This window comes from Marmota monax, unplaced genomic scaffold (assembly GCF_021218885.2).
Source record: "Marmota monax isolate L192 unplaced genomic scaffold, Marmota_monax_Labrador192_F-V1.1 WCK01_AAM20220418_F8-fsc00010, whole genome shotgun sequence".
Taxonomy (NCBI): Eukaryota; Metazoa; Chordata; class Mammalia; order Rodentia; family Sciuridae; genus Marmota; species Marmota monax.
Genome location: NW_026692321.1, coordinates 22,791,306 through 22,850,157, shown reverse-complemented (window position 1 = coordinate 22,850,157; position 58,852 = coordinate 22,791,306). Strand labels below are relative to the sequence as shown.

At 46.2% G+C, this 58,852-nt stretch overlaps 1 protein-coding gene across 1 annotated transcript; it reads right to left on the bottom strand.

Moving 5' to 3' along the window:
• Positions 1 to 202: 202 nt before the first annotated feature.
• Positions 203 to 32,085, bottom strand: Ehd3 (EH domain containing 3). The gene is made up of 6 exons (XM_046441582.2): positions 31,282 to 32,085; positions 20,590 to 20,766; positions 16,001 to 16,098; positions 5,772 to 6,184; positions 5,054 to 5,218; positions 203 to 2,383 (listed from the first exon to the last, which is right to left on the bottom strand). The coding sequence occupies exons 1-6, from the start codon at positions 31,506 to 31,508 to the stop codon at positions 1,856 to 1,858; spliced, it is 1,608 nt and encodes a 535-aa protein (XP_046297538.1). The 5' UTR covers positions 31,509 to 32,085; the 3' UTR covers positions 203 to 1,855.
• Between the last annotated feature and the right edge of the window lie 26,767 nt (positions 32,086 to 58,852).

Here is a 58,852-nt window from a genome sequence, read left to right as displayed (position 1 = left end):
GGGGCAGGGAACTGTGACCTCACCAGCTCAGTCTGGGCTGGTCACCAGTCCAGGGGAGAGGAGCACCAGGCCATGGGATAATGTTTGTGAGTGCTGGCTTTTTTTTTTTTTTTAAGTCTCAGTGAGTAATACCCTCCCAAGACACTGCCAAGAGCCCAAGTAAGAATCAGCCCCACAGAATGATGCTCTGTGGACAAACAGGTACCAAAGGATAAATGTGCTGTATTGACATGAATCCTAATGACAAACGCACTGCAGTAGTAAGCACATCATAGATACACAGAATATTCTCTCATATAGTCTGAACATAGATACAAAATAAGTTATACTTGTTTCATTTTCCATCACAGTAGGAGCATAGGCGACAAAGTGACTGGATCAGTGGCCATGGAGCAAGCCAGGGGAGAGACCACAAAGGAGGGGACTTGCCAAGGACACTGTAGAGTTCCTGGGGACCTTACAGGGCACAAGACCCCAATCCTCTTGAATCAGCCTTCTGAGAGTCAGCCTGAGGAACTGCCTGATAAGAGCTAGTGACTGCATATAAGCTGGGATGACTCAGGGTGTGTATGGTGGGAGAGGGTAAGCAAGGATCAGCACTGCCAGCACCCAGCAGGCCATCCCACTCCCCTGCTGGCGACGTTGGGCTTCTCTGATGTTGGGAACATGGGGCACACAGCCAGAAGGCACAGTTTGCTTCTATGAGGGGACAGATGGCCAGACTGATGGCTCACAAAAAGCTGGCTAGCCCTCCTGCCTTGCCAGCCTGCTCTGGGATGCTGCAAGGGGGCCTGCATGCCTGGCTGGCTCTCTGTGGTTTGTCACTGGGCAGCAATGCTGGGATTTACATACGTCATAGCACAGGGACAAGTCTGTGAGTCTTCAAAGACTCTGGCTTTGAATCCTCACTCCATCATGTGTAACCTCTGCGAGTTTGGGAAGGTCGCCTCATCTCTTCTGAGTCTCAGGTTTTTATCTTTTCAAAATGCATACCTACCTGAGACATTAATGAGGCCCACAGAAAATATATAAAGTGCCTAACACAGCTCCTGGCACACATGGGAGGGGCTGGATTAACTGAGGCAAGTTGGAACACCCAAATATCCTAGGCCAGGTAGAAAGAACACGAATCTGGCAAATACATGGACTAGCATCACCCTGACTGATTTTGAGTAGACGACTATAAGATAGTTTCCTTGCTTTTTTCTACCAAGTTATTTTTCTTCTCTCTTACTCTGGGATTCTTTGAGTTGAACTGCAGGCAGAGTTCAAAGCCAGGCTTGCTGAGGAGGACAAACCTCAGGTTTGGAGAGAAGAATGAACAGGCCAACATCTCTAATAGTCTGGAATACGGTGCCCTGGAGGATGCTTCTCCACTTACCTCTCCTCCCTACTGCTGTCCCCTCCCTAGCCCCTGGGTAGCTTTCTTATTAGGAAGCCAAAGAGGGAAAAATAAAAGCATAGAAAATAAAGCCAATTGCCTATTAAATGTAAAGCCTTTTCCATCTGCTCAGAGCTCGGGCACAGAGGCACTGGGGAATCAGGGCGGGTGGGCCATCTGTGGGCCAGTGAATTGCTTCAGGTCTCTGGGGAAGAGAAAAAGGATGGGAAAGAGATGCAGAGACACAGGTTTGCACCCTGGGGCCTGGAGGTGCTGCTGTCTTGTCTTTCTACCAATCCTGAGAACTTGGAGATGTGCCCAAACGAGGCTCGTTCTGGAAACGTAGGGATCTTGGTCCCTTCCCATCTACAGTGCAGTTGTCAAGATGGATGTGTGTGTGTTTGTGTGTGTGTGTGTGTGGTTACTGCTCCCATCCCTTCTCTAACACTGCCCGTGTGAAGCCCCTTTCCCCCATCACTCGGCAACTTTCCTCTTGGATGGGGGCACGAGGTGGGCGGGCAGCTCGTTGGGCAGCTCGTGCCCCTCCAGCTTGACCTTGATGAGGTGATTGGCCAGTGCGAACTCCTCGTCATCCAACATGCCATCCTTGTCAATGTCGGCTAGCTTCCAGATCTTGCCCAGCACGCTGTTGGGCAGCTTGGAGCGCACCATCTCCTTCTTGGCATTAGCGCCTGTGATCTTGCCGTCCACGGGGGACAGGGTGTAGAAGATCTCGTCGTACATGGGCTTGTCCCGGGCGACCACCCACTCAACATCATCAATCCCCTCCTCGGCCCCCTCCCCATAGCCATGCCCGAAGGGGCCATGCAGGGTGCCCTCGAATGCTCCGCCCTTCACCATCTGGACAGGATGCTGGGTCTCCTCCTGGCGCACCAGCACCATGAGCTTGGCAATGTCGTGCGCCAGCATGTCATCCACCACCTCCAGCAGCTTGCTCTTCAGTGGCTGGAACTTGCTAAAGTCCTGGGCCTGCAGCTGGTCCTGGGAAGAGACAGGAGGAAAGGTAGAGATACAATGCAAGCAAGGGTGATCCTCCATTTGTCTCGCTGGAACATTAGAGCCCTGCTGCTTTCCAATGAAGAGAGTTTGGCCTAGAGGCTAAGCTGAGCTACATCACAAAAATATCACCAATGTGAGAGGGGAGGAACAGAGACCAGCCACTGGGGCTGAGGATAAGGTTTTTCAGGAGGCAGTAGGGGCTGGAGAAGAAAGGGATTTTAAAAATTTTGGTCTATTTATTTAGACCCCTTTTAATGTTATTCCAGAGAGTAAATCACTATGTTTCTCCTTAAGTTGGTTTTGGCTATTGAGTGGCAACTATTCTCAGTGGCACCTGAGTCATGTGGACCTGTAACATGGGTTACCCTTGAACAATGGGGAAAGTGCTCTCTTGACCTACCTCCGCCCCCACCTTCCCCACCATTGCGCTCCGAGGTAGGGAATCATAGTTCACCCAAATTTACTGAAGAAAAATTAAGGCAACTAAAAAACAAATCATAATAAAAGCCAAGATCAATCTAAAATCCACAGTTCTTAATCAGGGCACTCACTGGAATTGCCTGGAGAGTTTTTTAAAGATTACCCCCACCTTGGGGGATTTTGACACAGTAGGCACAGGCAGGTCCTCAGATTTCGTAAAGGTGTCCCCCTTCGCCGTCTCATGCCACCCACCCACGTCGCAAAGAAAGATGCTCTACTTTTCATGTTTGCAATTTTGACAGGACCTGAGTCTCGAACTCTGCCTCCTCCTTGGCCTCTAGAGGGTGGCAAGGAAGTGCTGTCCTCCTGCCCTGGCCTGCCCACAGCTGTCTCAGCATGCTAGGAAAAGGCCAGAGCACAGGCACAAGCACATCGAGTTCACTGTAGAAAAATTCAGAAAACACCCATAGTTACATTTTAAGAGCAAGTGTGAGATGGACGCTTCTCACCTCCCTTCTAGGGCTGAGCCAGGGACGTGATGAGGAAGGGGGTGTGGAGGGCAGGGGCAGATGATGGCCTTTTCTTGCCTTAGAACACAACTTTCTAGGTCCCTCCCACCTCTGGTTCCTTCTGTCTTTCCCAGCCTGTTCAGCCCAAGGTGGGTCTGGTGGGCTCCCATATAGGGGTCCCCATGTCTCCTAGTGGGGAATGGCCAGCATACCTATAGAACAGCATATCAGACTGGCAAGCAAATGAGAAAGTGAAAATCATTTGTTACAAGGATTTTTCACGTTAAAAAAGGGTCACATGGTCTGGTTCAAGTGTCATCTTTCCAAATGTTAGTTCACAGGTCATCACATTCTCAACAGGAGAAACAGAAGGCTGAAGGGTCCTAGGACATGACTGAGTGAGAAACCTGGATTCCACTAAAGCAATTCTGGACAATGAAGGCTCATGGTAGGTGGCTGTATGAAGGAATGGATCCAAGGACATATGCAAACTTGGAATGTGTATTTACTTTTATTCATCTTATTTATTTTTAAAAAATATTTGTTTTAAGTTATAGATGGACCCAATACCTTTATTTTATTTGTTTACTTTTGTGTGGTGCTGGGGATGGAACCTGCTGCCTCACACATGCTAGGCAAGTGTTCTACCACTGAGCAACAACCCCGGCCCTACTTTTATTTTTATTGGGAAACTAAAAATGCCTATTTGGGACTAGTGGTATTTTGAAAAGCCTAGCCTTAAAATGAGACACTGGTTCTCAGCCTGAAGATCAAAACAAGAAAGGCAACATCTATTCGTGATCACCCATGGCTGCTATTTTTTTTGCCTTTTTAATTCACTATTTTTTTTTTAAAAAACAGCTCTTTAATTATGAAATAATCATAGACTCATAAGAAGTTGCAAGAATCATATGGAGGGTGTTCTAGGCTCACCACACAGTGCTACCTACTGTGACATCTTGCCCAGTGATGGATAGGAGTGTAAGGGCTCTCTGCCAGGGGCCTTGCAGTGACCTCCCTGATGTTCCCCACACCTGTGTACAGGGGGCATTTGTGGCTTCTGTTTATAGAGGAAGAGATGGAGGCTCAGAGGATCCAGTCAGTATGATGCTGTAGCTTTCTGCTTTGACTTTGGGGCAGCTCTTGGCCTTTGTACCTGTACCCTATGTGAATACTGACCTTGGAAAACACTGAGACCTCAGCTTCCTCTTTGGTTAAAGACAGACAAAAATGCCTCCCTCTGAGGACTGCCCTGGTGAAAAATCTGAGGAATCATGAACAATAGCCCCTGGTCCACGATAGGGGCCTGCAGTGTGTCACAAAGATGGCAGGCTCCCTGCCTCTCCATGGTGTGAGTCCTGAATTGCTCCCAAGGGAAAGCACCTAAGGGCCTGGAGAACATAAGTCAGGTGACATGTCCCATTACACAGGAGATGGTGGTGATGTCAAGCCTGTGGTGACACAACTGGGGAAGGTCTTAAACTTGAGGTGATGGCGGTCTACACATCCCCTAATACACCTGTCCCCTGGGGCGGGGACTGGGCTCTGTTTCTCTCAAATGTGGCACCTGTTGTGCGGTAGCTGCGGCAGTGAGGACAGGCCTGGGGCCTCCTCCCTGCCTCTGGTTCTGACTTGAGTCCCCCTGGAGCTCGGAGGGTAGCTCCTCCATACTCCACCACCAGCTCATGTGATCCCTTGGCTTAGAGCCCCTGAGCTTAGTTACCTGCATCCTTTTCAGGTTAGGGAAATCCCCAGGTGAGATCTGGTGCTCCCGCTCGATGCGGCCATAGATCTCAGCCAGGTTGTTCACCAGCTCCTTCTTCTTGTTGTCCTTCCCAAACACTGAGGGCATCTCCTTCTTCAGAGAGCTGATGATGTAGGCGTGAACCTGACAAACAGGGCCACAGGGCATCAGGACCCTGGACTATTCCCCTCTTGGGGTTTCTCTCACTCCGCCTCTTCCCAAGAGCCCTCCCCTCCTCCTCCTCCTGCTTCTGAAATCATTTCTCCCCTGACCCTCTTGCAGGGCTAGGCTGGGCAAGGTGAAGATGTGGGGAAGCCAAGGTCAAGGCAGCCATGGGGTGGGAATGCTGTGGACCAGGTGCTGGGATGGGGCCTTCACATTCTTTGTTCTACTTTGTCCTCCAATGACTTTCATTTAATAGATGTGGAAAGAGGAGGAGAGACCAAAGGCCTGGCCATGCCTGGGGATCACACAGGTGGTAGGGCCAAGCTCCAGCCTGGCCTCTGACCCAGAGCCTACAGCCACCACCACCCCATTTTCCCACCCCCAGGGTGCAGTTGTACAGCTGAAGCTCCTGGTGTCGTGGCTATGGCAGGGAGTAGCCCAGTTGTTGCAGGCAACAAGCTTCAGCTCTTGCAGCTGACCCCCCAGACTCATGGCCCTGCCCATGCTGTCAGCTCCCCAGGGTCAGGCTCACCTTGGCCAGCCTGGCTCTCTTGATGAGGTCATTGAGTTTGCGCAGGGCGGCATTTCGGGGCAAACTCTGGATGTCCCTGAACAGGTCCTGCTCCTCGGCCTCAAAGAGCTTCCGATTGTCAGGGATGAGGAGGGGGTGGGACCAGAAGGAGCCGATGTAGACCCGGATCACCTCCGGGGTGTTCACGATCTTCCCCAGGGACCACATGAGGGCCCCATACACCCGCATCAGCTGCTGCGTCTCGATCTGGTCGGCCTTGTTCAGCACCACCCGCATCTTGTCCTCGTGGTTCTTGAGGGCCTTGATGACTTCCGAGAACTCATCCGAGATGTCCAGTTTGTGGGCATCAAAGAGCAGGATGATGCGGTCCACCCGCTCGGCAAACCACTCCAGGACTGCCGCAAAGTCATACCCTGCGAGCAGAAGGATCGTCAGGTGAGGGGCGTTGGGGGCATGGCAGTGGGGAGAGGCATCAGGGACAGCAGGAAAAACATGGTCTTGGGAATCAGATCTGAGTTCAGATCCGGGCTCCTCCACATGGTGACTGTTTGGCTTTGAGTAAGTTACTTGGTGGGCCTAGGTCTTTTCATCTAAAAAATGGGCAGAATATTTGGGCCTGGAATGTCCCTTGAAAGCCCACAGGTTGAAACATCGTCCCCAGTATAGCAAGGTTCACAGGTGGGCTTTTAGGCAGTGACTGGATCCTGAAAGCGGCACCCTCCACAGTGGATTAATCCATTTGATGGACTGATAGTATGAATGGAATACTGGGTGATAACTGTAGGTTATCTGGGGTCATACTCTTGGGGATTAAATTTTATCCCTGGCTCCTCTCTCGCTGCTCCCTGGCTGCCATGCCCTTCTGCCATATTTCTGCCTTGGAGCCATGGACTGGGACCTTTCCTTCTCCAAGTTGTTCTTGTCAGGCGTTTTGGTCATAGCAACAAAAAGCTGACTAGCAGAATGTAGTACCTAATTGATAGAATGATGAGGATTAAATCTCCTCTGAGCCCAGCACTTAGCAGATATTACTGTGATATTACTGTGAACTCCACTGTTGCCATAAAGAACACTGATGATCTAGCTCTCCTATTCTCACTTATTGCATTTGGCAGCCAGAGGCCCTGCTGGAAAAGGAACTCTAGATACCTAATTTGAATAAAGACTCCGAAATTCTTTACAAAGTCCCCCCAAAAACTTGGCAGAATGTATAAGTCACTGATGATGGTTCAGACCACACCCATTGCTGGCCTGGAAGAAATCTGAGTTCTCATTACAACAGTGTGTGACTCAGCTCAGGCTCCTGGGTTACCCAGCGCTGAGCTGCTTCATGTCCTGCCTGATCCTGGAACTCCAGAGGCCTTGCTTTGCTCAACTCCAAGTCATCATGGATCTGCGGAAGCAGAGGGGGAAGATGTCCCAAGTTCATACATTCGCTGTACAGACACACAGAGCTGGAAGAAGCCTTAGCTCTCTGTGCCTCATAACCCTCCTCCATGAAACAGGGATGACAGATGAAGAAGACAGGCTAAGGAGTTAAATGACGTGTTCCAACGTCCACAGCTCTTGATGAGAATGGACGTGCCAGGCCTTCCTGTGGAAGTCTGAGCAGGGCTCCAGGGCCTCCTTCTGCCACTTCCCCATGGCAGCCTCTGGCTCCAAGGCAGGGGCCTTTCCTTGGGTTCTGTGTGACTAACAGTCCTGGCTCCTGTCTGCACAGGGTTATCGGGGATTACACCATGGGGACCAAAAACTCTTTGCCACTATTGTGCAGGAAATCAAGCTATTAAGGGAAATGCCATTAGTCCTGGCCCTGCCTCACAGAGGGAGGCCAAAGACCAGGCAAGGTCATTATGCAACTGCCTTGTGATTGAATCAGATGTAGGAAGCTCTGATGGTCTGTCTGTAACAGGGATCCTCAACTGGAGCCCAATCAGAATCCCCTGCAGGGCTTGTTAAAACCCAGGTGGCCTAATCCTACCCCACACCAGTGATCTGGGGTGGGCATTTCTTTTTCTTTTTTTTGGCACTGGAGATTGAACTCAGGCCCTTAAACACTGAGCCACATCCCCAGCCCCTTTTTGGTATTTTATTTAGAAACAGAGTCTCACTGAGTTGCTAGGGCTTTGCTAAGTTGCTGAGGCTGGCTTTGAACTTGGGATCCTTCTTCCTCAGCCTCACAAGTGGCTGGAATTACAGGCATGTGCCACTGCACCGGGCCTGGAGTGGGCATTTCTAACAAGTTCCCAGGAGGTGCGGCTGCAGCTCCGCAAGGATCTCACTTTGAGAACCACTGGTCCATAACAATAATAGCTACTGCTTATATAGCATTCACTAGGCGCCCAGCACTGCTCTAAGTACTTTATAATCAGTAACTCCTTAAACTTCAAAATAACCCTATGAGGTCATTAATAACCAATAACTAATATTAGACCCAGTTTTAAAATGAGTACCCAGAGACAAGAAGGTGAAGTAACCTGTCCAAGGTCACCTGGCTAACAGGTGGTGGGGCTGGGATCCAAATCCAGAAGATGTGGCTGCAGACAGTGCTATCAGCTGCTACCCTGACCTGGCTTCTGGAGGCTGCCATTTCAGACTAAGCCACAGACTTCGATGGCAGGGGTCGGGGGATGAGGATGCATGGGGCAGGCTGGGGAGGTGGGCTGGGTTTTAGAGGCATTTTCGACTTGTGACATCTTCTGAATGCCCTGAGACATACTTAGGGCATGTTAAAGCACTGTCTTGGGGTTGGGGATGGACTTAGTGTGGATGGGATAGCCTGCTCCCCGACACTTCCCATTAAGGGGTCCCAGAGGACCCCTTAATGCTTCCCCAGTGCCATAAGGGAAACTGAACCAACAAAGGAATGTGGGTTCCTATGGACACTCCCCTCTGTCTTCAACTCTCCAGTCTTGGGTGGATGAACTGCCTCCAGGCATACCCATCTTAGCTGACTTTCTCTGCCTCGGCTCAGTTAACTCAGGCTTTCTCTCTCCCTGCTCATGTAGGGTAAATCCACAAGGCCTGGAGGAAGTGAGACTCAGAGAAGGGAAGAGCAGGCCTATGTACCACCCCAGGAAGGCTCCTGTCCAGCGCAGGCCTGGTGCAAAGTAGACTTTGCCTTCTCCTTCAAGGAGAGGTATCTCATTGCTGAGGAGCAAGGCCCAGGAAAATGCCTCAGGGCCAACTGTACCTGGTAGCCAGGCAGGGCCATTATCAGTCCCTCTTCAGAGATGGCCGCGCCAGCTCTGCAAGGTTCAGTGAGTCAGTCAAGACCACGCTCTGTGGGAAGCAGCTCAGGGACAAGGACCTCAGATCTCCAAGTTCAATGCTAGCTCCAGCTGGCAGGTTCCTGCCGTGACCTCACTTCACCTTCCCCATACTCTTCTGCGGAAGTCAGTGAGAGGAATAGCATTCTGGTTTCCAGAGGGGAGGGCTGAGATTGGAGAGGAGGGGGTTAAACAGCTGGAGAGTGGTGGCTGGGCTGGACCTGGGCTCAGGGCACACAGGACCTCCAGGCAGCATTTCCACACCTGTCACCCTCTCCCCTGAACAAAGACCCAGCCAAGCCCTCGGGTTCCAGGTGGGCTGCAGCTGCTCCCTCTCTCCCTCTGCAGGAAGCACCAGCCTCTTTTTATCTTTCCCCCGTCAGAGCCTGCAGAGGGGCAGCTCACCTCCCAAGACGGTGTCCTTAAGCTGCTGCTGGAAAGAGGGTCAGAGGGCAAAGAAAAGCAGGGCTACTGGATCCCCCTATTCCAACCCCCACCCCCTGAAAACAGGTCCCAGCCTTGGGGCACTGGTGCCTAGAGCCAGTCAGCTCTGTCCTGCATTGCAGGAGGGAAGGGCCGTGGGTTCAGAGCCTCTGCATTCTGCCGACACCTGTTCCCCAACCCTGACATGGATTTTAGTGGTGGCAGTGGCAGGGCAGGACACAAGGAGGGGCCCCAGGAAGAGCTTGCTGCTGTTTCCTCCCTCCTGTCAGCAGATCTCACCCTCAGGGCCTCAGGGGCACACCTTGGCTCTGCTGCTCATAACCAGCTAAGGCAGCCAGCCTGGGCCCTTAAATGACAAGGAATGCAGGCTTAGGGAAGGCAAGAGACCCAAGGCCATGCAGCAGCAGGGGTCAGAGCCAGGACCTCAGGCATCCAACCTCAAGCTCAGCACTGTAGCCACCCCTTCAGGGGACTGGGGATAGCAAAGACATCAGAGAAGCTGCAGAGATGGAGAGAGGCTCCGCCCCTCCAACCTGGCTCTGGTCCCTGATGACACAGGAGGAGACTGTGTCTCTGGGGGAGGGGGATCCCTGTCACCTGGCTACCCCCTGCTCTGGGACAGGAGGGGGAGTAGCACCTAAACCAGCTGGGCCAGGTGCCCCTGTGGTCTCTTGGCACTCATGTGCCTGCCTGTCCTCTGCTCACTCCATGGAATTGTCCCCCACTGCCCTGGAAGCTGGGCAGGGCAGGGGAAGCCCCCTCCTAGGTTTCCCCTATACCCAGTGCAGAGCCTGGCACATGGCAGGTGCTCCATCAGTGTTTGCTGGTCAGACCTGAAATGGGAGCCCTGTTCTGCATTTTACATCTGGGAGACAGTGAACAAGTCATCTCTGCACTTTGTTTTTCTGGTTTCTAAATTAGAATCCACGAGTGCCTTGGTCATAGGGTCTTCGTGAGGATCAAGTCAAAGAAGAAGATTCTGGAGAAACCATTTAGCTGTGACCAGGTAATTCATGTTGCCCTGATCCCTTTATTAAGAACTCCTATACACCAGTTCCCATGAGAGGGGATGTGCTCTAAAGGAGTCATCAGAGGAGGACTGGCCTGGGTGAGTGACCTCCGGTTTCTGCTTGGCCATTAACTTGCTGTGTATCCTGGGCAAGCATCTTCCCCTCTCTGATCCCTGATCTCTTTGTTTGTCAAAACAGAGGACTAAGTTGGATGATCTCTGACTTCCTTTCTTGGTTCAAAATTCTTTTTTGCTTCTAAGATTACAGGAGTGCAGATGGAGAGCACAGTGGGGTGGATGACAATCAGGCACAAGGATGTCTTTGTATGGGCTCTTGGGGTCCCCTCTGAAGTGTGCCCTGACTGCTCCTGAGCCTGTGGGACCTCTGAGAAGATATTTAGTTGCTCCCATGGCCTGGATTTATGTGCATAACTAGAAATGGAGGCATCTCAAAGGCACAGACTGGACCCAGTAAGGAAAGGGGCACAGGATTAGCTCCCCCGTTGACTTTCTGTGTGGTCTTGGGTAAGCCTGAACCTTCATTTTCTTAGTTGTAAAATGAGGATAACAATGATTGGCTGAATAAGGAGTTTGTGGAGGAGCCGTGGAAATAAGATCCAACAGTGGACATAGGAATGGACTTTGTCTGGAGACGGCCCTACTGTCCAGGGTGAATGACATGCCCGGTGACAGGCCCCCTTCCCCTCCTTGGTCCCATGAATGGCTCTGAGTCTTATCATAGCTGCTCTTGAGCACCTGTGGCAGTCCAGGTTCATGGGTTGGGGACACAGAGAGCACAAGCTGCCCTGCCGGAATTCCTCCTCGTGGGTCTGCTGGCTCCAGGAGATTTGGTGGGCAGGCTCTATGCTGGAGACTGGGCAGCCTACAGGGACCCCTGGCCAGGCTCTGGAGGACTGGAAAGCTTTCTAAGTAATGCCAGGCAGAAGGAAATCCATGAGATAGACCCAACAGGCAAGGCAGCTCCTGGATCACCTGGTGGCTTCCTTTACAGTCTGAAATGCAGGGCAGGGCACAGACGAGGGGGCACTTTCTCTACACTTTCAGCCACTCAACAGACCTCACGTGACCCTCGAAACTCTGTATGCCAGGAGGTGAACAGATCGCCCCTTCTTACAGGGGAGAGACTGGGGGAGGCAGTTAAGGGGCTTGCTGAAACTCACGAAGCTGGCAGTGGCCAACTCAGCCTAGAACCCAGATCCACGTGGTGTTAGCTCACGGGCCCTGGAGCTCAGAGGACGGAGCTTGCCAACCAGACACCACTCCCCCCCCAAAAAAAATCTGTCAAATTTGAGATATTATAGAAAAGGTGAAATAAAAAGTCAGCCGTCTCCAAAATGTGGGCAGAGTTTGGCTGACATCAGGGAATAAATGCCGCCCAGGATGCCTCCTGGATGTGACCACAAAGAGTGGCCTAAGTAGATGTGTCATACGCCTCCAGACAACCACAAAGCCTTCCCCAGGCCTCTTGAAGGGTGTCGGGGCTCTGCTGCTCTGCCCGGGCATGTGAGTGCCACCCAGGCATGGATTTGCCAGCACACAGTCAGGGAGCCCCAGGGGGCCCTAAGTGCAGATCCAGCTCCAGTGGGGCACCAGGGACTGGCCTATATTTGAGGCTGTGAGGAGCCACCCAAGATGCCCCATGGTCTGAGTCAGATCTCCAGACGCAACTCCTGGATGAGAAGTTTGCTCTCACTCCTCCCTCTGCACTCTTCCTGGGCAGGTGAAGATAACGAGCTGAAAAGCCACTGGGCTGGGAAGCAGGGAGACCAGGGTTCCCACTCCAGTTGTGTGACCTCGGCACATGGTACCTGCTCTGGGTTTACTGAGCTTACGGGCACAAGAAGGCACCCGCTGGGAGGAGGCAGCCAGCTGTGCGGTCGGGGATGTGAGCTCAAAGCTCGGGGCTGGTGGGCATTTCTAGCCCAGAAGCAGCCAAGAACTGTGGTTCCTAAGTGTGAGAACTGGCAGCCTTCTGGAGCCCTCCCCTTTCCGCTGCATCCTCGCTTCTTCCCAGTAATGTGCCCGGATAGGGCACATCCGGTCACTTCCAGGAACTGCCACCCTGCCTGCCTCTCCTGCACACCCCAGTGCATCTTCATCCAGAGATAAGTATTGGCCTAGAACCTTCCAGACTGGCTTCCCTGAATAAGCCTCATGCATTTCCCCAGCCCCCGACAAAGGGGCCACCCCCTGAGCAGGGACCACACTTTCCCTGGGGCCCCGGTGCTCCTCAGCATGGAGCCTAGGTCTCGGGATCCCTTGGGAGCAGCTCACTTTCCAGAAAGTGCCTTTGTGCTGAAGTGACACTGATGTTCCTTGCTGGTGAGACCAGCCCTGTGCCAGCTTGAGGCTTGGCGAGTGCAACATGGGCTGAATTTCAGGTTCTTTGCACTCCTCTTGCAGGGCCTGGTCTGCGGGGCAATCCACAGGGCTCTGGCCTGCGCTGTGCTGGTCAGAGAAAGGGAAAAAGCACCAGATCTGCTCTGAGGTCAAACTCAGAGATCCGGAAGGCCCAGGCAAAGGCCCTGACAAAGCCAGATCAGTCCTGAGGACACACTGTGAGCCTGGGTGGGGAGGAAGGGTGCCTGGGTGGGGAGAACGGGGATACGGCTATGCATATGAGCTTGTGGGTGGGTGCAGGGAGGCAGGGGGAGGGCTGCTGTGTAGGTTTACACCGGAACTCTGGGTTCTGTGGCCGATAGTGAGGAAGGATGGGAGGGGCTCTGCACACTGGAAACTTTCCCCCTCTGGACTGCCCCTGATAACTGAGGGTGTCCGAGACCTGCCCTTGACTCCAGCCTCAAGGTGCTGAGGCTGCCCCAGGCTGGCAACGTGGTGCTGTGGCCACTGCCAGCTCTTGTTTCCACCACAGCCTGCTTTTGCCAGCAGCTGCATTTGCAGCCTGGGCTCAGGAGGGCAGAGAGCACACTGGCCTGCACAGCTTCTCCCAGCGGTGAGCTGCTGGGTGCTTAATCAGCATGGGAGGGGAGGTGACAAGGAAGCGCAGACAAGAACATCAATACCCAGTTTATGAAGGAGAGCCACTGGGGTCCAGAGACAAAGGCAGGAGAGAAGGTGGAAGAACAGGAGAAAACCAGAATGGAATAGGGACTGAAGAAGGCGGGAGTCTCTGCGAGCAGGGCTGCTGCATCCAGCTGCACAGTCTGTGCACTGTACAAGGGCAAAGGAGATGGTTCACACGGTGTTGTTGAATGGGGGGGCCCTGGAGGGCAGGCAAGGAGGGAAGGAGGGAGCTCGCCATGATGCAGAGGTCTGAGGTCTGTGTTTCCATTATGGTCTGCGGACCTCACAAGAAGGCCATGTAATACATGTTATTTCCCCCGCTACTCATGAGGACCCTGAGGCTCAGGGAGAAAATGTGACCTATTGAGACCCACGGCGTTCTAAAGCACAGAATTCTGAGCCCCTAGTTCAGTGTCCTTGGGATCCACTCTGGCCCCACCTGGGCTGTCAGGCTGCAGGAGCCTGCACCAGCCACACCTGGACTTGAGAGGTGTTGGTTCTCACAGTCTTTGGTGAGAGGACATGGGCTGCCTGTGAAACAGTAGAGCCCCTCTAGGCCTAAACTCAGATGAGCCACTTGGGGGCAGGGATGGGGTAGGAAGGAGGGACAGAGAACCACCCCAGCTGCCCCCCCACAAGGCACTGGGCATGGAGCCAGGTGCATGTGGGCAGGAGGGAGGAGGTGGAGGTGCCCACTCTTCCCAGGGCTGGCCTTCACCTTCACCACCCAGCCCAGAATTAGGGAACCGGGGAACCCAGGCTTCCCAGACCCTTTCACAGGGGACATCATGAAGTCCCAGGGTTCAAAGGCCAGGAACTTACCGGAACTTACAGGGAACAAAGACCCTCCTGACTCAGCTCCTTCCTTCCCCTCTGCTTCCCAGAGTGTGTGTGTGTGCACACCCATGCGTGCCGGGGGCTTTCCTGCTCAGGACTCAGCACCCTCCCCCTGCTCCCTCCAGGATGAAGTGCCCCTTAAGGACCTACGGGGTTACTGGCCTAGCTACTACTTGGAGGCTACTACTAGGCGGCCTCTCCGCTCTTTCCTCTCCACTCCAGCCAGGGCTGGCTTTGCCCATTCACACAGCCATGGTGTACCTCCAAAGGGCTGAGCCTGCCCCGCACCTGCCTTCACCTGGAGAGAGCTGCTTTCCTCAGAGAGGAAGCCCAGGCGGCCCCCAGGAATGCTAGACAGAAGCCCAGTTCTGGCACCAGAGGCCTGACCTGGCCAAGGGCCTGCGCCACTGGGTTTCACTGATTCACAGCCTCAGGAGTACTTGCCTGTCACCCTGTGACTTTCAGGGTCCTGGGGTGATTACATGCTGGCCTCGGCAGGCCTTGAAGGGGTTCCTGGGCCCCCGCAATGGTGGCACAGACACAAGACAGGACAGAGCAGATAGGCAGAGCCATGGAGCACAGAGGGCAAGGCACATGTCACCGGGAGGCAGATGTTACTGGAGGAGCATTCTGGCCACTTCCCAAAGAGAGCTGCCCGTCCAAAGTCATCCATTCCACAGCTGATTTCCGAGTGCTGATTTGGTTTCCACCCCCGGCTCCCAGCTCGAGTGCCCGGGATGGGTGTGGCTCATATGACTTTCTTGCCAGAGAAACAACATGTGACACAGAGAGGGTAGGGACCACCCAGGGCACACAGCAAATGTGGCAGGAGAGACTGGGGTGGGGACCCAGGGCAGGAGTTTTTTTTTTCTTTCTACATTATTGGCCTAGCATTTTAGGGCTAGAAAAGTCGAGGTGGTGGTGACAGTGACGATGATGAGCTGCAGAACCTTGTGTTTCCTGGACGCTGGCTGTGCGCCAGGCAGAGTCATTTTTACCTACATTGTTATGTTTTAATCCTCAAACAAGACAAATTTCCACAGAAGTAAAGATAAAGAAACCAGGCCACTCTGCCAGGAAAGGACAGAGGCAGGTTTAGGACTTGCCAGTTGGCCCTGGCCTTCTGTCCCCTGCCTACTGTGCTGGTGACCTTCCTTCACAAGTAATCACCCCGTATCTGTCTGCAGTGAACAGTTTTCCACGTATTTTCACACACCGGTTCCCTCCTCTGACGACCCTAGCATGCTGTCACAACCTGCCACTGCATTCATCCAGGCCAGCTGGGCTGAAGCCTTCCCCTCAGAGCTACAGGCGCTGGAGAAGCCGGGCTAAGTGCCTTGTGGAGGAGTCGAAAACTCCCTGAGTAAGGCAGATGCTGACTTTCCATTTTACAGATGAAAAGACTGAGGCTGTCTTCTCAGCTCCATGGGACCTGAACTCATCAGCTGGCTCCTGCCCAGGGCTGTCCCATGTAAAATGGCCCTGTGCAGCATATCAGTACTGGCCTACTAAGGGACAGCAAGACCCTGGGTGCTTTTCTTCTGATATGGAAGAGTGAACATTCCAGAACATATCAGAATGTGCCACACAGCCCGGAGTCAACACCCGCCTGGCCTCTCACTTACCTCTACTGATCCTCTGCTTCTCCCCAGAGAGGATCCCTGGCGTGTCGATGACACTGATGCTCTCCAGCACGGCATTGGGCAGCTGGGCACACACGAACCTGCATGGGTGAGGGGAAGGCCACAGAGAGCCACTCAGGCACTTCCCAGGAATTACCTGCCTCCCCGACAGGAACCACAGCTGTGTGCCCAGGGGTTTCAATTTCCCTGCCGTGGGCCTGCCAGTACAGGGTGTGGGTGACAGCTAATCTAGAGTCTGAGCCCCAATTCTCTTGTCTGTTCACCTCCGGTTTGTGTCAAATGCTGCCTGGCCAATAGGGCTACTCCATGGTGACAGCCCATCCCCAGGTGTGACTCGATTCTTATGGCTGCAACTCTAGTTGGGCTTTGGTCAGCCACTTCCTTCCTCGAGTGGCTTCCCTTAGCTTGGCCCTCTCTCAGACCCTCAGCTTCTTTAAATGGCCAATCAGAGGACCCCTGCCTCCTCTTTGTAATGGGTCCCTAGGAACAGGACAGCAGGGACTACGGGGTCTGCAGTCAGTGTGTGGGGAACCCCCTTCTAACCCACTCCCAGTGGCAGTCCCTGTGCCTCCCGAATGTGTCCTCATTCATGAACTCTACCCTGTGCATGACAGTATGTGGTGTCACCAGACAGAGGATCACAAGCCTGACCGGCAGCAGGCCAGACTGAGAGCACTAGCCACGGGCCTAGGGATCTGTACTGTGAGGAGCTCCCTGGGTGATCCCCAGGCAGCCGTGGCTCCTGCTTTTAAACCCCTGCTGTTGGGACACCAAGATGCCCAGATTTCAATCCCTGCCCTCAAGGAGCAGAGCCTGGTGGAGGAGAGGAAGCTCATCCACAGGCGACCACAATCCAGGGTGCGCCCTGAAGCCTGCACCTTGGAAGATCCAAGGCAGACAGATGGCCTCCAGGGAGGCTTCTCTAGGGGAGGCACTGGGACTAGCCTGGAAGGATGGGTCACAACACCCAGGAACATTTATCTGGGCAGCTAAAATGCGACTCAACTGCCAAGCATTGCTCTAGGGCAACAGTTGGGCCTTACTCTGGAGGGGAAGGGGAGCAGGAGCTGCCTCGGCATGAAGCAGCTCGGAGAAGCAACTAGAAGTCTCCGGCACAGCACTTGGTGCAGACGCAGTGAAGCTGGCTCCTCTGTTCCCTGCTGTCCTTTCAAAGGATGAAGATGTCCGTTCAACATTTGAGACCCTGCGTCAGCCTGGTTAGCCACCACCTCAGTGGTGAGTGCTCCTGGAGAAAATCCCAGAACTTACAAAGCCATCTAGCGTGCAGGCACGGAGCCGGGCCTTTCATTCCTTCCTACTTGTAGTTTCTTCTCTCCTAAGCTTCCTCTGCCTGGAATGTCCTTTCTTTTCCCCTTTCAGTGTCATTTTACCTGTCTTGTTAATGCTCAGGCCAAATGCTAACTTTCCCTCAAAGGCCCCTCAACTGGCCCCGTGTGACCCCTGGCCCTCTGCATGCCTGATCCACTGCGTCTGCCTTCCCAGTCCCACTGTGTCCGGCAGAGTGGACTCCTGGCTCCTAGAGCGGGGCCTGGTATCTGTTGAAATAAACCCTGAATGAAAGAATCCAGGAGGGAGACAGGATACAGCCCTCTGTATGGCCACCTTGCTCGTGTGCCTTCTTGCTGTCTGTCTGTCCAAGCAGGTGGTGCCCAGGCCTCTCTGGCCATGTGGGATCTGCCTGACTCTGTTTCCTGAGGCTGAACAGTCTAATCAGGGAAACCCCAGATTTAAAGAGAAATTCCACATCCCTTAACAGTGTTTCCCTAGAAGATCATGCTATACTTTTCATGAACCTTCACATATATTCTCTCTAAATTGTTTTTAATAATATTTTAAGTTATACTTTTATGGTCAAAAAATTTTTTAGCAAGGCATACAATGAAATATAAAGGTATCTCTCTCCCCCATCCTTCTCCCCTGTCTGTTCTACTACCTAAATTTAAACAATCATAGGAACTACTCTATAGGTTTTTTTTTTTTTTTCTCTCGGATTTTCTTTATACAACATTTGCAGGAAGAGATAGAAGCACAGGGAATTTACACTATGCATTCTATCCTTTTATAGATGCAGACAGTAAGACTGAAAGAAGTTAAAAGTCTTCGCCCCCACCCAACCTCCCGGTTTCCATATGTCTAACCACAGGTGTTGTGGTTTGGATGTGAGATGTCGCTCAAAAGCTCACATGTGAGACAATGTGAGAGGGTTCAGAAAAGAAAGGATTGGGTTGCAAGAGCCTTAACCCAATCAGTGAATTAATTACCTGATGAGATTGAGTGGTAAATGAAGGTAGGTAGGGTGTGGGCATTGGGGGTGTGGCTTTGGGGTGTGTCTTTGTATCTGGCAAATGGAGTCTCTCTCTGTGCTTCCTGATCATCACATGAGCTGCTTCCCTCCACTACGCTCTTCTGCTGTGATGTTCTGCCTCACCTCGAGCCCCAAGGAATAGAGCCTGCTGTCTGTGGATTGAGACCTCTGAAACTGTGAGCCCCCAAATTAACTTTTCCTCCTCTGTAGTTGTGTTGGTTGGGTCTTTTAGTCACAGCGTCAAAAAAGCGGACTAAAACAACAGGGTTGGTGACACCAGCTGGTTTGATTAATGACACAAAGAGCCCTTTGCTCTCAGAGGGCACCCAACATCTGGCACACATAATAGACTATATGCTCTATCATATCACACCATATGCTATTATTGTTATAAGCACAATTGCTCAGAAGGGGGTTACCCACTAACCCTACACTCATCCTTCCCATGATCCCAGTTGCCTCTTACATGCCTGGACTTTTCTCCTCTCTGGCCTGGGCTCTAGCCTCTCACCTCTGCCTTCAGATGGATGATGCCCTCAGCTCACTCAGAGTCAATCACTGCAAACTCAAATTCCTCAAGCCCTTCCCAGATGTCCCCACCTCGGTTCACCCCTGCTGCCACGTTCCTCTCAGACAGGCTCGCCCTGCCTCCACCCATTTCTGTGTCTCAGCATCCTGGGTGTTCACCCTCCCCTCCACCCTGGACCAGAACCTCCTCACCCACCTCCAGAATCAGAGAGACTCCTGAACTCCAGGACACCTGTCCCAACTCACCTTAATCCCACTAGTGTCCAATATTACAATGACCCAAGCTTCCTGCCCTATGTAAACACAGCCAGCCTCCTGTGCCATGCTCTCTGCCAGGCCAATCCCCTCCGTTTCTCAACACGACCGTCCCTCTGAATCCCTGCTTTGGGAGCACACCTGCCAGCCTGCAATGCCACATTACCCACATGATCCCCTGCCCATCCCTGTCTCAATTGACTCCACGTCACTATACGAAAGGCCAAAAACTCTTATAGAAAATCTCACACAAGAGATGTTGAAAATTCTTTGGCCAATGAGTCTCAACTCTGCAACTGCGGCTGCCCATTTCCCTCAATGAATAACTGAGGAATCAAATTTTAAAAATACATGATAATTCCAGGTGTGGTGGTGCATGCCTGTAATCCCAGCAGTTCAGGAGGCTGAGGCAGGAGGATCAGGAGTTGAAAGCCAGCCTCAGGAAAAGCGAGGTGCTAAGCAACTCAGTGAGATACTGTCTCTAAATAAAATACAAAATAGAGCTGGGGATGTAGCTCAGTGGTTGAGTGCCCCTGAGTTCAATCCCGGGTAATACCCCTCTCCCCACAAAATGATAATACTACTACTACAACCCAGCAGTTTTGGTGGCTCCTGTGTGTGGGACACAAAATATTTTGTGTTCATTATCTCACTTCTCTCTCCTTTAACTTCTTGAAAAAAGATATTAGTACTATCTCCTTTACAGATGAGAAAAGTTGGATACAAAGGAATTTGGTGGCTTGTTCAAGATCCACTGTAAAAGGCAGGAAGTCAAAAGCTATCTGAAGTCAAAGCCTTTACACTCCTTCAATTAGAAAGGGTCACTTTAAAATTAAGTGTAATGCATGTGTAAAACGGGACTTGTAAGTCTAACTAGTGAGATGGAGGATGGGCCTGCACTCTAGTTAAGCAGGATAATGACGAGAAGGCCCAGATTGTCCTGCCAAGCACTCCTCAGAGCTTTCTCCACTTGAATCCTCATGATGACCTTGGTGTCTACAGGCTGAACTTGTCCCAGGTAGTAGTAGGAGAGTGTGTGTTCAAGTCTAAGCCTCCCCCTAAGTTCCGGTCCTTCCTCCAAGTAAAGCAATCTCCAGAAACAACTGGGTGCAAATCCCAGCCAGGATATAGGCAAATGCCAAGAAATACACAGTACCCTCCTTTTTTATTGGAGGTCGAGGCAGGTTAGTTGGGAATGTGATCTAAATCATTATACCCTCACCAGCTCCACCATCAGAAGGTATTAGTCCAGCATTTGCAGTTCCCATATCTGCGATGGCAACTGTCTCAGTTACAGTTCTAGGAAGGATGGGATGATCAAGAGATTCTGGGATGATCAAGAGATTCTGGTATGGAAAAAGCAGTGAGCCTCCCAAGACTGTGCCACCTGTCCATTCACCTCCCATATTCCAAGAAGTGGCAAAGAAAACACCCCAAGGTGTGGGTTCCCCTCCACACTCACCTGTTCAAGAAGGCGTTGCCAAAAACGTTGAGTTTCCTGAAGGGTTTCTTAGGATCCACTACCAGGGCGTTCCCAGGGATGATCCCCTCCGTGTCTCCTTGCATCACCGCAATGAAGGAGTCAGTGGTTGGCTCGGGTCCAATCCTCATGCCTGGAAAATCCTGTTCCAGCAGGTACCTGGCAAAAAGGAGCAGTCATGACGTAGGGATTCTGCTGGCAGATCACCACCATGCATCTACCACAGGGCTGACAATATGCAAGTCACAGTAGGGCGGGATCCAGAGCAATGAGATTTCACGAATCCCAAGGACTTTGCAGAGGAGGTGGAATACAGCTCAACTTCAGATATCCTGTACTTCTTGGTCCTTTTCCCTCCTTGAATTAGTAGGGGGGGGGGGCGGGCAGGTGAAGGAAAGCCAGGTTTGAGCTCAGGAATAAAGACTGCATTGAAACTGAATCCTACCTAAAGTACGGTAGGCTTCCCAGCTGAAAGGTAGGTAACCTGCTGACATTTCTACACAAAGGCATAGTAAGAGTCAGACCAGTCATAGACAATGCTGGCTTTTCATAGGTTGTTATTCTTATGTCTGGATAGTTATTCAATATAAAATTAGCTTGTATATAATATAAAATAAAAACAGTGTGAAGGGTCAACTATGAAAAGCAAATCTACATCCCCAACCTAGACTTCTGGTCCCACTCTCTAGACTTTGCATTCTGTATCCTTCTAGAACTGTCTCATGTGCACACGTGTTACGCACAGAAACAGACACAGAGAGGACTGAATTTTTTAAACACAGAGCAGACTGCACATCTTTCCTTCTCTTTGTCTTTCTTGTCACATGCATTTAATTCAAACTTTCAAGCACGAAACTATATTCAAGATGCCATGCACGGAACCTGGCACAACACAGATTCCTTTTCTTTTGCCCTTGGGCATCAAGAAGTTTGGTTTTCAATATTATAGACCATGTTGGGATTCCCTGATGGAGATTTTAATTGTGTGTGTAGGTTTTTTTTTTTTTTTTTTGGTACCAAGGATTGAACCTAGGGGTGTTCAACCATTCAGTCACATCCCCAGCAGCACCCCATCTTTTAAAATATACCTTTTATTTTATTTTTACACAGTGCTGAGGATGGAACCCAGTGCCGCACGTGTGCTAGGCAAGCACTCTACTGCTAAGCTACAACCCCAGCCCCTGTGCTTTGTTTTAAAATGCTTTTATTTTTTTTTATCTGCTTGACTGAGAGAGGTGTCAAACCTTATCTTTTATCTACCAATGCTTTTTGATTGTACATGACATCCCCCCACAAGCCCTGCCCCCAACAAGTGCAATTTGTAACCACAAAGGATATGAGCAAGGGTGGGAACTCAGGGGCCTGCAATGATTTTGCAGATAATATCCATGCATATGTTTCTTTTCATGCTTAATGTGTTTGGCAGAGAGTAGCCAAGACCTAGTTTATTCCTCTTGGTAACAATGTAGAATTCCATTATATAGATTATCACAAGTTGTTTTTAGTGAAAATTTTACTACCTTTTAACACTTTCCATTGCCTAGATGGAAGAAAATGGTGGTAGAGGATTTTAAACACCGTCTCAACCAGAGAGGAGAAGGAGAGTATTTGTTATGGGATGAATTTATAACACGTCCCCTTCCTGAACCTGAATGTGAGCCAGGAGGTGGTGGGAAATACAAAAGAGCTCATCCCACTCACTCACCATGGGTCAGTCCTCAGGCAGGTCCCTCTCCTCTCTGGACATTGCTACCTGTGCATTAGGAGACTGGGCCATGTGATCTCCAGGGTTTCTCCTGTTCAAAAAGTCTGTGCTACCCAAGCCCCTCTGGAAAGGGGAGAGGGGTGGTGAGCTTCCTGCCCCTGAGCTTCTACTGTGCCCTGAGTTGGCAGGTGCCTCCCTCCTCTTAGCTAGGCCCAGGCAGTGAGAAACCCGAGGCCACCTGCCCCTCTTTGCAGCCTCCTTCTAGAGACCAAGAGCAATGGCACTGTGAGCCAGGAAACCAAGAAAACTGCCTCTAAGGACATGGGAGCCCTTTGGGAGCCCAGGACAGCTTTGAGCACAGACAGCAGGAGGCTGGACTGAAGGAAGAAGCCTGGAACTGCCTTGGAGTGGGAGTGGCTACAGTAGAGTCCCAGGAGCATCTTCCAAGGTGCTGATGGACAGGATCTAAAGGACAGCACCCAAGAAACCCACATCCATAGGGTGAGCCCTTAGGAGCCCTGGGAACCTCTTGATAACCTGAGGGCTGGGGTCGGCATTCATGCTCAGGGAGTCCTCAGAAGAGATGTCAAGTTGGAGACTATTTGGTTGAGAAGAGAACTGGGGAGGTCTCCTGCTCTGTGGTCCTTGGCCCTGGCTGCAATTCAAGAGCTCTATGAAGCATTAGGTGATGGTGCTGGGCTGACCCAGAGCTCCTAACCTGTTCAGTCAGGGGCAGGGGCCTAGCAATTGCTACCTTTTAGAAGTTCCCCAGATGGCTCCACCATGCAGCCAGGATTTCTAATTTGCTCCCCATCAACCCTTTCATTTTCTTGAGACTACACGCTGATATCCAATAGGTCGGGTGGAGCCAGGGAGGCATGCTGGCTGTCTTCAGATTCTCAACATGCTACTTGTGCCTTGGAAAAGTGAAAGGCAATTGGAGCTGCACTTAACCCCGCAGTTCCATAGCAGTATAAACTGGGTTGCTACGCACTGCCTCCCCAAGGAGCCTGGGGAAGAGCCGTGGCAGCTGCAAGGAAGTTGTTGATCTACTCAGAGCCTCCAGCCCTGCTGCCTGGGAGGCTGCATCCTGGGTACTGGGTGGGGAGCCCCTCATTCCTCCAGAATTCCAGCCCAACAATCAGGGTGTGAAGGCAGGATTTCCTCTGGTCAGAGGGTCAGGTTGGAGCTGGCACCAGGCTGGGATGAGAATAAGCACACAGTTACACACGTGCACGGCGCTTCCTGCTTTCTTGTGCGCCTTCACCAGGTCTCGAGGGAGAGGCTGGGAATCTCAGTGGCTTGGGGCCAGCCATTGGGATTCTGCAGCATCCTCCTAGATAAGAGGAGGGAGGCACCTGCCAACTCAGGGCACCTTTGCTCCAAAGACATGCAAAAGCAGTTTCTATTAGGTGACCAAAGCAGGACACTGGCCCACGGGCTCACGGTAGGGCCAGATTACCCATGAACTTCAGTACCTCCCTCTGAATAGGGAGATAATGGTTCAAACTTTACCCCTGCGAGGTGCAAGGCACTGTTCCAGATGCTCTGTGGATTATTTCACTTCATCTTCATGTGGACTCTGATGTGAGCACTATGATCCTCCTCATTAAATGGGCCTAATAAAAAAATCCACTTCATAGAGTGTTCAGAGAATTAGTTACAGAGATTAAGCACTTAACCAGTAAAAACTGACACCTAGATTATCCCCATTTTAAGGAGGAAGAGACAAGAGTTAAACAATTTGCCCCAGGTTATGCATCAGTCATGGCAGGCCTAGGATTTGAACCTGGCACTTGGGTTTGAGAATTCATGCTCATAGTGACTATACCTACTGTTTTCTTTCCTGCCCTAGGCAATCCTTTGGACAGGACATACAGTCACTTCTCGGGGCAGGCTAAAAGGACAGCACTCCACCTGGAACTAGATCAAGGAATGGGACATAAAAGGCCATAAAAAAAATATGGTTTGGTGAGAGGTGGTTCAGGGTGAAGGCTTGGGGAAAAGGTGGGGCTTTGGGGCCACAACCCTGGGTGTACGCTCAAATCCATAAACATCAGCCCTTGGGTATACAGCTTAGCTCCAGAGACTTGCAAAAGCAGTTTCTATTAGGTGACCAAAGCAGGACACAGGCCCATGGGCTCATGGTAGGGCCAGATTACCCAGAAGTACCACTCTGTGATTTGGGAATGTGCTTGTATGAGAAGTTCCTTGCTGCGAGTATGGGTTGTTGAGGTGGGAGGGAGTCAAAAAGGCTCCAGGAACAGCCGAAATAGAGAGGGGTGGGAAGAACCATTCTGAGGCAGCTTCCAAAATGTCCGAAATGAACAGGGCCAATCAACAGTGAAGAGGGATCCTTCTTATGCAGGCTTTTCAAATTCCGTCCCTGAGAGGCAGGATGTACCCAGCAGACAAAGGGCTACGCTGCCTGGTTTAACAGGATGGTTTCCTGGGAAGTCACAGAGTGCTACCTGAGGTGGCCACAAAAAAGGGCCTCGGGTAGGATCTGCTGTCCTGCGGAGCTCACATGACCCAAAACTTGCTGACCCCTGTGGACCTGGGGAAACACAGAGTCTAAGGAGGCCAACAGCAAGTCCACAGGGCACAGTCAGGTCATGCAGAGAGCCTGGGGCTGGGTAAATTCTCAGGGACATTTGGGTATGGCTTGAGGCATCCAGTGCTCCTCTAACAAAGCTACCACTGTGTCCAGAAAGGAAAATCTATTGAGGAATCTCATGTACTGCCTCTTTATGGGAGGCAAGACAGATCGCCTCTGTTCCCGGGTGAAAACATTCCCACAGTAGTGTAAAAAAAGAAAAGTTAATTCAAGCCTGGGTGGGATCAGCTGAGATGGGGACACACAGGATAAGGAGGAACAGGATGGGCTAAGCTTCCCCTGTGCCGCCAGCACTGTTCTGGAAGCTTTACCTGTTTTATTCCACTAATCAGCCCCATGGGCTCTGTGGCAAGGTAGCTTTATTTCAGTTTTACCATTGAGTATATTGAGGTATGAAGTACCCAAGTTCAGAGCCAAGTTAACATATTTAGAGCTAAAAAGATAGGGTGGGCCCTTTTCCCTTGCCATCTAATGCAAAATAAATAAGTGCTAAATCATAAAATAGATGTGGGAAAGGCCAACGCAATTCTGATTTTTCTCATGAGATTACTTTTCTCCACGTTTCTTTTTTTCTTTTTCTTTTCTTTTCTTTTTTTTTTTGTGGGAGTAGGGTACTAGAGAGCAAACTCAGGACACTCAACCATAAGCCACATCCCCAGCCCTATTTTGTATTTTATTTAGAGACAGGGTCTCACTGAGTTGCTTAGCGCCTCGCTTTTGCTGAGGCTGGCTTTGAACTCTTGATCTCCCTGCCTCAGCCTCCTGAGCTGCTGGGATTACAGGTATGCACTACCACGCCCAGCTCCACATTGTTTTCATTTTTTGTGCACTGATTAGATGGTGATCTTAGTATGTGGCCTATTTTACTGTGACCTAAGTACCCAAGGTAAGGTGTGGAGCCAAGGATCTTAACCTAGCTGTTTCTAACTACCCATTTCTGTAATAGGGGAGCCCAGACTTCGGGTTGCTCCTGGAACCAAGCGCAGGGGAGAGAAACAGAGGTTGAGGATCTGCTTCTGGAGGCTTTGGGCTGAGACAGGTGCCCCAGCTCAGATGAAGAATGCACCCTCTAGGGAGGATACTTCCATCACCAACATAACTGTGGACAAGTGGCCCAAAAGCCCAACAACACTGGTCTCCCTGGTTTATAAAATGGAGAAAATACTTAGTTTCTAACTCACTCAGAAAGTGAAAGTTTTTGAGGTAATATACAAGGGTTCGGGAAAAGCAAATGCTACTGCTGACGCTGGCCCACATTGGCAGAGACAATAATTAGAGAAAATGAAGCCCTCTATGTTGCCGGTGGGTGCTCAGCACATTCCTACCCAGGGTCCAAACCCAGTTCAAATGCCTCCCCGTGCAGCTTTAACTGATTCATTACCCGCTCACCTAAGCCAGATGTGTTCATTCTTCCCTGAGAGTCTCACAGTTCTTACTTTGCATATTTTTTAGGTACACTCTAAAAGTGCATGTCACTCTCTGCCTATATTATAGGTATTCATGTTATATTTCAGTAACTTTGGGTCCCTAAGACATAGGTTCGTCAGCTTTAATATGAGGTCAGGGTAACAGTATTTGCCTCATCAACCTCACAGGGCTTTAGGGAGACTGTAATGTGGCCCACAGACACAAAGTGAGGTGGGAGACTCTTGGACAAGATGGGATGAGTTGGCTCAGTGTTCCCTATAGCACCTTCCATAGTCTCTGGGATGCAGCACCCTTATCCATGGGAAGAAGCTATTCCAGCATGAAGAAGAAGTTAGTGGCCAACTATCTAGCTCCCCTTGCCTGGCCTCACCTTGCAACAGGCCACCTGCCTAGGGCACTGCTGTCTGTCCACATAGCCTGGCACCATGCTCCTCCTTCAAGCCTCAGAGGTGTGGAGAGGCAGGGTCTCCCTCCATCTTGACTGTGATGGTGCCAAAGAGAGGCTGCCTCCCCCTCCTGAGGGTCTGCCTCTAAATCTCCTGGTAGCAAATCAAGGTACAAAGAGGAAGGGAATGATCAAGCCCCAAGTATGGTGCCTGAAACTCAAGGTACTAACTTGGGTCTGTCCTCTTCTAAACCTGATAGTGACCCTTTGAGATGGTCTACACACATTGAATAGATAAAGAAACTGAGGGCTGGGTCTGAAAGGCTGGGAGGCCTGGCCTTTGGTAGTCTTCCTAATTTGGTCTCTTGGCTAGGAAGTGGTGGAGCCTGGGTTCTGCTGACCTAGTCCAGATTCAACGGGAATGGGATGCAGACCTTTCTCCAGAGGTATCTTTCTTCCAGTACATGCCTTTTGCAATGGTTTCCAAACACCTGACTTTCAAGGCAGATCCTAAGCTGGACCTGAGGCAGACAGATACAGTTTCTCTGGCCTAGGGTCTTCTGCTTCCTCGAATAACAGTCAGACCTTGGAAGAAGCAGGTTAATTTTCACACAGTCCTGCTCTGACACCAGCAGATGGGATCCCTAGCAATAAAAGGGCATCCCCTGATCTCAGAGGGTGGGAGGGGGCTGACCAGCACAGGGACCACGGCTGGTAGGACAGGCTCTGCAGAAGTCAGTGGGTCTCCCTAGGATGGCGGCCTCCTTTCTCTCACCCTTTGGCTTCCCAGAGAATCATCTTTCCAGGTAGTAACGCTGTAAATCCCAGAGTGAGGCCTGGGGTGGGTGATACGAGATGGAACAGCTTTGGGCAAATGGAGGCAGACACCTTTGGGGAAGGATGCAGAGTCCCAGAAGTGCAGAAGGTGGAACTGGCCAGCTGACTAGGCCTTGCCTCAGCTGGCCTGCCTTGTGCTCAGGCCTCAGAGGCCAAGTCACACTAAAGAAGGGCCATGCCAGCCTGGAGACCAGCCCAGACCTTCCTGCAGGGGCTCGGGCAGATTGGCTCTGCCATCTCAGGCCCCTCCCCAGTCCCCAGGGTCCTCTACTTCAGCCCAACTGCAGTCCAGAGGGCCTCCCTTACAACCCACAGGAGCACACCGGCCTTCCTCTGTTCACCTTCACTACCCACAGACAGAGGAGCCACAGAAAGTGGGCAGCAAGAGGGGTGGCCAGGGGGCCAACTGGCCCAGTGGAAGAGGAGTTTGAGGCTGCAAAGAGTGAAAAATAGCAGAGGCAGGAGAAAAGGTTGTCAGGGCTGGGGGGACACAGAGCTACTGTACTCCAAAGAGGCAGGCTGTGTTGGAGAGAGCGGCCGCCAGCCCCGTTTATTGTTTATTTTATTACTCTGGGTTGCTGGGCCTCAGGCCAGGGAAGTTATTTCAGGCAAAGATCATAGCGCATTAATTAGTTATTAGAAGAATGTCCTTTCTGTGTGTTCTTCCTGAGACAAGGAATAGGCCCCGTGGCAGGAACATAGAACTGAAAGTAGATGCACAGTCTGGAGGCAAAGAGCCAAGCACTGGGGGAATGAAGAGGCATGCCTTTGTTTTGGAGGGAAAGGTCCCTTGCAGGTTCAAGCCTGAGCCAGAGAGGAGAATCAAGGCAAGAAGTGCAGAGAGCCAGGCAGGGGTGGACTTGCCCACCCCAGGGACCTTTGCTCACTGTGGGGAAGGGGTAATGTGCCCACTTGCCCTTTGGGAAAACAACTGTGAAATAGGACTCAATAAAAAAACAATAAAAATATTAAAAAATGAAAAATGCTGTGTAACCTTTGGCCTGATAGTTGTATTCTGGGAATCTGTGGGAAAAGAGCCCAATATGTGGGAAAATGTTATGAGCAGGGACCTTCAGGGTGATCCTACAATGACAAACAAATGAGAAGAAACCTGAAACATTCCAAAGAAGTAGCTGGTTAGGAGAATAATTGCATCCATGTGAAGTAAAATATTATATAGCTGTTAAGAATAATAATTTCATGGGAATGCTTATAAGTAAAAAAAAATCCAGCCTACAAAATTATATATATATATTATATATATAATTTATATAATATATTTTTATATATATATGGCATAATCTCAACTGTGGTATAAAATAGTTAAAAATACTAGAAAGAAAAATTTGCATGTTATTTAAAATGTTTTCCCCTGAGTTATGGGATTAGGGATGATTTTATTTCTTCAAATTTATTCATGTCTGCATTTTTCCATTAAAAATAAACTGCTGGATTTAATGAGAAGAAAGAAAAATATATAATTTGGTTCAAGAGGGCTTCTTGGGCTACAAATGGCCTAGTCTGTTGGTTGACTCTCCCTTAAGGGGAAACAGCTTTTGATGAATGGGCTAAATTCAGTTACTGGTCTGAGTTGGGAGGGGAACTCTTGGACTTTGGAGGATAAAAAAGAAAAGAGGTCTGCCTCTCCCCGTCTTCTGTCTCCCTCAGATAAGGAATAATCTGGGGTAACACACTTGGTCACTTTCTTAGACCCATAACAGCCATCGATGACTCAGACAAAGCTAAGAGGGCCTCTCAGACAAAAGCACTTAAACCTGTCTGCTACTCAGAGACCCTAGGGACTCTCACCCTTCTTCATCTTCCCTCCTATTCAAAACACGTACTGGACATCTCCTGTAGCTGAGACCTGGGAGATGCTAAGACCCTGATTCTGCTTTGTAAGAACCTGTGCCTTGGGCGGAGAAGTTCCAATAATAGGACACACTAAGACTCATAACCAAGGAATGTCCAGAGAGCCAGGGAAGGCTGTGCCGCACAGGAGCAGCCTGAAAATGCCTGTGCTTCCTGTGAGGTGAATCCAGGACAGGTGGGCAGAAATCACAAAGGAAACCTTGTGCACAATCCAAGTATCTCTGCAGTGCCTCGGCAGCAATTTTAATAAAACGAGGGGCTGGGAATGGATCAGGGTTCTTACCTTAAGGTCCAAGGATAGCTCTTAGACCCCCAGCATTAAATGTAAATTTAGGATACATGTGCATTTTTCTAAAGAGTAGGCCCACAGCTTTTATTAGATTTTCAAAAGAAGTTCTGACCTTTTAAAAAGTTAAGAAGCAATGATTGGATTAATCCTGAAGTTCTAACACTATAACATATATAACATCAGCCCTAGACCCCAAATGATTGAGAAATCATTTGAACTCTCAAAGCTCCTGAGCTCAAGGCTGTCCACGGCTTAAAAACAAACTTGATCTGGTGTTCTGTTCAGACATGACATGCTAGCTTGGTGCACGTCCTGCTCTCAGGAGGTGTGTTATAAGCCTAGTATAAGCTAGGCATTAGAGAAAATTAGTACCTAGAAAATTAGTAACTAGACTGTCAGTTTTTCTGCTTTCATCACCAAACAAACAAAGCTTTGCTTGCTTCAGATACTCAAATAGCCAATGAATGGAAATGAGAGGACTCCTGCTTCAAACCCTCTGCAGGAGATAAGTACGCTTGACCTGGAAGGGGTACCAACCAAACCCCATCCCCACACTGACTCTTAACTCCTCAACAGTTTGGCATGCCTTCAAATGAGGCCAGGAAAAGCAGCCTGACTTTATAGGCTGAATTTAGGACTGAAGCAGAGCTTGTTCTCTGAAGACAGGAAGGATGCTCATTACTCTGGTGGACAATATACAGACCTCTCTCAATGCAGACTGGACAAACTTCCAGCCCAAGGATTCTGTCATTCAAGAGAATGGATGACTCACCCTCAAAGTTATAGGCATTTAGCCAACCATCTCCTCAAGGTTTGTATCCCAGGTTTGCAGCCGCCCATTATATGACTTTGGACAATTTATTTAATTTCTCTATTACCTCAGTTATCTTTCTTGCAAAGTCAGGGGACTGGATGAGATGCTGTAGTATCCCTACCACTTCCAAAAGTCTTTAAAATCATTATTGAGCCATTAAGGTCAAAGAAGAAAAGAGATTAAAAGCATTCCGCTTCTCAACTCTGCATCTGTTTTGTCACCAAGAGATATACCTAAGAGCACTACCCCAGAGAAAGAACATAACAGGACAATTAGCACTACCTGGCACCACCTTCATTTCCAGGCCTGCGGTCATCAGAACTCCTCAGCTGCAGCCAGAAGGCCTCCAAGTGAGTGCTGAGCCATTTAAAAGGCAAGGAAAGTGATCCTGGCGCTGAAGGATAGGTCCCTAAAAAGTGAGGCCAAGTGCTCTGCCATTTTTTTCTTCCTAGGCCTTGGTTTCATCATTGAGAAAATGGGGAGAACTGGGATGGTCTTAAACTTGAACACTTAAAATCCACCCCCTGAACCAAGGGCTAAGTACAGAAGCCCTGTGTAGTAAGGAGAGGGGGGACTAGTAGGGAAATTGTGGGGGTCGCCTTTGAGACCACACACAAGGCTTTAGTCAGAGCCCTTAAGTGAAGATTTCCAGTTTATCCCCAGGCCAGAGACCTGAGGACTCAGCACAGGGGCACGGGATGGGCTGCCAGGCCCTGGGGCTGCTCACCTGATGAAGGTGGTCTTCCCCGTGGAGTACTGGCCCACCAGCAGGACCATGGGCTTGTTGTCAAAATCGGCATCCTCCAGGGCAGGTGAGTGGAACTCGTGGAAGCGGTAATACTCTTCCAGCGGCAGCAGCTTGCTCTTGTAGAGTTTCTTGAGCCCCTCGCTGACCGTCTGGAAGACCTCGGGGTCCTTCCTCCGGCGGTCATCGGTACCCAGCCAGCTGAACATCGCGGCCCCCTGGAAGGTTCCGCGGGGAAGGCTCCTGGGGAAGGCGCCCCGCCGGGCTCGAGCCGCGCCGCCGCCTCACCGGAGCGCGGGGCTCAGCCGCACCATGGCCCGGGCGCTCGTTCTGCCCCTGCGACTGGGACCCAGCCCAGCCCCCGCTTCATCCGGCAGCCCCGGAAAATGATCTGGGCTGCGGAAGGAGGGTTGCAACCTTGAGCCCGACTTGCGACGAACTGCCAGATGCTGGGACTGTGTGTGTGTGTGGGGGGGGGGGGGGTCTCCTATCTGCCCCAGCCCTCGCCTGCTCTGCCCGGCCCTCGGCTAGGGGATGCTTGGGTTCTGCTCCTGCCTGGTGGAGACCGCTCAGGGGAGGTGTCAGCGCTCCACAGCCGGAGGACAGCTCTGCATCCGTAGCAGCATCCCTCAGCCCCAGGCGCGTTTAAATGCCAGCGGTGCAGGAAGCCGGTGCGTGGAGGAAGTCCCTGAGTACTGGCACGGCCTGCCCGGTCCCATGGTCCCCGCGACTCGAAGCCGAGCAGGGCGCCGCCATGTCTGTGGGCAGGCGCTCTGGAGCCGGGAGGCCACTGCCTGGGAAAGGATGCTGGCCGGGTCCCGTGGGAAAGCGCTGGCGTTTCAGTCCCCGCCTCTGGGGGTTTGATTTGGGAATAGCGCCCTCTCAGGGACTACTGTAAAGATGGCATTGACCTACTCTTGCTCTCCCTTCTTTGATATCCCCTGTTCCTTTAGTCATGAGGTTGATTCCCAAAGAACGCAGGCACTCTAGTATTAGGGAATATTTTTCCTGGGGCATGGAAAGAAGGGTCCAGTTTTAGGCTGCATAAAATACCCAAACTGTCATTAAAGTTTGTACTGGGCTTGGGGTGAAGTCAAAACTGTTCCCATTCATTCCTTCCAATAAAACAAAACAAGCAAACAAGCAAAATTCTATGCATATTGAGCCCATATTCTAAGCCAGACACAATTTTGACAACTGTGGATACAAAGGTGAACACTATGCGAAGTCTCTCTTCCAGAAACTGCAATCAAGGCAGACCTTACAGAGGAGACCGGAGCAGAGGGCCATAGAAGCAAGTGGGGGAGTTCTTACTTGTGTGTGGATAATGAGGAGGCAGGATTGAGAGATGGATCTTCAATGCTGAACCAAGAAGAAAGGAAGCCATTCCAAGCCAAGAGCATTTGCAAAGGCCTGGAATTTGTAAAAACTTGGTGTGTGCAGGGCAGTGTCAACAGTTTGGCATAGCTGGAATGTAGGATTCAGGAAGATGGAAGAGGTAAGTGAGGCCAGGCAAGAGAGGCTGTGCATGCCAAGGCAGAAACCAAGAAAAGAATGGGGAGCCCATAACAATATTGTTACTAATAATCATTAAATTAACAAAATGTTCACCATGTGCAGGTCACTCGTCTAGGATCTACAGCAAGCATTGCTTCTTCTAACTTTCATAATAACTCTTGTGCAGTAGAGCATATTATCTCCAGCATCTAACCAAGGACAGTGGGTGGGAGCTACAGCCATGCTAGGCAAAAAGGGGTGCATTGTTTGTAGAGAATTTAAATGCAATAATAAAACCATGCAAAGTCTCATCTGCTTTGTATTATCACCACCTAAATTGTGTGATGCTAAACCACTACTCTCTGACAAAGCAGAGGGTTCCCACTGCCCTCCCTTCAGCCGAAGAGGAGATAAAGAGCTCATGGACTGCCGGGAGTGGTGGTGCACACCTGTAATCCCAGCGTCTCAGGATGCTGAGACAGGAGGACCGTGAGTTCAAAGCCAGCCTCAGCAATGGTGAGGCACTAAGCAACTGAGTAAGACCCTGTCTCTAAATAAAATACAAAATTAGGGCTGGGGATGTGGCTTAGTGGTTGAATACTGCTGAGTTCAATCCCTAGTACCCCCCCCCCCAAAAAAAAAAAAGAGCTCATGGACCAGGTAGGATTGATGATACTGGAAGCAGCACAGGAACTGGAGGAGCAAAAGGCTGGAGGCCAAGAGACAGGTTAGGAAAATAATCATAACTAGAGGACAGCAGCAATCGGAATGGGGAAGAGGTCAGATTCAAGAGATTCTTTTAGGGCTGGGGATGTGGCTCAAGTGGTAGCACGCTTGCCTGGCATGACAGCGGCCCGGGTTCAATCCTCAGAATCACATACAAACAAAGATGTTGTGTCTGCCGATAACTAAAAAATAAATATTAAAAAAAATTCTCTCACTCTCTCTTAAAAAAAAAGAGATTCTTTTATGGCATAGAATGGGCAGATCTTGGTAAGCAGTAAGAGGAAATCAGAATGAGACAAACCTAAGTTGATTCCTAATTTTCTACTGCAGGGGACAAAACAGTTGGAGAAGCTCTTCCACTAATCAGGAAAGTTAGGAAGAGAGAGGATTTAGCAGATAGATGAAAGGTTCTGGCTGAAGCGTGTTGCATTTGAAATGCCTGCGTGAACAACAGGTGGAGGAGTGTGCTGAAGATGTGGGGATTTTGAGAGGCAAGTGGTAAAGGGAATCTCCTTATTATAGCTTAGGTCTCCTGACCCTCCTTAAATTCCAAAGCTGATCATCTCTTTCTGATCTCTGTATCCCCGAGAAGCCACTCAGACTCATATTCTACCCAACATAGAAGCGTAGGAGGTAATATTACAGATATTCAACAACTCATATGGCATGGGAACTGAACGGTCAGAACAGACTGGCCTTCCCAGGTGAGCAAAGCCAGAAGCCCTATGTTGTGCCAGATGTGTCCAGGGTGGCAGCAGGGAGTATGGGGAACTCCAATGAGGGAAAGTTTCAATATTGTGTTCAGGCAGCCCTGCTATTGTGTACCACTGAAAGCCAGCTCTGAATATCTAATTTACCCAGAGCCTGCTGACACATCAACTCTGAATAGTTAGAAATGTATCTTGTTTTTAAAAGAAAGTAAGTAAATGCAGCATTTCTAAACACTAGCAAAAAGAAGTTATAACAGAGAATGTTAAAAAGGATACTATTTTCAAAAGAACAAAAACCTAGGGATAAATCTAACAAAAGATGTGTTAGACATAATATGTGGATGATAATAAAACTTTATGGAAAAAAATAGAAGTCCTAAGTAAGTAAGAGAGAGATGCCACATTCCATCATGGAACGATTTTTATGAGACATGATAAACATGTATATTTTCTGAATAGGTAATAATGTATGCTTTCTTATATGTTGTCTCCCTAAAGAATTTATTTCTTTAAATTTTAGGATATATATCAGAATACTGATTTTTGGACATTTGAAGTTAGTTTTTTAGACTACTTTATCAGTATTCTGGAAGAGAATGGAAAAAGAAAGAAAGAACAAAATTCATAGAGAAAGAAGAAAGGATAAAGGACAAATATGCATGAAATCAATATATATATATATATATATTTGATTTCTAAGGCATAATCTTGCTATATTTATGTCAATAAATTATTAATATTTCTCACACACTTTTCTCCTAATGTGTACATTCCTTCTTTTTTACTGTCATGACTGTCTTGCTTCTTCAGGTGACCTTATAAAATTACTATATTAGTTAGGACTACATATAAAGTTTTCTTAGACCTACCACTCTGTTCTGGAATTTACTGGTGTTTAGAAAAAGTGTTGGCTAGAATTAGTCATACAGAAAAATTTTACCTGACTATACAAGCAAACACAAAGTCATTGTTATGAGTTTTAAGAAGATTAAGTTAGTATCACCCCAAATATTGTCAGTCTTGTTTGTGATTGATAGATTCAATAATTAATAGGTATAATTTAAATCAATAGCCAAACAGTGTTTTCTATGGAAATTAACAAGGTGATTCTAAAATGTATATAGAACAATGGTTCAAAAATAGCCTATATATGCTATCATAAGAAAGATGGGAAGGCGTGGGAGGAAGAGAAGAAGAAAACAATGAGAGCAATAGAATAACTCAGGGAAGGGAACTTGCCCTGGTGGGTATCATTACAAAGCTGTGGTGGTTAAGATGGGGTGGTTTTAGTATGGAGACAGACAAACAGAACATTCTGCAGTAAAAAGGCCAGAAAGCATGGAAACTGGTAGATGCAGAAATTGCAATAGAGAACACACATATATTACAGCAAGGCTGGGAAGAAACCCTTAAATAAGACACCCAAAGTACAAAGGAAAAGCATTCAGAAGTTTGGCAATGTTAAAATTAAGAACTTTTTGCTCAACTATAGATAACAAAGGAGAGTGAAAAGATATTTACAATACACACACCTGACAAAAGCATATCCGAAAAAAATATATAATAAATACCTATACTTTGATAATAAAGATAGACAATCCACTAGAAATAAGATTGATAAAAGACACAAAAGAAGCCACACATATGTCCTATAAATATTAAGAAAAAGATGGTGGGGCTCATTAATAATTAGAGAAATGCCAAACCACAAAAGTACTTTGTGCTCATCAAAATGGAAAAACCTAAAAAGGCAGGACCATACCAACTGTCAGTGAGGATGTGTAACAATGGTGGCTCTCATTCGGCTCTGGTGGAAACACAGATGGGTCCAACTGCTTTGGGAAAGAATTTGGCATTGTTTAGTGAAGCTGAAGATGTACACGTCCTATGTCCTGCAATTCTATTGCAAGGCATTATCTAGAGAAACTCTCGCACATGTGCAAAGGGAGATAAGCATAAGAATGTGGACGACAGCATTATCTGAGAAGCAAAATGTTATCAACAACCAAATGTCTCTCACTGAGCAAGTGGACAAATTGTGACATATTCACATAATAAAATACATACTATACAGATAAAAAGTTGAGGGAACTAGAACTACCAATGCCAAGCAGTTCTAAGTGAATAAAGTCAGAAGAAGGCTCTTAGACACGGCACAAGGCCACTTCTTTACATTTGAAAATCATGCGCATCTTACTATCTGTTGTTCATGGATGCACAGGTATGTATGGAAGATTTTTAAAAGAGAAGCAAGGGAATATAAAATGCTATTAAGGAGTGTAATGTCCTTTGGGGACAAAAAAGGTAAAAGGAATTAAAAATGGGTCCACAGATTTGACTATAGTTGCAGTGTTGTTGTTTTTTTCTAAAATTTGAAAATGGGAAATTGGCTGTGCACTTATTATTCTCCCCATCCTTTATTTCCCAAACAAATCTGGTCCTTAGATGCACAAAATTCAAGTTTTTTTCCCCATAATTATTGGTTTAAGACAAAATGTGCCTGGCTTTTTTTCTTGTATTTTTTTTTAAATAAATTCTAAAATAATATAATGAACCCTGGTGAACCCATCATCCAATCCGAGGACTAGAAAAATTAGCGACAATTTATATCTATCTATGAGTTCCTCTCCTATCCTGTTCCCTGCCCCCTTCTCCATTCCTGGAGGAAAACCCTTCCTGAATTTAGAGTGTATTGTTGTCTTGTTTTAAAATTCTGTTATTATTTATATATATATTTACAAGCCTGAAGAACATTTTGTTGCAGTTTGTGTTGGGATTTTATAAAAAGCATATCCTGTGGCATATGGTTCCTCTGGAAATCAACTTCTCTCCCACTCAACATTTTGCCCCCTCTGGCTCCTCTGAGCCTTGTTCCTGCCAGGTACCTCTCCCAACCCAGCATGGCACCTCTGCTCTGCCACCTGACTGCACAGGCTGGAGTGGGGATGTGTGTGCTTCCAATAAGGCGACCCGCAGTAGATGGAGTCCTTGTTCCCCCATGTCTTCACTCTGTGACTTGGCGGGGAAGCAGCTTCACTTTCAAACCTCAGCTTCCTGGTCTCTGTAAGATGACAAAATTTTGTTTTTCAGAATTAAAAGAGGCAATGTATGTAGTGCACTTAGCACAGGGCCTGGTCTGCTGAGGGTACTCAATATATATTGTTGACTCTTAATATTAAAATCACTATTACTTTTGTTCACTACATGGTGCTGCCTTCGTCTTATTTAGTAAGCTATTTAGTGGGCTATTGAGTAAGGTTAATACTTAATAATTTTAATATTTAATAAGCTACTTAATAAGCCAGTGCCTAATAAGTTAATGAGTAGCTTCTCTTGGTTCATTTGTATCTTAATTGAGGATGGCTCACGGACTTGAATCTAGTGGCCAATAGTTGGATCTGTGGCATTTGCCACAGCTCTTTGGGGATATCACCACCAAACAGGGGACTTTTCTTCTCTTCCCTCTTTTCACCCCTTTCTCACTATGACCATCAAAGCCTGGGTAGAAGGAAGGGATGAGGCAACCTGGAATAAAACTTGAGCCCATCTATCCCTTGAGACCCACTGTGTGGCTCTCCCTTCCCAAGAGGTGAGAAAGCTGCTCCCTTCTCTCCACTTCCAACACCCCCGCCCCCAACAAACCTCTTACTGAATTTACTATAATTATATGGCGAAATTATTTGCCTCCCAACTAGATAGTGCTTGTCCTCAGTATGACACTGTATTTTACTCAGTTGGAGGGAAAGGTACCTCAGCCAGGCCAATTTCTACTGCTGAGAATCAGGCTGAATTATTGTCTTGGTCTGTTTTGTGCTGCCATAACAGAATACTGGAGACTTCTTGTAATTCATAATGAAAAGAAGTGTATTGACTTACAGTTCTGGAGCTGGCAAGTCCAAGACTGAGGAGTAGCCATTTGGCAAGGGCCTTCCTGCTGCATCATCTCATGGCAGAAGGGCGAAGAGAAGGTGAGAAAGTAGGAGATAAAACTTATAACCTCAGCCCTTTATAATCAGCATCACAAGGGTGAAATCCTCACTCCCTAAACACTTCCCATGATGCCCCACCTCCCAACACTTCACATTGGAGATTAAGTTTTCAACACCTACTTTTGGGGGTACATATTCAAGCCACAGGAATTATTTAACCTATTTTCATGAAAATGTATTCATAGGTGAAAACACTTGTTGGAGGTGAGCGTCACATTTGGCTCTGAGCAGAATTCTTGTTCAAAACAAAACCAGAAACAAGTTCTTGATCCCAAGCCCAGGTGTATCAGTTTGTCCCACAAACAAGATCTTGATTGTAAGAGAAACACCAGAGGCACGAAAGTCTGGAGTGCAGTAATTCAGAACCAGTACCAATTCCTGAACATCTTTCTTGGGTGGTGTGTGATATCCGAGTCTGTCTCCCAGCTAGGGGGAGCTAGAGAGGATAAAATAAAATAAGTAGGTCAAGGACCTGATTTTCATGTATCTTCATGTAGTATGTTCTTGTTATGGTTTGGATGTGAAGTGTCCTCAAAAGCTCACGTGTGAGACAGTGCACGAAGGTTCAAAGGAGAAACGATTGGGTTGTAATAGTCTTAACCCCAACAGCGAATTAATCCCCTAATTGGGATTAACTGAGTGGTAAGTTATTGTGGGGTGTGGCTGGAGAAGGTGGGAATTGGGGCTTTGGGGTACATACTGTATCTGGCGAGTGAAGACTCTCTCTCTGCTTTCTGATCACTATGTGAGCTGCTTCCCTCTACAACACACTCTGCCATGATGTTCAGCCTCACCTCAAGCCCCAAGGAATGAAGCCTGTTGTCTACGGACTAAGACCTCTGAAACTGTGAGCCTTCAAATAAACTTTTCCTCCTCTACAGTTGTTCTGGTTGGGTCCTTTAGTCACAGCAGCAAAAAAGCTGACTAAAACAGTCTTCAATAAATAATAATTCACATCCCTACCAAATAAATGAATACTGAATGTGCACAAGGGAAAGAAGATCTGGAATAAAAACAAAGACATGGGGAAATTGTGCTTAGGAAATTTATACAGTGGAAAAGAGAACAAGAAAAAAGGTTGGGCAGTTGTCCAACTGTCCAGGAATAGCATTCTCCATTCATGCCATGATTACCACCTGTACTTAACTTCTGGGGCATGGCTGTCTCCTAGCTTCATCCCCAGGTGCAGCAGAGCAGTGCTCTAGAGAAATCCTCCATTTCAATGACAAGGGCCCACATTACAGGAGGCAGTGTAGAGGGTGTATGTCTGGTTTTATTAAAATGCCTGTTTGATGAGCTCAGGTTTCTCTCCAAGAATCTCAACTCTTAAAGAGAGGATATTTGTGTCCTACAAGATGTGATCTCTGATTAGAAAACCCCCTGCTTATCACCTTAATGTCTGTTTCTGCTTTTGTGGCATGTGTTATTTCTGGAGGATGGCATTGTTATTGCAATGTCAGTCCTCATGGTGATTCTGAAGGGAAAGGGAGGGATGTTTCCCAGAGGGAAACTCAAGCCCCAAGAGGTTGAAAACTTTGCCCACACAGGCATCCTTTATTAAGCTATCTGTCATCTGCCTACTTCCCCCATCAACCTGTGAAAGGTCTGAGGCAGTGTGCCAAAATCCATGGAATTCTTAAATAAATAAATACATTAATTAACCCTGGATCCATCAGCTATGAGTGCCATGGGAAGGTAGGTGGCACATATAATGTTGAGAGAGGGAGGTGGGGACGAGAACAAGTGTCCTCCCTAGAGGTGAGTTTCACATTTTGTCTTGGAGCAGGATTCTTGTTCAAAGCAAAACCAGAAACAAGTTCTTGGTCCTAAGCCCAGGTGTACAAGTCTGTCCCACAGGCAAGATCTTGATTTTAAGAAACACCAGAGGACAAAAATCTGGAGCGGAATGATCCAGAACCAATACAAATTTCTGAACATGTTTCTTGGGTGGTATGTGGTTACTGAGTCTGTCTCTCAGCTAGGGGGAGCTAGAGAGACCTCTCAGAGAAGACAGACAAAATAATGTAAAAATCAATAGAAAAAAAATTGAGAGGTGGTGGCTGAGTAGCAGGCTTTTAAAGATATGGGTGGCTTCAAGGCCACAGGCTGCAAGCACTCCAACCCCACCCCTTTTGTATGTTTAAATAATCCACAGGATCATATCTTCTACATTTATCAGATTCTCTGTGCTCATGAGCATTTTTATAATGGTCACAGCCTATTGTTTTATAGTCATTGGTCAACCACAGGCAATTCACATTTCTAGTCTTCCTGTTTGCTTAACAATGGAGTCAAGTTTGGTGCCTGCATCAGCCCTTCCCTGAGCTTCACATGGAAGGTGGCTCAGTGGTTAAGTGACCCTGGGTTCAATCCCTGATACCCAAGGGGGGGAAAAAGTAGTTATGAAAATTTGGGGATAATTTTGCTTCATTCTGTGCATATATATTTACTTGCTATCTGCTTTTTTTCTCCCAGTCAACAACATACCAAAGATATTTTCACATATCTTGAAAAAAATCACACAATTAAATTGGAAGGAATGTTAATATCAACTCTATGGAAATTCCTTAATTTAATTAAGCACACTCAATGATGGACATATAAATCGTTTGCAAAATTATTGTTAACAGTAATAAAAGCTCTATTTCAGAGTTATCCTTTCAGTTTTGTGATCATCATTGAAAGACAAACATTTCTGCACATAAATTTCACCAAAGGTTCTCCTTATTGGTATATGCTTTATAAAGGGAATTTGTAGGAATAGCATTCATGCTTTTCATATTTATCAACAAATTGTTTTCAAGAGGAAGTACATCTGGGCTGGGGTTGTGGCTCAGAGGCAGAACACTCGCCTAGCATGCGTGAGGCACTGGGTTCGATCCTCAGCACCACATAAAAATAAAATGAAGATATTGTGTCCACCTAAAACTAAATAAATAAATATTTTTAAAAAAGAGGAAGTACATCAGTTTATATCTTTACCACAATGATATTGGAGCTCCTAGTTTTCTCTTTTCTTTTCTTTCTTTCTTTTTTTTTTCCATTCTGGCACTATATATTATTGGTTGAAATTATTTTAAAGTATTTTTATTTTATAAAAATTTATTAATTAGTTTTATTTAATAATCAAAACATTATTATTTTAAAATATTCACCCATTTGGAAAATAAGAAATGATAGATTATTTTTAAAATTTTGTATATTTCATTACAGAAAGTTTGTTGATTTTTATTTATTAATAATTTATATTTCTTCCAATTGTCTACTTTTATCTCATTTCTCTAAAAACATTTAATGTTTTCTTTATTGTTTTGAAAGAACTCCTTATTTTTATTATAAGGACATTGACATTTTGTCTGTTTTTAATCCAGGTCAATTTTAAAGAATTTTTGCCAATTACCTTCCCTTTGTGACTTCTCTTCCCCACAAAACATTATCATTAGAATCTTTTTATCAGAATCTTATTAAAATTATAAATTAATTTTAGGAGGAGTGGCGTCTTATTAATACTTAATCTTTCCACCGAGAAACATGGCATGACTCTCTATTTTTTAAAACATCTTTTAATCCCCTATAAACTCTTTGTAGTTTCCCTCAAATACATTAAGAACATTTTTAAGATTACTCCCAGTTATTTTATATTTCATTATTGCTGTAAATGAGATATATTCTATTATGGCAACTCATTTATTATCATATTTAGGAATACCACTAATTTAAAAAATATTTATCTTGGACATAGTTATTGTACTCATTACTTGTTAACTTACATAATTGTTTAGTTCACTCTTAAGTTTTCCGGTTACATGGGATCATCATTGTGTTTTTTCTCTTTTTACCACCATTTTTGGTTTATAATTTACATTCATATTTTGGTTAGAATTTTAAGAACAGTTTGAAAATAAAAGAGAAGTGCACATTCTTGTTTTATTCCTGACTTCAGTGATTTTCTCCTATCTGGATTCTTTTTTTCTTTTGCACCACTTGACTTGTGAGTTATGATCTCTTCCAACAATTTTTTTTTCCTTTTGGTTGGTAAAAAATATTTTACCAAAAGAAAGCATCTGGCACATAGCATCTTCTCAAATTTAACAGCCATATGTGTTTGTGTATATGTGGAATCCTACATACTTCAGTACACACGCACGTGATGGGGTGTTCTTGGAAGTCAGAGTAGCTGGTGACTCTATCCCTAGGACCTGAGAACGTAAGGAGGCAGGAGGTCTGAGGAGTTGTCTACTGAGAGCCTCAGGGTTGAAGCTCTGTCCTGACATCTTCTCAAAGAGTTTTTCATTTTCAGGATGAAAATGATACTCACATGTTAAAGGGGCATCAGATTAACTGACGGAAAACTCCATATGCATCAACACTGAGATGTAGTTGCCAGACTGATTATAAGGTTCTAGCTGCATGAACACAAACCTAGGAAAAAACAACTATTGATGCTGATGGAAAGCCTGCTCCACGTCAAGCATTGTGTGAGGTGTTCTCACACAGAACTTCATTTCTTGTTCACATATGTCACTATTCTTCCCCCCAAAAGAAATGGAAGCTTGGGACCTAGACCGAGGCAGAGCAGGGAGGTGCTAGCTTTCTGGACACAGCATGGGTACAGAGCTGACTGAGATGCTGCAGATGGGATCTGTGGTGGCATGTTTGACAGTGAAGGAGCAGGTCACTAAACTGTGTTGTAACTAATAGAAGGAGCTAAATTTTTAAAAAAGTGCTATTTGAAGAGCTGTCACCAGGGAGGGCAAATAATGGATAGAAGGTGAGCCAAGAACAGTTCATCTACCAGGTGACATCACCCACTTGCCAGATTCCAATGACTGTCTGCATGCTGAAAATCTTGAACATTCTTGTGCATCTCCAGCTTCTGTCTTCTCTTCTGTCTTTGTCAGCCTGAGCTGCTGTAACAAAGCACCATAGATTGGGTGGTTTGTAAGGAGACATTTATTTCTCACAGTTCTGGAGGGTGGAAGTCTGAGATCAGAGCACAACAGAGTTGGGCTCTGGTGAGGGCCCTCTTTCTGATTGCAGACTGCTGATTTCTTGTATCCTCACATGGCAGAAAGTAGGCAGGAGAGTGGTCTGGGGTCCTATTCATAAGGACTCCACCCTACTCACCTTCTGAAGGGCCTACCTCATTGCCAAGTGCCATCACATTGGAGTTAAGATTTCCATATATGAATATTGCAGATGAGTCGGGTGGAACAAGAATATACAGTCCATAGCATCTTGGAAGACCTATAAGCAAATCACACTAAGTCCCAGTGGTTAAGGGCTCCCCAAAACCTCTCAGTAAGCACAAAATCCAGTCATTAAGGAATGATCATAATTATTTTTCAAAAATGTATTGAGTTCTTATTATGTACCAGCCTCTGGGCGGAATGCTTTATATTCGCCAAAAAATGAAAAACCGCATTTTTCCACCAAAACTTCAAAGTATGTATTACTCTCATTTTTTAGATGATAAAACTGGTGACTTCAGAGGTGAATTAGTGGCCAGAGGCTGTCCAGCTGGTAAGAGATTAAATCAGGGTCAAATCCCAGGTTTGTCTGGTTCCATAATCTCTTTGTAGGGTGTGGACTCCACAATTCTAGAAAGGGCAAATCAAGATGGAACACACCACAGGTTGGGGAGTCCAGGTCTGAGTCCACCCAGCTGACTAATGTTTTCAGAGCTGCTTCCTCATTCCAGAGAGCCAAGAATCAAAGGATTGTCAGAGATTATGCTTTTCAGTTAAAGGGGTGTTTGGTCTTTTACGCTTTGAAAGGCAAAGCCAAACCTTTCCAGGGAACTGTCGTCGGTAGAAAACATATTTCAACATAAATCCCTGCCATAAATCCCTTTTGAAAATTGTAGCTCACAGAGTTTCATAAAGGACTCATCACTCATCACTGAACTCACCACTCTGGCTGGGCTGCTGTGGACCTCAGGACTCTTTGCGCTTCCTTTCTTGCATCTTCTGGGCAACATGCACAGTGTCCCGCTCACTCTTGCACCCTTGAGAACGGTGACGCTTCATTTACCATCAGGACTTCTATCCTAACTGTATTTCCAACGACATGAACTAGAAATTCCGCCACCACCTCATGGGAGGAAATGCAGAAGCCCTTCCTGCAATGGAACTTCCCGGTCGTGGGTGTTATAACCACAGCTACCTTCTCCTGCCAAGAAAGATTGCCAGGTCATAAATATTAAAAAAAAAAAAAAAATCAACAAACCAAAGAACAGGTAAGCAGAAGCAGAACTGTAAGACACTTGGGGAAAATAATGTCAGGAACAGGAAGAAGAGTTCGAAGTGTGTTCCTTTGTAGCAGCATATCGATCTGCATATGTTTGACAATGCCAAGTTCACAATTAAGAATCAAGGCCGAAAATAAGAGAGGAGGCTGAAAAAAACAAGCCTAGACAAAACTTGAATCTGGCAGGGAGCTGGACTAGGACATAGAAGGAAATGAAAAAACAGACCACACTGCAAAGTTTTTTTCTGTTTTCTCTCTTTGGACAGCCTTTGTTGGGAGAAGAGGCCATCACCATGCGATTGTGTGATTTCCCGCCTTACTAGGAAGGTCCATCATTGCGGGAAGCATCTCTCTCTGTGCCTTATTGTTGATGGATACAGTTCCAGGTCTATTTTTTTTAAAAAAAGTTTAAAAACTTTGGCCTTTTATTGGCCTTTGCCAATGAAACTATTAGGAATTATGAGCATCTTTTGGTGAATTAGTTATCAGATTCTTTCCAATGGTCATGGAAGAGAGCATGTTCAAAACAAAACCAAAGGCTAGAGTGTTGGATGAATGCCAGTTTCATGAGCATGTTGGACAAGTGCCAAAGTGCACCAGCCATCTAACTGAAATGTTATGTGCCTGTTGTATACATAAATCTCAAGTAGAACTCGGAGTGCTGGATAAACCTGCCTCCCTGGACCAATGTTAGAGCAGAGAAGATAGGGTAGGAAAAAACAATAACCCAAATAGAGGGTGACAGAGGGAGGCCCCTGCCTTTCTCCATTTAATCTCTATCTACTCAAGATTTAGTGGCCAATTCTGGTCCAAGACTGGGTAAATATCTAAGGCCCATCTAGGTATCCTGAAGGTTCCTTGAGACCTTGTTTCAATAACTTTGCTCTTTACTTGTTAGATTTCTTATGATCAAGCAGCTGCCTAGCATGCTGATGCTACTCAGGGCTCTCTGCCTATGGCCCCTTTTCCAGTAACTGAGGTCAGTCTTGCCTCAGCTGCCTTCTAAGAATCCAGCTGTGTTCCATGGCCAGCTCCCACAGCTGATTTGGATGCTGTCTGATGTTATTGCATGCCTACAGCTTGACCTCAGTGTATTTTGCATCTTCTTGCCTACACCTGCCTCAGACCCTCTTGCTCTTTGCTGGTGCTCAGATGGCAACCCTGTGCCTGCCTTGCCTTGCTGGGGCATGGTGTGGTCCCACACCCTTCCCATAAAGAACACATGTGCTCATTTTGACTTCAATTAGGTTATGGATTATAAAAAAATGTGTTCTCAAAATTCAAATAAGCTCTCTTATAATTTAGAAAAATACTCCTCTGATTGAGAAAATAGCTCATGTGTTTTTCTTTCCAAACTTCACAATGAATTTCTTAAAAAATATTTTCCTGACATTATGAAAACATTGGGAGTATGAAGGAATTAATAACTTGGGTCTTAGAATGTACTTTGGAACCTTGAAGATGACTTCTAATTTATGAGCTCGCCTACGAAGTCTCTTTTTATTATCTTAGTTTGTGGATAAATTCATAACACTTGAAAGGTCTATGTGGAACCACCAATTATTCCTTTCAGTCTTCTGAACTTCTTATTATCCTTTCTCATACTCATAAATCAAAGCCCCTCTCTTTTCCTTGTCAGATTCCAGGTAGAAAATATATGTATACAAACGAACAAAAAATCAAGTGAGAACAACATCAAAAAATAGTAAAACTTGCCCAGCGTGGTGGTACATGCTTATAATCCCAGGGGCTCAGGAGGCTGAGGCAGGAGGATGGAGAGTTCAAAGTCAGCCTCAGCAAAAGTGAGGCACTAAGCAACTCAGTGAGTCCCTCTTTCTAAATAAAACACAAAATAGGGCTGGGGATGTGGCTCAGTGGTTGAGGGTTCATGAGTTCAATCCCTGATACTCCTCCCCAACAACAAAAAAAAAAACAAAAACAAAAAAAAAAAAAAAGAAAGAAAGAAATAGTAAAACTTGTCAGTTGATCTTATGAAGTTCTGGTGCTGTGGAATTTCACCAGAGCCTGAAATCCACCTATAGCACTGCACAAAGTGACCCTTTGTAGAGCAGTGATATCCCACAGCTTTGATGCTTTATTCTTATCTCTGCAAACAAGGGGATTTAATGTTTAGAGCTCACCCATAAGTATGTCAATAGATTTCCCATTTACAGTGGTGTTGGGCACATAAGTGTTTTACTTGACTTTTATTATGAATCTAATAAAATGACATAAAGGACTGTGCGAGCATGAATGAATACCTTTGAGTGATTATTACTTATTGTACCAGGTACTTTAATTTATTCCCTAGCTAGAACTTTTGATTCCTTATTTCACTGCTGAAATTCCAACAATCAGGGATTTTTTAAATTTTTTTTTTAGTTGTAGTGTGACACAATACCTTTATTTAATTTATTTTTATTTGGTGCTGGGGATCGAACTCAGGGTCTTGCACATACTAGGCAAGTGCTCTACCACTAACCCACAACCCCAGCCCCTAAGGGATTATTTTTAAATGCAAACTTCTGGTAAAGGACTTGTGAGCCACTCACACATCCATCGATGAGAACGAGTTTAAACAGGTTGCTTTCCGGTGCTTGGAAGGAATGGAAATTCATATTGGAGGAACAGAAGGAGACACCTGGGAGTGTGCACCTAGTTGGTGGGAGGGCTAGTTGTTTAGGGCACTTAGACTCTCCTGGAGGAGAAGTATCTGGAAATGGGAAATAGAAGGTTAGAGAGTTCAAAGTCAGCCTCAGCAAAAGTGAGGCGTTATGCAACTCAGTGAGACCCTGTCTCTAAATAAAACAAAATAGGGCTGGGGATGTGGCTCAGTGGTTGAGGATTCATGAGCTCAATCCCTGATACTCATGACCTTTTTTGAATATTTGCTCAAGACTGGTCCCCAAACAGAGTTACAGAAAGTCATAATAGAAAGTTCGGAGATGATGAACACAACTTCCCTATTCCATTGAGGTCCAGAAAGAGGAAATGGCTTGCCTACCTCCTGTAGTCTGTGGACCCGAATTCCTATTTCTTGACCCTGATCCAGTGCTCTTTCTTCAAACCTCTACTGCACCACCCTGCTGAGAAGTTACTTCCTTTCTCCCTCTGCCCTGCCCCAGGATCCAGAGCCCAGCAAGCTTCCCCAGAGCTCATGCAGACTACTGGAGCTCTCCTGGGAACTTCACCACTCCTCTTGGCTTGTTTCCACAGGAAGTGAATTCTTGGTCATAAATCACAAACTTTCAATCCACTTTTGTTCCACAGCCCACTGGTGGGTTGGAGACTGCCTCTGCCTACGGAGACAGAAGGCTGCTCCCATGTGGACTTACTTCATCTCAGGAATACCAGTCTGTCCTGGGTGAGAAATGGAAGCCTGCGGAGGGGTTGGATGATTTCTGAAATGCTAAAAGTTCACGGGGCTGGTGTGAGAGGCCAGTGAGCCTCCCTAACCACCTGTTTCCTTTCACCCGGGACAATAATTCCAAGAGTTGTCATGGGAGGAAATGAACCCTGGGCTCTGCGGATCCTTGGGACCCATGGTAAACCCAATGATGACCACAATGCAAATGACTCAGACACAGAGTGCATCCCAGCCCCGCCTTAGGTGTGGGGTGGTATCCCAAGGAACAAGATGAAGCCCTCCCCACCACCAAGAGTTTCAGACATAATAAAGAACAGAAGAAAGATAATGAAATGTCAAGATGAGAAGATGAAAATGAGAACCTTATGTCCGTGAGACAGAGATCAATAATAACAATGAGCCTTACCTGGGTGTAGACAGCTTTGTTCAAGTTTTTATAGAATGCTTTCACATTCGTGACTTGATGTGAGCCTCAAGTTAGAGATGAATTATTATTCCAGTTCTTCAGAAAAGAAAGTGTGAAACTTGCTAAACTAAGCAGATTTTTACTCTTAGTCTCTTGATTTCCATATTGGCTTATGCTATCCCCACACCACAGTAGACAAAATGAAGTGGCAACTCCTTCCTAAGATGTTTCTTTTTATCCCTGTTAACAGCTACAGCCTGCTAGCTTCGGCCTCGGTAATCTTGCTTACTCAGCAGCTGTGGCAGGAACCAGAGATGCCTGGGGAAAGGGGAAGGGGTCAGGGTTAATTCTGTACTAAATAAAAGATACTGAGACCAAAGGGCGGTGCTCAGTCTTTGGAAAAGACTCCGCTGAGCCCACACCAGTGCTGCATAAACCTTGCTCTTAGGCATCTCCAAGTGTCATTTGTCTCTTTCCATTGCCATAATTTTCCGAAACAAAACAACACAAGGAGAGGTAGGGACGAGGATCCAAGAGCTTTGGACTTTGGAGGAATGCTTTGGATTTGACTTTGTGATAGGAAGACATAGTTTCTTGACCAAAAGTTCATGGAATATGATATGTTTGGGGCTTAGTCCCATTTCTGCCATTTGTTAGATGTGATTATCTTGAGCAAGTGATATTCAGTACCTTAGTTTCCTTTCTATTAAATGGGGATAATAATAGGATCACCTCTCAAAGTTGAAAAGATTCAACGAGATACAGCATGCATGTTGAAAGAAAGAGAAATAAACCAAATATGTGCCAAAAATGCACCCACAACCCAAGAAAGCCTTTCCACCACAAGAGAACAAAGAGGGGAGATGGGGACAACTAAAGCGCTTTTCTTTAAATAACCCGATCTGAGACAGTATTACCTAGGGGATGTTTGGGAAGATCGTACACCCCATAATACTCAGCTAATAAGAAACCAGGGAGGAACATTTTGCTGATAAAATGCTGATTGTGACTGCCCTGAATGTGCATGCTCTTCACACACCTGATCCTGCAAGACCATCATTAAAAACCTTGCTTTTTGCTTTACCTTCTGTGTCTTTCTTAGTCCTGTCTTTGGGTTTGAGCAGTGAGCTTGTTTCTCACACATGTGTTCCACTCTGTACCTGGCATGTTATAAGTGCTTAATATATATTGGTTACTTCATCAATATCACTTATTAGTAGTACTATGAAAATGAGTGAAGTGTCAGTCATACAAAAAGATCAAGGCAAGAGAGATCAGAATCAGAAAAGGCAGAGGAGCAGGTGGGGAGGGAGTGAATGGAGGAGTTCCAGGGGGTAAGGACTCTGACTCCATGGACGTGGATGGAGCACCTACTGGGTATCAAGGGTGGCTCTAAGTTCTGGATTCAAAGTGTGTAGTCATGGAGGCAGGCAAGCTAGAACTGACTTAATTGCCATAATGATAATGTGGTGGTGGAGACGGGAGAAGAATCTAGAAGAGTCGAGAGGTCGTCACACTAGAGTGACACCTGAATGCAAGGTGTTATGAGGGGAAAATAATCAGATTGAAGCAACTTAACTCAGGATGAAATGTGAGGACACAATCAAGAAGGGTCCTTGTTTCTAGCTGAGTGGCCAAAAGACATGAAGATAAAATTAGCCCAAATGGAGGATTTAGAAGAGGCAGGTGAGAGAAGGAAGAAGGAGGTCTCTTAACAGCCCAAAAGAGTCACAAAAACCCTCCTTAGGGAAACTTCCCTGAGTGATAGATACATCAGACTCTGAAGACAGCAAAAGAAAACCCAGAGTTTCCCCTTGCTGATGCTTGCCTGTCTTCTGCGGGTGTCTACGCTAAACACAGGAATACTTTGGAATCTCCGTCTTTGCTTTTTGGCAGCCTAAGAATGAGAACATGAGCAAGTGGGGTTATGTCCTCCTGCAACCAAATAATGCTCTAAGTCTCATCTCCTGATGCCCTCCCTAGGGTTGTAAATGAGAGGATGACTAATTCTCTGTCTCTCTCATCAAGGCATTACTGAAAGAAATTCTATTTGTAGAGTGTGTAAAGAAATGGGTTTGTATAATAGCATTACAAAGCCCTGATGCTCCCCTCCCTTCCAGAGAACTTATAGTGGGAGGAGCCAAGGCTCTAGGAGGTGAGATCTCTGCCAAGCACCCATGTGGAAAGGACCTACATATAAGAGGAGGTGTCAGGAAGCAGGCTTCTGGCTGCCTCAGGATTGTATCCTGACCATTACTTAAAGAAGCAAGATCTCTTTTTGCAGGTAAATGTCTTTAGTTCTAAGTATGTGTCTACTTGGGCCCAGAGCCCTTGTGGGCCTCCACAAAGTTTGGGGGTTCAGAAGGTGAAGGGAAGGTCTTTGTTCTCCTGGTTTGAACTTTGCTGGTCAGAGTGTACATGGAAAGAGCTGCAGATTATGGGGATCCAAATTTTTGGTTCAGCTTATATATTAATATGATCCTAAGGAATAAACTTCAGTCCTTTGGTTTCAGTCTGTTCTTTAAAGGTAAAGAAAAGGTTAAAAAAAAGTGAGGGTATCTTTGTGCCTATCTCTGATGTCCCTTGCAGCTCTGATTTCTGTTGATGCTACTTTGTAGAGTTGCTGATGCTGCTAGGTGCTGTCATTTTCCAGTCCTAGACCGTTCCAGCAGATTTCTGTGAGCTCCTAGTTGGGAATGATCTGGAGGTGGCTAACTCCTGCCCATGGCCTTGTAGGATTTCCAAGGTCAAGGGTACAGGCTGCTCTCTGGTTCATTCTGTAGGGAAGCAAGCCTGGTTTGAGTTCTTTAATGAGACAAGATGAAGATGCTGAGGACGATGACCACATTCTGTGAGAGTGAAGTATTCCTTGCAGGACAGTTTTCAGTATAGTACTGGGGGCTGCCTTCACCTCAACTAGAAATTGCCATTGTCTGAGCCCTTTGCTGGTCTCTGGACACTGGATATTACTATGGAGCATGGCAGCCAGGTCTCAGGTGTGCTTCTGACTCTCTCCTAGGGAGGCAGGAGGTAATGATGCTGGTGTGGGATGCAGCCTGGGCTTGGGTTAGACCTTTGTGTTTCAGAAATGTCAAATCCCGTCTACAGGCGCTCGTGGCTAGAAGCCTAGCTGTGAATCCTAGCTTGAGCCAGTGAAGTGAACCTAGGCTTTTCAGACTGGGGGACACCTTCCAGGTCTGACAGGATGAGGTTATCTTTGGCTTTCTGGATTTTTAAGATTCTTGGGTAAGTTGGGTATTGGTCATTATATAGAGTGAAGAAAGAGGGGCATCTCTAATGTGGGAGCCCAGCACTGGATGGTGACTTCTCTGAGGCTGGAAGCTCTGCCTAAATCATCCTGCACCCTTCCCCTCTAGGACAACCCCCGGCTGTGGGGAGGTACCCATAAACCTTTGATTAAATCAATAGAATCTACCATTTTTCAAATCCCTTATAAATATCTCTCCTGATCATCAAAACAATCAATAGAAAAACAATAGAACTGATTTAACAATTAGTGGTATAATTGGTTTGGTGATAAATCACTCTACTTCAAAGGTAATCACTAAGCTGATTTGTAACACATACATTGGTTTAGCCTGTTTTTGAAAGTTACATAAATGGAATTATAGGTTTTGTATCTTTTTCCCCCACCCTCCCACTCAGTATTATGTTTGTGAATCTGATTGCTTTTGTAGTGTCTAGTTCTTGTCTGTTCATTCTTGGTGGAGTGTATCATTCTATTGTGTGAATGTACCTCAAAATTGTATATTCCTGTTCGTGAGGACTTGGGTAGTTTCCAGGCCAGAGCTATTTTGAATAGTTCTGTAGTTGTTATCCAAACACAGCCACAAACCATCTTAAACAGACAGATGTGGCTCTGTTTCACAAAACTTCATTTACAAGACGCACTGCTGCCAGATTTGGCCCAATTTGTCGACTCCGACTTCAGAGTTTTATTAAGCCCCTTCATACATTATCTCTTCTGAGTTCTGAGAGTAGGCGCGGTCAGCCGCATCCCATAATTACTGGTGAGGACACAGGCTCAGAGAGGGCTCACGTTTGCAAGGTAAGTAAGTAGAAAACCCGACTGCCTCCTGGGTTTTCTAATTCCAAACCTAGCCCTCTGTGACTGCTGTGTACTGCTTATAACAGAAGAAACACAGTCCCCACTCAAGATAAATCAGGCGGAGCATATAGTTAGTCTTGTTCTTTTGTTCCAACTCTCAAGAGCAGGGAATTAATCATTTTTTTCCAATCTAGAGCTTTTTATCATGCAGGCAGAGGCACTGTGCAAGGAGCTTGGATTTCTATTCCAATTTCACCTTCGACAATGCAGTGTGTTGGGGCAAGATGCCAGACTGCTTTAGAAATCCATCATCCCCTAGGAGGACTCTATAGGTCACAGTACCTGGGAGGAAAAGGTGTGGTACTTACTTCTTTTGTTTCTGTTCCAGTGACCTAGCTTTACCCTTAGAGGTGAAACAAGGGCCTATGTTGATGCTCAGCCTAGAGCACAATATCTAGCACATAGTAGGTGTTTTGTTAACATCCAAATAAATTAGTCATCAGCACAGGGACTCCAAATATGGGCTACATTCTGGGGATTTATCTTTTTATTTATTTTTTACTCTATTGAGATTTGGGGAAATTTGTTTCTATTTCTTTGAATCTCGGTTTCCCCAGATTTAAAATGGAGCTCACAATTCTCAACTGCTTCAGAGGTAGCTGTACAAGTAGCCACCACAAACAAATGCCAGTAGTTTGGCAGATGTTCTTATTCAAAATTAAGACAATCGTTTACCATAATGATGTCAATGGAACATGTGTCAGACTGATTCCTTTTTTGTTTGTTTGTTTCCCATATTTTTAAAATTTGTGCATTATGGTTGTCCATAATGGTGGGATTTATTGTTGCATATTCCTATATTCATACAATATAACAATATAATTTGGCCAATATCATTCTCCAGTAATTCCTCTTTCCCTCCTCTGCTCTCTCCCCTGGTCCTTTTCCTCTGCTCCACTGATCTTCCTTCAGTTTTCAGGAGACTTCCGCCTCCCTCCATCACCACCACCTTCCCTACCACCCCCCCCCCCCGCCTTCCTCCCTAGCTTCTACATATGAGAGAAAACATATGACCCTTGGCTTTCTGAGTTTGGCTTATTTCACTTAACATCATCTTCTTAACTTCCATCCATTTTCATGCGAACAACAAAATTCCATTTTTCCTTACAACTGAATGCAACTCCATTGTGCATATACACCTCATTTTCTCTATCCATTCATCCATTGATGGACACATAGGCTGATTCCACAGTTTGACTACTGTGCAAAGTGCCTCTATAAACACCAGTATGCGTGTATGATGACTTCACTTCTAATAAACACTGAGGAGTAGTGTAGCTGGGTTATATGGTGGTTCCATGCCTAATCTTTTGAGGAAACTTCATACCTATTTCCATAGTGCTTATATCAATTTGCAATCCCAACAACAGGGTAAAAGTGCTTTTTTCTCTCCACATTTTCTCCAGCATTGATTATTGTTTGTATTCTTGATGACTGCCATGCTGAATGGAGTGGGATGAAATCTCAGTGTAGTTTTGATTTGCATTTTCCTAATTACTAAAGATGCTGAACTTTTAAAAAAATATATTGGTGGGCTGTTTGTATCTCTTTCTTGAAAAATGTCTGCTTAATTCATTTGCCCATTTATTAGTTGGGCTATTTGTGTTTTTTGAGCTCTTAAATGTTCTTGGTGTTAATCCTCTGTCAAAAGACTAGCTAGCAAAGATTTTCTCCCATTCTGTGGGTTCTCTCTTCACATTTTTAATTGTTTTCTTTGCTGTGCAGAAGCTTTTTAATTTGGTGCTGTCCCATTTATTAACACTTGGCATTATTTCCTGAGCGTTAGGGGTCTTATATTGAGAAAATCATTGCTTGTGTCTATATGTTGGAGTGTGGACCTCTACATGTACTTCAAGGAGTATAATTTCTGGTCTAATTCTTAGGTCTTTGATCTATTTTGAGTTGACTTTTATGTGGATGAGAGATAAGAATCTAGTCTCATTATTCTACAATGGAAAACTGATTCCTTGGTTTTTCTATATTAGCTTTAAAAATTTCAATTCCAATTAACTTTATTTTATAATTATGTATAATTAAATGTACTGTGGGTTTTTAAGTATGTTGTGTATCACGATGAATTTCAATCTGTATATCCCTGTTCAGCATCACCACAAACAATATAGAACATTTCCACTATCCTGAAAGTTCCCCTGTACCTCTGCCCAGTCAATTCTGCATCTATATTATATTATTATATTTTTGTTAAGCCCATTTTCTCCTCATGATAAAAGCAATTCATGCTAATTGCAGAGTTTAGAAATATTTTAAAAATACAACAGAGAAAAATAAAACCTCAGGGGGTCACATTATCCAGAGTCAATATTATGATACATACATGCACATACTATAACAAGGATAAAGAAATTTTATTGCATTTCTAATTTGTCCTAGGAAAACAATTAAAGATGTGCTCAACTACATAGTTAAGAGGTAGTAATTCTGGTGCTGTATAGGGCAATGGAAAACTGGCAAAAACATGAAATTCCAAAAATAGTTGATTTTAAAAATAAATTTTCATTGACCTATGGTATGTCATATTTGGCTAGAATAAAACATATTTAATATATTTAATTTCTTGACAAAAGAAATTGTCCATTGGATAGTGTCAAGTTTAAAAAAGGTTTACCACAAAATGTATAATATTATCTCACTTTAAAAATGTATTATTAAGCATAGAAAACATTTTTCTAAAAGTTAAAATGTGAGTCATGGCTATCTCTGAGTAATAGAAATATGGATAATTTTATTTTGTATTTTATTCCTAATGTTCCTACAATACATATTTGTGTTTTGGAAAAAACTCATTGCAAAGTGAGAAGTCATTCTGTATTTAAAATCTTTAGGATGGATATATAAAGACCTATAGTCTGACTAAACGTTACACAGTAGGGCTATAATTCCCTCTGTCCATCTTGTCAGAGGTTGACCCCTCCTCCCAAGAGCATTGAGACACCCCCATCAGTAAACCCTTCAAGGATTCTCACCACAGGCTGTAGACTCTCTCTGTTCCTGAGGCTCAAGGAAATGCTCAGAGGCCAGGCTCACAGGAGCAGGCCATCTGCTCTCTTACCAGTGTTGTGTTGGTAACAAACAGCTCTCAAATATATATATATATATTTTTTCAAAAGCAAAGTAGCTCCAATTTGCCAATTCTGGGTAAAAATACCCTCATTGTGGCCAGTTATAAACTACTAATATAACATCCCTGAAAGCAGTCTTGGAAAGAGATGCAAAACTGGCTTATGGTCCTGTACATACCAGCTACTGAAATACCACTGAGCTCAACCTCAAGAGGTAAATTTTAACAAAAAAGTGTAACCTGAGTTTTCCCCATTTAAAAATGTCCCCAGTTACCTGTACCATAAACGCTAACATGTCAAGTAGACAGAGCATTGTCAGAGAGATGAGAAAACCGCTCCTGCACTTGGGAACTGGGAGACAGGAATTGCACTGCGTGCTGAGTGTACGGGCAGGAGTCTTGCTTGGTGATGCTCTATTGATGTTCAGCTAGCAGCACAGGAGACACACAAGAACTGCCAACCACCCACATCTATGTCTAGATTCTCTTTAAAGTGACTTAGGAGATATTTATTTTAAATAAGTATTAGTTCTCCTCTGGATCAAGGAGATGAGGCTCACAGGCACCAGGAATCCCCCTCACCATCACAACCTGCTTCCTGGCACACAACATCTATAGCCAAGGTGAGAATAGTCGATATGGGAAAAGTGAAGATTGAGGCTCTGACGCTCTGTTCCCTGAATACAAATGAATCCCGACCTGAAGCACACTGCAGAGCAGGCTAGCCCCTTTGGGGAGCCAAGCAAAGAGCTCTCAGGCCCCGGCAGGATGCATACTCGAATATCTTGCGCTAGTTGGCCTTCCCCTTTCCGTCTGCACAGTCATATTTCATGTGCTTGCTCCAACACTCTTCACTTACAACAGTAAAAATGAATTTCCAAATATGACCCTGACCCATCGGTGCTTTGCAGAGAGGTGTGCCAATCTGGGCATGAGTCAGTTTCATTCACAGCTTATAACACACACGAGACACACAAGAACTGCCAGTCACCCACATCTGGGCCTAGAGTGTCTTTAAAGTGACTTAGAAATGTTTATTTAAAAATAAGATATTAGTGTATGTTGAAATTTAGAAAATGAGAGGATCTCATGGTGAACATTTTGTCCTCTGAGCCACACTTGACATGTTTTCAGGCTCAGAGAGGAACCTGAGTGTGACCCAGGACTTGGTAAGGAGGACAGGAGCCTGAGTTAGTTCTGAAGCCAGTGGATCTTCTATCATTTATTACAAGCATCACAAGTAGTAATGCCTGATGTTCAGGCTTAGAGGAACAAAGAAGTAAGACCTTGCCTTTGTATATTCTTGAGTTTGTTTATAAATGTACATGCGGTGGAGAAACTTGTTGGGAAAAAAATGGGGTGGGGCTGGAGGAAGCTTTGCCTAGTTGTACATTGTCTTTAACAGGAAGAAACAGAAGAGGGGAGCAACAGCTTTTGGGTCTTTGTAACCTGTGTTAGAAGTGCTGGGTCTTCCCTCAGGAAGTGTGCACCCACTGTAACAAAGAGTAGCCTCCAATAGGCTGTCCTAAGCGCACAGAGTAATAAGGTTTTAGGCAGGTAACATTCCAACTCCATGGGGGATAAACAAAACAAAACAAACAAACAACAACAACAAAGAAAAAGCACTGGACAGAGGAAGCTTTTGTGCATGAATAACTCAGAGCAGAAACCAACATGGATCTGAAGACAGGGCCATTCACAACCGGTTGTTAGCAGCACACCGTGGCCCAAAAATGAAACTGCGGGTATTAGAAACTTGTAGAGATGGAATCAAATAATTTCATTTCTGTTGAATCTGAAAATATTTAAAAGAAAGGGCTCCATTTTCTATATTTTTCAAAATTTTATTTCTACTAATTCATTTTCATTGTGTTTCTGTGACAAATTAGAAATAAAAAAAATTAAAAATACAGGTCCTCCTTGGGTGATAATTTAAGAAGCATCCTCCCTTCAAGAACAGCAGAATCTCTGACTGCAATGGATCAATTTGTAGGATGAGTGGAACTCAGTGGTGCCCAGGTATGCAAGGACAGTTTCCTGAGGGAGGTACTCAGGTTGATCTTTGGAGGATGGGTAAAATCTTAACAAATGCAGAGGATCCTCAGATCACTCCTACAGCTATGAGAGAGTACTCACTCTTGGTATAAACTTGTTTGACACATTCTGCCCCAATCTGTGGACTTGGCACAATAGGCAGATGCTGGCACTGAGGACTGAGCACTGAGTCAGAGCCCGGCATTCTGGCTCTGATGAAATCTCCCTATATGGCACCCAGAAGAATATTTTCTCTCCCTTAGACTGAAAGGGCAATGAGGACAGGGACAGTCTCTGGTGAATGATACCTAACTCAAGCCTGGCAGAAGATAAGTCCCAAAAAAAGTTTTGGTGAATAAATGAAGGAATAGGTTTTTCAGTTTTAACATCTGAAAAAATGAGGGCACAGGATAGATTGGTGGTTTCCAAATTATACAATGAGAAACTTTGCGAAGTTGCTCCGTGGTCCAACTTATGAACTCAAGCCTCTACCTTGAGTCTCTGAAGGATTTCATTTGATGAAAAAATTCCAAGGCTATTTTGAGAAATACTAAACTAGAAGGTTTCTAAGGCCTCTTCTAACTCTGACTTCTTTTTATTCTAAGTAGATAAAAATGCACATAATAGAGTCTATAAAGTTGTTGACTTAACCAATCACTGCTGAACAACAAATCGATGCTACAGTATTGGGGTTCGCAGGGCCAAGCTGGCTTACAGAATTCTTAATACAAAGCTCACGAGTAGACTTTAGAAGAGTCTCAAGATGTATGTTATTTTACATGTCATTGTGTCTCAGTTAAGAGAGCTAATGGCTGTGCTTAACAGACATGCATGTGGTGACTGACAGAAAGAACACTACAGAAAAGTCTAGCCATTTCAGTGATTCAAGTAAGTAAATGGTCTGTCCTGTAACAAGAAGTCTACAGGGCGAGGACCCAAGGCTGGTGCATTTGTTCAAAAAAGCCATCAAGATCCAATCTGCTTCTAGCATGTGGCTTTTTTCTTAAAGGTCCGAAGACAGTTGCTCCATCCTGGACATTCCATCTGCTTTTCAGCAAGGGGAAATGGTATGAATGGTGAGGGATTAGGAGTTGGGGGGCGGGGGTGCTGGTGGAAGGGAAAATCAGGGTGGTGCTAGTAGAGTCTGGCTTTTTTTTTTTTTGCTGGAAAAATCAGTTTTTCAAAGGCCTTACTTAGCACTTCGTTTCATTGGCTAGAATTATATTGTGTGCTCAATGTGTCCTGGACAAAGACCAAGAAATCAAATTTCATAACTGTGTGATTGAAACTCTAATTCTGTTAATAAGGAAAAGCATAGAATAGGTAACTGTTAATATTTACATAATCCCCGTGTGTGTTTTCTTTTA

Bases quoted from the DNA above. Each gene is read 5' to 3' on its own strand.
- Ehd3 (XM_046441582.2), bottom strand. From the start codon at position 31,508: ATGTTCAGCTGGCTGGGTACCGATGACCGCCGGAGGAAGGACCCCGAG. The intron at 20,767-31,281 runs GTGAGCAGCCCC...CCTTTTTGCCAG, and splicing joins GGGAAGACCACCTTCATCAG to GTACCTGCTGGAACAGGATT. The intron at 6,185-16,000 runs GTAAGTGAGAGG...TTCTGCTCGCAG, and splicing joins GAAGCAGAGGATCAGTAGAG to GGTATGACTTTGCGGCAGTC.